Source organism: Molothrus ater, chromosome 1 (assembly GCF_012460135.2).
Source record: "Molothrus ater isolate BHLD 08-10-18 breed brown headed cowbird chromosome 1, BPBGC_Mater_1.1, whole genome shotgun sequence".
Classification (NCBI taxonomy): Eukaryota; Metazoa; Chordata; class Aves; order Passeriformes; family Icteridae; genus Molothrus; species Molothrus ater.
Window position 1 is genome coordinate 68,749,674 of NC_050478.2, and position 71,928 is coordinate 68,821,601.

Consider the following 71,928-nt stretch of genomic DNA (forward strand, 5'->3'; position numbering starts at 1 on the left):
ATTTCCGGGTAATGTGTAGAGAAGTTAAATCCAAATACATCCCAGAATTCTTCCTGGAGTGTATTCTGAAGTCCTTATAAGGTGAAAAAGTTCAGTTTAGGTAATCCAGGAGTCTGTGCTGCCAGTTTTTATTATTGTTGTCCCAGGTGACTCTTTCAATTACAGGATTGCTGTTGCTACTCTAGCATTGTAGTTATCACCATTGTAGGGTGCTCTGTAGACATTGCACTAAATAATATAATGGTAGCCAACAAACACCTTTCCTCAGAGGGTCAGTGGTTTTGAACAAACAAAAAAATTAACTAAAGTGGGAAAAAACCCCAGCATATATAAAGATTTATCCAGGGCAACAGTCCCAAACACAGACCTTTCTCTCCCTTTCTTTAGTGCAAACAAGCTATTCACATGTCTTCTGAGAAGATGCAGGGTACGGGGTAATCATATATTTTGTGTATGAGATAACAACTCCTATTAATGAACCATTCAAAGGAAGTGGCTATGAGAACTTTCTCTGTGCTGGTGTGCCTGATTTAGGAAGCTGTTGGTGGCAGAATGAGAGGCTTCTTTTAGGTTTCACTTAATTTGAGAAAAGTTTTGGATGCTTGTTGTTCCTGGTACCTTTAAGTAGTAGTCGAATTATGAATATAGACCATTATTTTCCTTCCCTGTGGAAATACTGACTGACCTGTGTTGGAAAAGTAGTGTTCAGGCTCTTGCAAACTCTTCAGGAGCAGGGAGTAGTTGTTAGTTTTCCTATGAAGGAAGCATGGGATTTTTTGCTTGAACCTGGAGCTGCACAGGAAGGGTCCTCAGAAGTTAAAAACGTTAGAAGCAGAGAAACAATAAAAGTTGGGGCTGCCACACCTCACTTTTCCCCTGTGTAGATCACTCACTACAGAGAACACAGTTCAGTGTGGCTGTATGGAGCTGTGACTGTCAGACGTCATTGCCAGCCCTACCCTGTGAGATTCACTTTGGGCTGAGTCACTGCTGAAATTACAGTGGCCTCTGGACTGCCGGAGGAAGCACCTGCCTCCCACAGCCCAGACTGGCTCTGCAAAACAGAACAAACCATGAGGCTGGAGGGCAGGAGTCAAGGGTGAGAATAGTTCCATGAAATAAGAAAGAGTTTTGAAATCACACAAATCAGGAGAGAAAGCAGAGAATAACACAAGGGAAGAAAAAGTGAAATCGAGATTTTTCCAGAGTTTAGTTCTCAAGTATCTATTTCTTGATTTATATTTTTTTTCTTGAAATGTCATGTGAACTTCTTTACACAAGTTTGTGTTACCTGAATGTTAACTGTATTGATTTGAATGTGCTTATGTAAATCACGAAGATACCAGCAGGCTGGTTGGTCTGGCTCTCATGGAGGAGTCCACAAGAGAAGAGCCACCTCAGCAGGCTGTCATGGTCTACGATCTGCTAGTACAAGCTGGGGTTATGATGGTTCCTTAACTGATCTCAGAGTGCAAAAAACAACACAGAGGGGATTTCTATATTAATCAAAGCAAATGCACCTTTATTGAGTGCCCATAGCAAATGCAATAGAAGGATTTAGAAAGGAGATAGAGGATAGAGAGAGAAACAGAGAGAGAGAGAGAGAGAGGTGAGGGGTATAGCTACCAATGGAGAGACGAAATCCTCATGGCCTGGCCAATAGATCTGTCTTGTCACACTGGGGAGAATCCCAAAGTCTTGGTTAACTCAAGGGTCTTTTATAGTCCTTCACCAGGGGGGGAACAGGTAAAGGACAATGAAGAGTAAATGTATTGAAAATGGGTACAGACAGTCTCTCAGCAGTGAGCAAGACCCATTGTTTTCTTGGTCCAATGAGCACATCTGCAGGCAACACTTGGCAGACATCTTGCTTCAGTCTGGCCGGTGCCCCTGTATCAGAATTATTAGGATCTTAGTCTCAGTCCTTGGGAGGGAGCTTCAATCTCCGTCCGTCATGGTGGTCATGAGGCAGATGAGGGATTTTCCCTGGGGGATCATGAAAGTTACCCCAGAAAGTTAATTTGGCCAAGAGGTGGGAAATTCATGGGCTATTGTGATGAGAGGGTATCAAGCCACCCCTTGCCGGCCCTGCTGGAAGCAGTGTACCATGGCAGCACTGCAAACACAGCTGCAAACAATTGCTTGGCGAGCTTCCACCTCAACCAGGCCAAAACTCCAGTCAGGGTCTTCAGGGTCTTGGTCTCTGTCTTTGCAACAATCATGAGGCACATGAGGGAAACTCCAGACCACCCCTTACACAGAACCAGAGCAAACAACCTGAGAAGGGTGTAATCTTGACTGCCTGACCAGAGGTTCAAGACAGAGGGTGTATGCCAAAGGCTGTTGGTTGCAAGACTGTGTGATGAATGTATCTCTTGGCACTCTCTGTGGAACTTGATGAAGAAACATGTTGTAGCTCTTGATCCAGGAGTTGATAACAGTGAAATTATCCAAGTGAAATTATCCAAGTCAACTGGCTGCAAACCAGAGGAGGAGGGAAAAGGAAAAGATACTGTGATGATGTAAAACCCTGTCTTGGTTTTGGCTAGGATAGAGTTAATTTTCTTCCTACCAGACAGTACAGTATTGTGGCTTGGATTTAGGATGAGACTAGTGAAAATAACACACTGATTTTTAGTTGTTGGTGAGTAGAACTTACTCTAAGTCAAGGACTCTTCAGCTTCTTAGCTGACTCACACTGGCCAAAGACATATTCCACACTATATAGAGTTGTGCTTGGTATATAAGAACAGAGAAAAGCCTAGGCAACAAATGCTGTTTCAGTGGCTTCAAACTAAGATTTCAAACAAATGTGGAAGTTTGTTTTTCCTTTTCTGCCTCTGTACAGGAAAGCTCCAGGGAAGCTGTGCAAGAAATGTTTTTCTGATGGAGAAAGGTCTATTCAAGAGATTACATTGCCTGGGGTGGGATGAAAGACTCATAAATCAAGATATTTTAGACCATGGAGGACCAAAGTGAAATTGACTCCAGAGACAGAGGGAAGGTTTCTTGTGGACTTTACAGGTTGTCTTGAAAGACAGCCCTTTTGGATTGGAGATACAAAGACATAGGAAAGACATGGCGTACCTGCTGTGCGGGTGAGAAGGCACAGTAGCAAAGAGAATTTCAGAAGGACAGTGGGACTATACCAGTGGATGCTGCTTCCTTTTTTGTAAGATTCCTTCCTGCAGTATAATGAATTAGACATAAGAGATGTTTAGAAATCAAACTTTAGCAGAGACCTGAGATTTCCAGGTAATACATTGCAGCAGAAACAAACTCTGTGAGGGACTGCCAGCACAAGTGAGACATCCACTGAGGTAATTAAGCCAAAGTTTACCCTGGTGTGCACACTGTTCCAGCAGATGCAGGGGAAGTTACACAAAGGCTGTGATTTACCCTGGCACATGCAAAGTCCTCATTGTGCCTTATTCAGTAAACTTAAAATGTCTCAGGGGAGAGGAAAGAAAGGAAATTCCACGCTTTACTTTGCAGGTCAAAGAAATTACCATAGCTTGCCCTAAAGAAACTTGCAGCAAAGGCTTGGCTGCACTGAAATTAGTGGCAAAACTCACATGATTTCATGCTGCTTCACATCTGAAGTTTTTTTTCTTGGCAATTAACCTCTCTGACTTCTGTCACACCTTGAATCTTGCTCATGACTGTGTGCCTATTGCTTCCAAACTGGAAAGTGCTTTTCGTGGGCCAATACATTCATTGCAACCACCTCCTTCCTCTTTCTTACTTATTCTTCTTGTCTCCTGTTATTTCCCTTTTCCCAGAGAGAAATTATAGTTGCACATTGTGCTTTTCCACTTTTACATATATGCATGTATTTTCCAGATGTCAATCCTCAGGTGCACATGGTAGTTCTAGGTGTGATCTGAAACTCTAAGAAGGTGATCCACTGCTTCTTGGAGTTGGGGTCTGACCTAAAAGAAGCCTTGAGACAGCTCTAGGAGCCACTGTACAGTGGCTGCTGCTGTCATGGAAGAATTTTCTGGAAGTAAAAAATGGTCTAGAACCATATTCAGATTTACTCCTTGGTTTCCAGCTCTACAGCTCTGTGGCCTTTGTGAGATGGGATGGGGAGCAAAGGCTCACCCTAAAAGCCTGTTAGTCTAAACCTCATCTGAAACAAATGCATTCTTTTGAAAAGGCTTGTCATTTTATATCCAGTCGCTGGAGCTGGCTCTTCCTCTGCACACAACTGTCTCATCTTGTTATGCATGCCTATGTACATTTAAGAGGTCACCTACTAAGAACTGGCATAATTTGGTTTTGCATTTGACCTGCAAGGTTACACCCTTTGTTGCTCCCATAGGCTGTATTTCCTGGGATTTGGGAGGAATTTTGCAATAACGTACTTACTGCAACTACAAACTTTCTGTGTGTCTTGCCATCCTCCCTTCCCAACTGGCTGTCCTGCAGCTGCCTGGCAGGTGCTGCCTTTTGCCCTGCAGCAGTTTTCTCTCTGCCCTCACTCAAGGGCAGTGTGTGTCTCACTGCTCCTTTTCTCCCTTCCCTCTTCCATTTTGCCAGGGGGGTCTGATGTGTCCCAAACTGACCAGTTCTCCCCTGTTCCAGTTGGCTTTTTGGGGTGTTTTAAGGCTTGCCAGGAGACAAGCAGAACTCAGGTAAGTAGGGGAGATGTGGCACACTAAGGCTTGCAGTGTGATCTGCACAACTGCAGAAGTGGCCCAGTCTGCCAAAAAGGTGCTGGCCACTCTTGATCTCATTGTCTTGTCAGGAGAGGACATCAAACCCACTCCAATTCACATCAATAGGTGCCTCTGGGTTTTCTTATTGTGTTTGAACTCATCACACTCAGCAGTGATGGAAATTACAGAGTGCCCAAGAACATCAGCTTGATCATTGGAGAATTGCTTCTGTGAGGCCTTCTGCCTCAATAGCTCTCAGTCAGTCTCCATTACTTAAGATATCCAGGGCCTTCCCAGACACCCTTTTGGTTTCAAAGCAGTAGTAAGAACTTAATGTATGTGGATGATGGGTCTCAAAAGGACATGCTGGACATATTAGAATAAATGCTTTCTTTAGCAAAGTTTTCACAGAAGGCATTCCTATGGTCTTCCTCTTGTATCCTACAACTAGACTGTCCTATGCATGTTTGCAACAGTAGTGTAGGATGTTCAGGCACTAAGAATGCCTTTTCCTTGGCTGTGTTTACCTTCCATGTCTTGTTTCTAGGAGTCATCTTTTTCCTATATTGTAAACTCTGATGCTTGCTGGCATTAGTAAATTCACCAAGGCCGGGTTTGCAGTTCTGCAACTTGCAGAACTTCCCAAAAGCAGCAGGCCCATATACAGCAGTACAAAGGGATCTTTCTTAATTCTCTTCTTTGTTCCAATTCCCAAAACTACACACCAGCAAGCCTAGTGCACATTGTCTGGTATTTCCTAAAAAAAACCAGCTTAGGCTTATAACTGCAAATGGTCTTTACACGATGGTATAGTCTTGGTGTCCCCTTACATGATAGTACAGTGGTAATGTCTCCTACCATGAGACTTAGATTTTCAGAAGAGCTGACCTGTAAATAAGCTCTTTTTGGATTAAGTGCTCAGTGCTGAAAGCTAAGTCTGCTGCTGTTGTAAGCCCCAGAGCACCAAGTGTCTTTGGTGGCAGCAAGCTCAAGTTGAAATACTAAAAAGTTGTTCTTAAAATCTCCAAACTTTCTGCATTATTTTATTATTATGTTGGTTTAAATTGTATATTATGTGATGGCTGGCTAGGAATTATCTGAGTTGTGAGTATGAGCTTGTCAAAATGCATCAATTCATCTTTTGCTAGACAAGAAGGAAGTGACATAGCAGCCATCAAAAAAACTCCCAAACCTGTCCTTGCAGAGTGTCCTTAAAAGAACCCTTTTCAAAATACAAAAATGTGGTTTCTATACATGCAAAGAATTTCCTTTTCCTTTCCTCCTCACAAAGGTGTTCATTATGTTTCAATGTGCCCAGGTTGATTCTGTGCTGGGCTCCTCTTGTTGCAAAATAAGTACCTCTCTTGTCCCCAGTAACAAAGATTCAATATGAGAATATTTTTATTGATGTACGTGGACCAAATACCATCACCCTACATGGGATGTTAATGCAATTACAGGGATAGATGCCTTTTCTCTGTATTTGCATTCATGAATGAAAGGCTGAGCCTGATTTAGAAGTTATTCCAGACTCATTTCTGATGGCAACCACCACACTTGGCAAGAGTTAAATTCCCACCTTGTTGATGAAGGCAGATATCACCCACTAATCTTGACTGAACACATGCCAACCCATAAAATGTGGGCCCTTCAGTTAATTTTCTTGAAGAAAGAAGCAATGGAAAAAGTTGAATTTTTCTTTTCTTATGGATCTGCTACAAAAGAGGGCTACACTGTGACTGAGAATGCCAAGTCTAGCTCCTGTGAACAGGAGCAACTTCTCATAAGCTGTTCTGCCAAACAAACTCTTCTAATTCTTTTGCTCTTATAGAATGCTGTCTGAAAATAGAATTAATTTTCTGCAAACATGAATAAAATCATGAAAGGAAATGAACAGGATATTAAAATGCTCTTGAAAGTCCTAGATTTCTAATGGAGAAGATAAAAGAGTCAGTATATATATGGGTTAAAGTGATAATTATTTCCTTTTTAATTTTTTTTTTTTTTATATCTACTACACTTCATGCTCTTTTCTCTGGAAAATATTTTGGATATGAAATTGAGGAGAAAAACTTTTGTCTAGTTTCAGAACAGCCAAACAAACAGGCAAACTTGTTTCGCTGCTTCTTTTTGTAACACGTCTTGAAATGAAAATGTAAGCAAATGAAAGTGAGAGGAGTTTAAACTAAAATTAATTTTTAAACATTTTCCTTTGGATCTACAAAGAGAGGGGAGGCTGCTTCTTTGTAAGGAAAATGTTGCTTTTATCCTCCTTTCAGTTTTTGAAGGGGAAAGTCTTTGTAGCATTTACCACACAGGAGGGATTTATTGCCCAGAGCCGAGCACAACTGAGAAAATAATTTTGACCTGATACATAGAAGTAATGTCTAGACAGAGAGCATTGAAGTGCTCAAGGGGAAACTCAGAGTAGGAGCCAGTTATGACAAATTGAGCTTTTGAAGTGACAAATAGAAGCAAACATGTAAAAACCTGAAGATTTCATAAAGTAAATGTGAGATTTGCTGCTGACCTAAATGAAACTGTAAGACAGGACAAGATAAATGAGAAGGTATTTGTTTCTGCTGCCCTCCTCTTCCAAACAGGAGCCAGAGCAATTGCTAGTGGGGCCATGCTATGCAACCAGAAAGGTGAAACCACCTTTTTCATTTGGGTTGGGTTTCTAAACAAAGCCAAGACTTCCTTTTACCTGGTCCAGGTGGAAATCTGGATTGATCTTACAAGAATTTTCATTAGGATGACCTAGAGGTTAATGAGCTGCTTTGTGTGGGCAAGAATTGTAATTAACTGGGCTGAACTGTGTAGGCAGCTGAAGGGAGCTGCATTTGTGAGGTCCTGAATACATCATATTTGGGGGCATTTTGCCTTGGCAAAGCTAAATGCTTATTTGTTGGTATTATGTGTTGTAAAGACACCAAAGTAAGTGTCACCTGCTTCTGCAGGAATTGAACTGAAGAGTGATTTCAGATTATCAATGCTTCTGAAATGTTAGAAATGGGAATCTGATATTGGGATGAGAATTTTGATTACAGAATAGAATTATCAAAAAGAAAGACCAATTGCCAATTGTCATTTGCATCCCCACAAAATATTCTGGGTTCTTGATCTGTATCAAATCATTCAGCCTTTCTCTCTGCTAATCCACTAAAGAGCCTGTGGCATTGAAATTGACTCCAGAGTCACAAACTAAAGAAAGTTACTTAAATACTGGAGTTTTCTTGACTAAAGAACATTAAAAAAATGAGGAAAGAGCAGGGGGTTGTTTATATTTAAATAAGCACAGCAAATAGGAACTTTCTTTTCTTTCTTTCTCTAGCCTCTGATGGTTTTGTTGTTTGGTTTTTTTTTAACTAGGAAATCTGAATGTTTATCAAGGCAAATAATAAATCCTCACAATCTGAATTAAAACGGCAACAAGAAGCATGCAATAGATACTGTTCTTCTCAAATTTCTTTGAGACTACATTTTTCCTGCTGCTGTATGGTACAAAAATGATTTTATTTTGAACAGCAATAAATTATTGAAGTTCTTGAGTTCTGATGCATTCTCAGATATCAGCTTTAAGACTATGTGGATGTATTCTACATGGTGGAATATCTTGCACCAAAGGTTTTTGGCCCTTTGACTTTGGAGGGAACTGGAGCAGCAAAGGAAGAGCATGCGTCTGGAAGTGTTAGGTGATCCAGTGCAACATCCTGTAATAACATCCTATTATGCTTGTCTGAAATGATTTGATCTCTCTTATTTTGGGGGGCTGGGGAGGTGGGGAGAGTGAAATAGATGTCAAGAAACGATTTTCCTTCATTTATTAGGCCAAATGACTCTGGAAGAGTTAGCTTAGTCCAAAACCTGGATTGACTGACACTTAAATGACTGCTATGATGCTCACAGTCAATGACCTTGAGTTACACATCACTTAAAGCATGGCAATAGTTTTAATAGAACCTGTTTCCTGCTCACACTCTCCCATGCTGACTTTCAAGAGAATGACTCCATCATGTATCACAGGACAGGAAATGGCTATAAACATGGCAGAAGAGAAGATGGTGTTATTGCAGGCTTTCGCATTTCTGGTATGTTTAATTTTCTTTGGCTGTAAAAAGGACATTTTAGGTTTAATCCATGCAAATAGGTTCGTAGAAAGTAGAAAATGGAGATATGGGGCATGAGAACTACACAAGGGGAATGTCTGAGAATAAATCTAAAATGGAAATGTTTGCAGTGTTTTGCTTAGGGCACAATCAACATAACCAGAACATGATATTGCCTGTTGCAAGAGTATGTAAATTACTTGGCAAGTGCAATGCACTGTATTGATCTATTGGTGTTCTTGGGTTGTAGCTAGAGTCCTGTATCAGAAGTGATGAGAGATTAGAACAAATGACCCAAGAGACTTCTAAAAAAGCTTTTCTAAAAGTGTGCTATTTTGGACAGGTCTAAGTAACAATCCATGGCAGCTGATCTGATCCAACCAGAATTACAGGGTTACAGGCATGATAAAAACACAATTTGCAAGCAAGATATGAATGCCTAACAAAATATATGTGATAAGAATTGATAGCAGTAGCATTAAAGTATTCCTTACTTCCTTTTGAAGCAAGTGGTAAATGTTTATCATGTCTGAGGTGCATCACAGGTCCTTAGTGTATGACAGAGCATGCCCACACAGCCACATGATGCTGCGTAGGCACAGCAATCCGTTGTCAGGAGGCATTACTTGGGAAAGTGTTCACTTCAAGCATAATGAAAGTGAAATTGCTCCTAAATGCAGTTGTGAGCTGCTATTACTCTTTGGACTGTATGCCAGGGGTTGCCAGCAAATACACTGTAGATTTTCTGCTTTCCACCAGGACAAGAAAATAATCTCCTTTTTTTTTATTTCCTTTGTCTTCCTTTATATGCAATATGGGCGGGTTTTTTTCAGTGAAACACAATTTCACTTTTAAAATATTTTTTTGGTTTTTTGAGGTTTTTTTCTGTTGTTGATTGTTAGTAGGACCACCACAAATTCACACTGGAAACATTACAAGAAAGGGAAAGATTAAATCCTTCAAGTGCTAATAGTTCCTTCTTACATATGTGAGGATTCATACAATGTAAAAATACTGGTTTTAACTTTTGTCTTAGACAGTTGTTTGATAATTTGCCTTCTTTCCCATTATAACACTAGATTTGTTTCTGGCACATCTTTATTTCTGGCACATCTTTCCCTGTCTAGAAGGATATGTTAGAGACACACAGCACTCTCCTGAGAAGCATGCAGTCTGTATATGTAATAAATTCTTCATCAGCCCCATTTATAACTTGGGTTATAGTGAATAATATGACATTTTCTCTGAAGTAAAAAGTTTAATTATCCTTCTGTTTTACAAGGAAAGCCTTGTAAACCTCTTGTAATTACAGGCTGCTAAATATTATCTAGCATTGAAATTTATTCTACTTGAACATACAAAAATTATTTTCATCTTTATTGAAAATTCCTGAATTATTTACTTAACTAAAGAACTTGAATACTTAAGTATGAGCAAAGCAAAGGAAAAGAAGACTTTTTCACTCAAACATTTTCCTTTTAAATATGGGAATTGCATATAATTTCACACTAACAATAAAACAAGGCCTACACTAGTATAGAGCCAGGTTCAAGCCCATGGAGTAGAATTCTAAGTGTGAACCCTTATAGTAGAGCCTTTGACAAATTCAGCAAAACTGGAATTTTATCCTGAGGCTTTACCATCTCTTTCATGGTCATGACCATTTCAACTTTAAAACTCACAGAAGCTTGAGCTTTTTATTCCCCTTTATTTTGAGTGATGGAACATAATTACAGTCCCTGTGCTCCACATTCAATTTTTTCTATTTTGCAGAAGTGCTAAGATTTCAAAGCAGAGAAGACTCATGGGCAGGACTTTTTACCACAGAACTGCTCAAGAAAATGCCAATTTTTGAAAAGCTGGTTTCTGAAAAGGCATTATAATACTTCAATATTTTATTCTGCAGTTTGTAGTTAAAGCTCTAATCCTCCTACAAATTCCCCAAAGCATTTTTCTTGCAGAGTGGAGTGGGATCATTCTGGAATGCTTTTTAAAATACAGATGTGTATGAAGGAGTATTTAAACTTGCATGACCCAAGCAGGAATGGGAGTTAATTTGAAAACAGAGTGTAGCATTTCAAAGCATGGAATGAGGTAAGTTTTCAGCACTGAACTTACTCACCAACCCTGTAAGTTGCCATATAGATGATCTTTCCAGATCAGAAACCTTTCAATGAGCCTAGGATCCAGTTAGAAACTCTTCTTAATGTTGAAGCTGATCCTGCACATCTTTCACAAGTTGGTCATTAGCAATCTAGGCCATTATGAAGAATAAAGCCAGGCCCATGTGTTCGGATGTTAAAGGAGCTCATGGAGCAGGATGAGCTGCACGTGATTTCCGAGTCTGTTCGTTTAGGCGGGAAGGTGGCACCGTGTTTGGCTCTTTGAAGGGACTCACAGTAAGCACTCTGGGCATCTAATGCACAGCCCCATACAGCTGACAGGACTTCACCAGTCCTTGTGCAGGTAGTGGAGAGCAACCTTCCCTGCTCAGGTTTCACAGCTCCGCTTGGCCACCTTATGGGACATATAAATCTAGGAGCTAAGAGTGTTATGGAGCTTCCCACATATGCCAACAAAGGGTGATATACACCACTCATTTTCTTTTGCTGCCTTTTCATTCTTCTTAAGCATACATAAATTGATTGCTTGTTTTCCTTGTACAGTTGTTTATGCTGAGATCCAGCTATTCAAACTATAGTGTAGATTCAGAAGAATTTCTTTCTTGGGCAGTTGTTCAAACTTGGGCCAGTGTACACAGGGTAAGAATCTCCCTGGACGACACTAGTGGTTTTAGTCTGGTTTTATATTTGTAGAGCAGATGTTTCCTTGGAAGAGCAGGCAGAAGTTCTATTTCAAAAACTTCAACAGCAGTTAAGCTTTGATAATACACTCCCTTCTTTGCTTTGTTATGAATACCTGCGGGAAGAAAGGAAAGGGTTTCTTTCTTCTGAATCCCAAGTACATTAATCTCTGAAGTGACTGGTCAGGACAAAGTTCAAGTGTCAGATCATGATATCTGAAGTAGATTTTAGCATAATTGCTCAATATTACATGTTGTTGAGGAAGATGGGGGAGGGTGGTTTTTTTTTTTTTGTACATTGCATCTGAAAAATCCTGCTTCCTAAAACTTTACAGTTGTTATTGCTTGTTAATTTGTTGCAAAAACCCTTTAGGTTACAAGGGACCTCAGGAGGTCTGTAGTTCAGCCTGCTGCCCAAAGCACGATTAGCAATGAGATCAGCCCACATTGCTCAGGGCTTTATGCAGACAAGTCCTGAAATCCCCCAAGGACTGAGATTGCACAACCTTTTGGAAACTGAGCCACTGCCTGACTGCCCCAATGGGTAGTTTCCCCCTTCTATCCCTGTTTCAATTTGTGGTCACCATCTCTCTGCTATGTACCTCCCTTTTTATCTCTTCTCGGAAGTGCAGGAAGTCTACTCTCAGGTACCCAAAGATACCCCTTCTCGAGCCTGAACAAGTCATGGTCCACCAATGTCTCCTCACAGACCTCTGTGACAACTTCTGGCCCTCCTGGACTTGTCCTGTCTGACTCTACATGTTTTCACCCCTGGGGCCAGAGCTGGATGCCATATTCTAGGTGTAGTCTCATGAATGCCAAGTAAAAGGAAATAATTTGTGATCTGTTGCCCATGATGCTGCTGGCCACCTTGGCTATCAGGCAGGCTGTGGCTGGTGCCCAGGTCACTATTCATCACCACCCTGAGCTCCTTCTCAGCAGCACTGCTCCCCAGCCAGCACTGAAATCAGGGATTTTTACTCAGACTATTCCTCCCTGGAGCAGAAGCAAGCCCTTGAGCTTTCTGAAGACCATCTCTGAATGAGTCAAAAGCTCAGGGACCCTTTCTGAGCACAAGAAACCTGCAACCTAATAACTGTGATGAATTCCTTCCAGAGGTCCTTCCTCTCCTTGGGAACAGAAAGTTGGTAATGATGCGTCTGTTACACACAAGCACCCAGGTAATGATCTCTGTGCGAGACAGATATGCACAACAGGGGTTTCTACACCACACTGTGTTTCTTGAATCCTACTAGGGAAAGCAAAGCAAAGCATTGCTTCTATTTCTAAAATCATCATTAGTTGCTAAAGCCACTGTTACTTTTCAAAAGTACCATGGTGCTATTAAAAAGGCAAAAAGTACGGCAAAAATGCCCTTTAATTAGTTACGCAGAGATGAACTCTTAATTCTGTAACTGCTTCTGTGCTTTATTTTGAAGGAGCAGGAAGGCTGCCTGAAAAGGAATAAAGAAGAATGAAAGTCTGAATTCTAAGCTCAGTTATGCCAGCTAGTATGCAGTGCAGCTTGGATCCAAATCTGTTTTAGGAAGGACTTTAGGATTTAGCTTGTTAAATCTGTACAAAATGAATTACTGCAACAAAGGAAGAAAGCAAGCCTTGTGGTGGTAGGACAAAAAAGGTTTTATTCCTGTTTTTTCACAGAATTTCCTTGGTGATCTTGATATTTTTAGGCTGTGCAACTTGGTCAAGCTTGAGCACCTGTGGGTGGGCACCAGACATGCATATGCAGGGATGTTTATAGTAAGCAACCTGATTTTGAGAGAGTTTGATCATCAAACCTTCTAGTTTGATGTGCTCTACTTGGCCTTCCAATTCATCTGATGTGCTGTGGTCTGACTGCATGTCCCCAAGTAAGCAGCTGATGCTTGCACAACCACATCTGTGCTTCACCCTTTCTTGAAGGAAAGGACTGATTTAATGCATGGTTCTGCCTTAAAGCCAGGCAAGAAGGATTTGGCCCTCCAGTCCTGTTTACTGTTTTCCAAATTGTTTTTTTCAATTTCTGAATCAGTGGACACAGCTGATATCTTGGATTATCTGAGTCCTGAGTGGGAGACTCAACTGAGTGTCAGCAATCTGAGAGAAAAATAAAAGATGGTACTTTATATTCTCAATGAGTTCAGCCTCAAATCTACTAATTTTTTTTTTTATGTCCCTTGGCATCTGAGGAAATTGAGCGTGATTTGAAGAGGAAAACCTTCGAGTCATCACATGAAAAGGAGCAAGCTGGGAAGCGTTATGTATTTTTAATAGTTTCAGTACTGACAATGGTGGGAAGCAAGTGGGATGCAATGGCAACTTTGTATGTTTTATGTATTTTTATGTTTATTTCCCTCAGTCATGTGTTGGGGTCCCTTGTCTGGTAGTGGCAGCCATGTGCAGGGGTACCTACTTCGGCTCAGTCTTTCTTGCTGGACAACTTTGTCATTGCTCCAGTAGGCAAAGAGTGGTTGCTTTTTCTGGGAAAATTAAGCCAACTTATTTGAGTACCAAATATGGCTTTGGAAAACTACTATGGGATAGATAACTTCTGGGTTTAGACTGGAAGAAACTGCTTATCAGTTTTGAAGGTTGTAATACATCATTGAGAGGGATGTTAGGAATAATTACTCTAGGGCCAGCCAGTCTTGCCTTCTTGGGTGCTATGGCATCACCAACCCTTGGAACTAAATGGAGAATAAAAAATGCACTGTTGGAGAAAAATGAGCTCTTCTGTTCTTGAGTTGTACTGTGGTAAATTTCTCTGCAGACCTTCTATCCATCTGGTTTGCTTTCTAGAGTAAGATAAATCCTGCTAGCAATTGCTAGAGAAGCTAGAAGATAAATTAGTGTGTGATTTTCAGCACTTAGCACTACTAATACTTCTCTGCTTTAACAGTTATGTGTGCTGTTACATACTGGCACTTCTCAGTAGAAGACAGCAATGCAAACACATATTTTAACAAGTCTCTGCTGCAGCACCACTGATTGTAGCCAGCTATTGTTCTCCTGAATCCTGCCTAAGACAGGGAGTGAGAAGCTTCCTGGGATTTTAGGCCCAGACCTTTTTGACAGGAAGCCAGGGAACAATTAAGAGGCATTGAATCTCTTCCCCCACACACATGCACTTTTTAAAATTGCAACTGTGGAGAAGAGGAAGTCAGAAGAATTTCCCTTGCTTTACTCAGGTGCTGTGCAAGGGGCTGGCTGTATGTAACATAGTTATGTTCTGAACTGCTTTGTAGACAGGGCTGTTTCTGGCATGGGGTAGTATCAAGCCATCTAAAGGGAGAAGTTGCTCAACTTCTCACTCAAAAGAAGGTGACATTTGTGAGCTGTGGCAAGGCAGGAACAAAAGCTTGCTGCTGCTCCACCTGCCAGGACAGGCTTGCATCCATCCATCACCTATTGGAAAGCACAGGAGCGGTAGTTCCCCACAAGCAGATGGTTGATACTTATGCTGTTTCTCCTTTGTGCTCTTTGCTTCCTTTCAGGATTGGAGGTTACAAGGCCCCAGTATTGATTTTTCTGTGCAGCTAAAAAGACATGAAAGCTGCTGTGCTTTTCAGGGCTTAGTCTGTCAGTTTTCTTATTCCCTGTAGGTCTTCTCAAGGTCTCTCATCTCTTTTTCATCTCTGCAGATGCCTCTGTCTTCACTAGATCCTTCCTGATGACTCTTTTTAGAGAGGAATAGAAACCTCAAATTCTGGTCCCATTGAAACATTTTGCTGTAAAGCTCCAATTCCGTGCCTAATTCTGCATGGGCTTCATTGGCTTCTGTGCTTTATTGTGCTGACACATAGCTGTACATGGGAGTGATCAGAGCTCTCTGGTGCTTTGCACCAGTGAATCTGTGCTGGTGGAGCTACATCAATACAAAATTTTCAGAAAAACTTTCAAATTCATGGGGAATATCTTCGGGGATGAGTGAAAAGGTGTCCTTCACTGTGTTTAGTCCTAACAAAAACCAAGTTACCCCACTATTCCCATCCAGCCCCCCAAGCTGAATTATTAGAAATTTCTTGGAACAACCAACAAATGTTGCTTCACATTTGGGACCTTGTCAACAAACAGCATCCTTACAATACTAATAGTGCTTTTATTACAGGTCTCTTTGTTCACAGCACAAGCAGCATTATGAAGTTTTGATCACAAATGTTAAAAGAAAGCAATTTAAAAGCAAAAAAAAAAACAAACAAATCCCAAGAGTTCCTCAGACAGAATCATTACCTGTCCTAGTTGAAATACAGAGATGATACAAAGCAGCACACTCCATTTTTAGAAGGCTTCAAACTTGTTATATTATTTCATGCATGCTTTTTATACATCCTTACAAAACTCATAAGTTTGCACTTTACTCATTGGTCAGGAAAGACAAACAAAGTGCTTATTGGAATAGGCAGTTGCAGGTTTCTCTTATTTATCCTTCTTTCTTTCTTGGTTCCTATGTCAACAGCCTTGGCAGGAAATTCTTTCAGGGCTAAACATGCATCCTCTTATCAAACTTCTCTCTGGCTCACAGAAGTCACTGTAAAACCTCTTCCACAATTACCTGTTTTATTTTTTAATAAACAGAAGATGCACTGGCAATATACATTGGCAAAAGAGTTTCCAAAAGCAAATACAAGTCAAAGAAAATGGCACATAATAGTGGCACTTAGCTAACTGTGCATACCTCTCATTTAATCCTATTTTTAGTAGCTCTAACTGCAGGAGTCACCACAAGATGACATAGGACTGGGATTTAGGTCAGACCTTTTTGACAGGAAGAATAGGATCCTCATTACACAGGAAGTTCACCAAAGATTAGGAGAAAAAAAATAGCACTAGTTCAGCAGCTACAAGTAACCATTCTAGGCAGTTTTTGTCACCTCATCTTGAGTTAGAGTAATAGGAAATAAGAAAACTGAGACATCTAAGTGGTAGGAGTGGAAAAACAAGCCTTAATATTTGTCAGGCAACAACTGAAGAGAAGCAACTTGATCAACAGGCTAGCTCACAGATGCATATTTTACCATATGTTTAAGATAAGATTGTATTATCCTATCTCTTTGCCTTATATAATTAAATCACTGGATGTTAGTGATGGCACTGTTAGGAGTGGCATAAAAGAAGGGTTTGGCACCAAGATAGTGTTCCCACCCAAAGAACCCCTTCTTCATGCAGAGGTTCCCATCTGCAGAGTTTGTGAAAATGTCTTTCATAATTAGACACTGAATTGAGTAAAGTAAGGTTTTGAACCCTCGTGAGTAAATTCCCTACTAAACCTCTTCAGAAACCCTTTTGTATTTAGATTATGATTTCTTCTTTTGTTAACTTTTTGCTCCAGTCAGACAATATGCATTTTCCATCAGAAGTCTGTATTTCATCATTTGTTGCTTTCTCATTGTATTGAATCTTTAATTTATTTAGGTCAAATTGTTTTTAACTACTCTCATTAAAACCTAGTTCTCCTCCAGGAGGGCTCCTTGAACTCCCTTCATGTCCACTTGATTTCTGGGATGATTGATTGTGTGTACAGCTGCCAACTTCTAATACAATTAATTTCTATTTGCAGTAGTTTCACTGAAGTAGCAGAAGAGATGGTCTTGGACTAAGGGCTGTTGGGATCATATAGTGATAACAAGGGGTAAATTTTGGTGGGAGGGCCTAAAGAAAACATGCATTGCATTTACAGCAATCTTTTGGCATGATATTTCAGCAATTCCTGCTGCATAGCCCTCACTTTCAGCAGAAATTGAGAATTTGTACTTTTGATATTGACAGTGAAGACCCTCCCTCTCTCACAAGATGAATTGGGTTGGTGCCTCATGTTGCATTGTTTGTTGGCTCTGACCCATGGGATATGACAGCATTGTGTGCTGAAAACTGGATGCTTCTGTAGATTTTTTAGCTGGACTAATTTGGGCTCACTGCACTTGAAAATCAGTTGGTGTCCAGAGGGATTAGCACTGGAATACAATGAGCCTTTACCTGCATGGTATGGAAATAAGAACAGGCACTGGCTTTGCATCCCATCTTCTCCCATATAAGACAAACAACATATCATTAATGCTGAACCTGATAGGTTTTTGCACTGGAAGCATCTATGCAGTCTAGTCCAGAGTCTTTTTAATATGGGAAGAGGTTGTTTTTCCAGCAATTTACACTACAACCACTGTATGTCTTCTGCTTCATTCTTCATGCTTATCTGAGGCTTCACAGTGGGTTCAGTTGAGAGTCCTTAGTTGATGTTACAGAAGAATTAACACTGTCCTATGCAAACACACAGATTTTCTAGGTTTTTTTATTAATTTCATTCTATTGAAAGTGACAAGAGTTGTCCATCAGATCTTGTCTTTATAAGGAGAAGGTGCTCTGCTATCTTTTGTGACCTTTTTCAGTGTGTTTTAAGTGTACATGATCCCAAACCATATGGATGTTTAAGATCTCTGGCCTCTATAAGGTGACAAATAATAATAAGGACTTTAGGGAAAATATTTCTCATATGTCTGCTTGGAAGGGGTAAAACCCGTAAGGCCAACACAGTATTTGATCTAGAATGCTATAAAGGGAAATATCTTTTCTCATAGAGATAAAAAGCCTCGATTCACACACGAGCTGCACCAAGTAGAACTGATTAATATAGCACAATAGTCCTAATAGATTCACTACAAGCCCTGTCCTGAATAACAAAAAAAAAGAAACAAAGAGGAAGGGGGCAGGGAAATGGTTACCTTCTTGCTCTTGGGAAGAGTTAAAAAATAGAGTGCTAAGCAATATAAGGAAAAAGGGAAAAATAGTCACATATTATTCATGCTTCACTTGTGTTTGGTACATTTACACAGGCATATTACGCATGAAAAGAACTCTGAAATGTAAATAGAGACATTCATTGTGTGGTTTTACTTTATTTTTTAAGGAGGAAGGCAATAGAACAAATGGACTCCCCACTCTGCTCTTTCTCAGAAGAAATCTCTTCTGCAGCCATTCTGATGAAAGCAAAATTAACCTTGTTTTCATTAATGGGTCTTTCCTTTGTAGCTCAGATGACAAAAAATGGGAGAGAGCATGGGCCACCCTTGGCGATCAAGGAAACATCATAAAAATTGAGACTGAGGTTGTTGTGCACAAACTGAACTATCAAAGGTATGATGGGCTTGAATTCAATTCCCGTAATTATACTAATGATGCAGAACATAGCCAGGCCAAAATAACTCAGGTAATTACTTAGCATATTGCTCCAGTTTCTGCAGTGGCAGTTATTGTTTACATCTCTAATTATGCTGTGTAGACACATCAAATCACTCACGCTTGTTTTGACTTCAACTATTTGAAACAGCAAACACCGATGAGCTGTGTCTTACGGATGCTGCCGTGTGAATGAATGCAGTTCAGCAATACTTGTTCCTCAGGCTCAGGGTCCAATCCTGCATGTCTGTCATACTCAGAATTCCTGTTGCTGTGACTCCCTTATGTATTTCTTTCATTGAGAACTTGTCCTTGCCTTAAGCAGATGTTGAAGGGCACCTTATTCACATAGCTGAGCACTTTGTGTGCCCTTAATTTTAAGAGCATGAATAGCTTATTGCAGGTCAGCAGGATGGCTCAAACGTTTGCAGGAGAGTTATCCCTTGTTAAGACACAGAGTTTTCATCTAAAATAAGGGCAATTTCTTCTTCTGGGGTAGTGTAGCAAGAGCAAAGAAAAGACTCATTTCAATTACTATCAACAGCAGCAAAAAAATACCTCGTTTGAAGTTGTTATCCACTGCCTACCATTTTTAAACTGAGTGAATTTTCTTCACAAGAATGAGAAAAAAAAAAAAAAGGAAGAACATTAGAACAGTTTGTCCTTAAAAAAAAATAAACCAAAAAAGGATTTGTTAGTATGTGCAAATGGCTCTGTTGGACATATACACCTTTAGTGGTCATATGCAATGTGATTGGTTTCCTTCCCCTGCAAAACAGTATGTTCTCTAAGGGCTGTATACAAACTCACATGCCAAATGCTACAAATACTTCAGACTTTAGGATGACCTCTTTCTGCAGTCCAAGCAAGCTGCTTTCTCTTCTCTGTGTCTCAGTCTTCCCTTCTGCAGACACAGAATAATGATGCTCATCTATTTTAACACTTTAGGGCTTCCTATTTCAAAATGCAATACAAATTTGCAGTGTTAAGCCATCTGAAGGATCATTACAAACCGTACTGAAGGCCAGCATTGTGGACCTTTTTATTGCCCCGATGGCTGATTGCACTAGGCTAAGAGTCTGAAAACACAGATAAATTTTGTCTTGCATATTTTGATGCCAATGGTTTTCTTAGCAACCTGCAGGTATATTTACTTTATTTTGCTCTGCTAGAAACATAGTGAAGACATATTTTCTGTGTTGTCTCCAGGAAAAAGGCTCATAAAGGGTAAATTGTCCCACTAGAAATATTCTCCTATTACATGAAGTTAGTTTACCCTTTGGCAGGAATATACCTAGCTTTCAACTGCAGTTACAGCTCCTTGAGCATTTATAATACACTTTTTAATGGAAGGAATTTCAGGCTGTTCTATTAAATCCAATTCAATGTCAACTCTAAGGAGAAGAAGGGGTCTTTCAAGCACTTTTTTACCCAGAAAGCATGTTACAGATTCTAATAATAGGCTGTGCATACATTAATGCCTTTATTATAAGGTAGCCAAAAGTGGAAAGATGTTGAGGACTTTCTAAACTCCCCTTGGCTCTAGGAGGGCTCAGTACTTTACAGAATCTGCCTGAGGGAGAGGGAAGGAGAACAAAGTGAGAATACACAGTCCCAGCAGTGCCCTGGCTATGCATGCAAATATTTTGCAGTCAGAACTCCCCACAGGAGCGTGAAAGAATGTTTCAGTCTGTAGCTCATTTAATCAAGGGCTCCCCCTCAACAGAGGTGTTCAGAAGGAATGGATCTTGTCCTGTGAACTAGAGGCTAAAACAGGACAGGCTGCTTTGACTTTGGCTTGTACATTCAAAAAAAAACCCTTTTAACAGAATAGTGCATATTGGGGGAGAACAGAAAAAAAAACCCTATGCCCACCCACCCTATGTTGTTTGCAGGTATTACAGAGGAGAGGGCTGCTCTTTAAAGCCCATCATTTCCTTCCACTGCTTGAGTAAGTGTATAAAATTTCAATCCCTCTTGCTTTACGAGTTATTTTGTTGAGCAATTGATGAAGATTTTTGTTACTCCAGCACTGCACTGGCAACAGAGGCAAATGAGCTAACTGAGCTTCTTCGCAAAGACTCCAGTCTCCTGTTTTACCAAATCTGATAGCTGTGGATGGAAATGTTACCCTGTTGCTCACTGCAGGGTTTCAGGCCATCCATGTTCTCTGACAGAAAGATTTTAAAAAGGCACCAGACAATAGCAGACAGATGACTCCAGACCTGGGAGTTGTGGTGGCCTTTTGACTTAAGTGACTTCAGGTATTGAATAGTAAAGAACAATTATTAATGGAGCCAGGCAGCTTGGATATAATTTTTGCTTCCTTGTGCAAAGGAGACCTTGCACAACCAGAGAGCTTCTTAGCCCACGGCAGGCATTGTCACTCTCCTGCCCCTCCTGGACTCTTTCCAGGGTGATGCACCAGAACTTATTTAGACTGATTTTTCAGATCAGCATTTTCCAATCCTTCAGTTTTGGTGGCAGTATCTGCTAAGGGAAATACTCCCTTGTCTGCCCCTGTCTGGTTTTTCTGCTCTGTACCTCAGTAATGTGGTTTTAAGCATGATCACCTGGCAGGGGTAATCACTGTGGTGCAGAAAACGTAACTCTGACAGCGCTGCCTAAGCCAGGCTGCCTGCAGTTCACAGCCTGCCTCCATCCTTGAGTTCCAACTCAGCTTTTCCATGAGAAGTGTCACCTTGAGATGTCCCTGTTCCAGAGACACCCACCTTTCAGATGGAAATGTGTGTTGGCTGGTTAGTGGCTGCCACTGTTACAATAATCTGTTTCCTTTAAAGAGGTTAATGATCCAAACAGAAGTCGTGAAACCTGCCAGTTTCACTGGTCAGGTCATGCTCACAGAAAATATGGCTCATTTATTCCTTATGGTGAAAATTTTCTTTATCCCTTGTTTGCAGTTCTCGACACTCCTTATTAATTAATATAAAGCCTGCCAAATGCCAAAAATGAGGACTTTAATTATGAAAATAGTAGAAAAGCCTCTTCCTCCCCTGAGAAGTATATAGTTCATGGATGTGGACAGAAAGAGGGTGAATCATCATGCCTCTGTGCTGAGGGTGTTGAAGCCACAATGGTAAAAAGGAGTTCTAAAATGACTTTGAAACAATGACAGGGAGAGATCTTAGATATTTAGATGAAGTTCCACCTAAAAAGGTCTCCCCTAGTCTGGGAGACAGTAATTGTTGGGGACTATAGTGAGGGCAGAAGAAAGTGCTACAGTGGACTGTAGGCTGTAGGACATGTGAAGAAAAATGTAGATAGTACAGAAATAGCCTTTAGAAGTCTTCATAGCCTACTTTTATATGACAAAAGGCTAATATCCCTATAATTTCCACTACACTGATGAAGAAACCTGAAAAAGTAGGGCTGACATGCCCAGCACAAAGTTACAGCTACAAGCTCATTTGACTTCATTTGTGTTTCTAGCCCCAGTTCATAACCCAAATATAAGAGCCAAAGCTTACCTGCCCTTGAGCTTCTTAAGCACCATGATTTGGCCCTGGCCTGGTTTCAAATCCAGGTAATTTTGCTGCATCATTTTGATTGTGTTTGCATTGGTTTGGTCAGAGCAACCTTTACAGGGCCTGAGTCCTTTCAGCAAAGTTATTAAGAGTATGTGGAAGGTACCCTGCATGGATTTTAAAAGAATGAAATCCTTTACAAGTTTGTGAAAGTAAAAGGCAAGATCATAAAATTGATAGGTTAAAATCAATCTAACAAATGGCCAAGCAAATGCATGCATTCCCATAACATTTTATGACTCCAGTGAGACAGTAAGATCACAAAAATGCAAGTGGATAAAACATAGGCTGTTGGCTCTTTATTCTCTAAAGTGCAATTGCCAGTAATGGCTTTTGTCTCAAAACTTAAAAATGGAAAATAGTAAAACTGCATGTCACACAAGAAGGAATAAAATGTATTTTAATAAAGCACATCTTTCTACTTTAATTAAAGTCACATACATTTTTCTATTTTCTGCTGAGGAGCAACCATGGCACAGTGCCTCTGTCCATGCTGCATACGTGTAAAAAACTTGTCAAATGTAAAGGCCCAGCCTCTCAGTACTTTTAAAAGTTCACAGGAGATAGAAGTTGTAGTCTGACAGTAAAAAGAGCTAATAATAAAAGATACTTTCATCTGGAAGATGTCTATGTCCTTTGGGACTATCTGGTCTTTCTAAACATCCATTTTACATTCCATGAAGTAGATAACCTTGTGAATTCCACCATCCTCCTCAGCACACTGCTAGTCTAAAGCAAACTTTTCTGTATGTAAGCATGGAAAGAAAAAAAGGAAAACCTTTCTGGAGCCACACAGTAATAGATGTTTATTACTAGCCCAACTTTCATGAATATCCCTTGTGCTCATGTTTAATGTGTGGTCAACATTACACTGCTGTAATAGGGGCTCTCCTGACCCAAAGGGAGTCAGGACATATATATGTAAATGCCCTGCCGCCTGAGCTGAGAATGAGATTAGATTGTAGTGGGTTACCACCTTGGCCCCAGGCAACAAGTGCCAGAAGTGCTCAGTGGCAGGATTAAAGCTGTGCACAGTTCTATTTTTCACTCCAAAAGGGGATGTTGTTCTTCTGGAGTTACTGGATTAAGGTTTTTCTGAAACAGGATCGTACTCTCGGGGGAATAACAAACTGACCCCACATGTTCAGCATTAGGCATAAGAGTACTTCTACCTTTCTTACTTGTAAAATTCAGTAGGATCTGGCATCAGGATGACAGTTTCAAGCCCTTTAGGTATAGAATTTTCAGCTTAGACTCATTTTCCATGAGCATGCAGTGACAGGTACACAGGGGTTTGCGTGACTTGAATATTTTTGCTAAGTTGGAAGCATGGCACCAGTCAGACTAAAAGAGAAAAACAGAACAAACTACTTAATGCTTAAACCTACAAGATAGCACATGCCAACTTTAGCCCAAATTGAGAACCCCCAGCCACGACCTTGTGGAGTCCAGCTGAAGCCAGAGCTTCTACTTGGTGCTGAGAGCCTCAGAGGTTTATTGAGTGACACACAGGTCGTGGGAAGGCCAACAACAGCAAAAATCATTCTATTGCAAATGCAGAAAATACCAGTCAGAATGAGCAGAAGTCAAGTTCTTTCATTGCTTAAACAGAAGCACTGCAAGGCTGACATCTTTACAAAAGGGGGGGTTACTCTCATGGTTCTCTTCCTAGAAGTTTCACTTCCTTTGGGTTTGTGGTTATTTCAGGTTAGCACAACAAGTGCCAGAAGAGAAGGCATTTTATTTGCTTGGATTTTTTTTTATATTGAAGAACAGGCAAGACCACCACGTACTGGAACAAGAGGAGGGATTACAAAAGCCTACCCTGAACAAAAGGAGCTGTGTGGAGTCCTTTCTACCATACAAAGGTTCACAGTAATTCCTTTCCTGTAAAGCCACACTGAACTCTCTGAACAGTTAATACGTAGTACTTGGGACATATCTAGCCTGACAGTGATGTGAAAACTTTTTCTGGTGATCCAAGGTGATTCTCTGCCACATGTTTTGCTCTGTGAAAGGCTACACACCTCTTTAGGGGAAGCAAGTGCCTTCAGGTTGTTTGCTTTTTTGGTTTTGTACCACAGCTCTGGGCCTGGCACTGCTCTCTGTGAAGTCAGTTTACCAGGAATAGGATCTGCTCTGTCATCTTAAGTATCGCCCACCTGTTCTCAAAACCACAGATTTCTCTAAAGAAATGTCTGCAGGTGCAATAGAGCAAGGCTGCAGCAAACAGTCACGTGCCTTTCTGTTTGGAGAGATGAGGCTCAGTTGCTTGTTTGCATTCTTTATATATGACTGTGCTTCAGAGAGAGCTAAACCCAGTTTTATTATGTAGAAGGAAAACAGAAAATATACAATTGGGACATCATTGCAATTGTTGGAGCTGCTTTAACGTAGAGGCATGTGGAAACTGAATGATGTAGGCAGCTACCTGCAATGCTATCTATTGAAAAGAGTGTGGTTTAGTTATTTAATTATGCATTTTACAAAAAACTATTATATTTCACCGTTGTGCCATCCCATCATGCTTATTTGTGCTACCCCAAGCTGACCCAGCCATGATGCTCTCCAAGCACTGCTTTTTGTGGTCTTTCCTGTGGGCTCTGCTGGCTTTTCTGAGAGGTTAAACAGCACCTGAATTTTACCATGTGAATTCTTGGTCTCCTGAGCCACAAATGTCACTCTGGCAGAAACTGGCTTAAAATTTATAGTAGTGTGAGTGTATCGACTTCTGACTTCCCCAAATTATACAAACAGGAAGGGTCTCTCCTGCCCTGGGCCATGGCATGACCCAGGGAAGTTCCTCCCGCCTCCCTTGGCCCTGCCGAGCCCCTCTGCCTCAGAAGGCCTGATGCCGGAGGCCACTGCCTTCCAGCAGAATCCCGTTTTGGATGATACATCCTACATCGCTGCGCTGTCATTCACTTCACCTTCAGTATGCATATCTTAACCCCGCAGCTCCAAGGCATTTGCAGGCATCCAGGCATCTCCCACACACTTCCTTGCTCTGCAGTGCTGCTCCGGTTTTGCCAGATGCCTGCTGCCGACTGCTGCGGCCCCCACCAGTTCTCCCTGTCCCCGCTTTCTGGGCGTTGGGGCACCGCATGGCATGTGGTCCCGGTGGGAAGGAGGGACTGCATTTGCAGCACAGACTTCCCCATCTCCCTGCCGTACGCGATGCTCCTGGAGGCTCCTTCAGGGATGCCGTCCCGCCAGACTGTTATTAAAAGGCCGAAGGAGTCCCAGGCACCAGCTGCGTGCTCCCTTCCTCCTGTTTTTCCTCTCTGTGCTGGCGCCCCTTCCCGCTGGAGGGGCAGGCTCGGCTGCCGGGGGCTCCACCGAGGTTTCCCAGGGCACGGCGGGGGCGCTGATCCGCCCTGCCGGCTGACAGCCTGGGAGTCTCCCTCTTCCTCCCTCAGCTGGCCGGGACGGAGGCTTAAGGAAAAAAAATAAAAACCGAAAAAAACCTTCTGGGGTCACTGCGAGGAGAAAAAAAAATATTCCTCGTTATGTCTGCGGTGTCTACGAAAACGTCCCGAGAAGGGAGAGGAGGATCCCGCCCCGCGGGGACCGCGGGGTTCGGCGAAGGGGGTGGGCGCTGCCTGTGGGGCCGGGGCGTCCCCCCGCCTTTGGACGGGAGGGGCTCTGCCTTCCTGCGGAGCCGAGAAGAAGGGGCCGAGCCACCCTGCTCCCCGCCCCGGAGGGGGTGAGGGCCGTCCCGCTCGGCGCCGTGGGCTCGGCGGGGCAGGGTGCCCGGGCCGCCGTCTATGAGGCACTAGCGATCCTCCCTCCAGCGCCGGGAGGCGACACAGCCCCGGCGGGCAGGGCCACGCCGGGGGGGCCGTGCGGCGGGTGGCACCCCCCTTCTCTCTTCCTCCTCCTCCTCTTCTTCCTCCTCCTCCTCCTCCTCCTCCTCCTCCTCTTAACTTGGCCACGGCGGCGCGGGGCGGTGCGCTTCGCCCTGCGCCGGCGGCGGGGGATGTGCGGGCGGCGGCGCGATGGCTTCGGCCGTGTTTGAGGGCACCTCGCTGGTGAACATGTACGTGCGGGGCTGCTGGGTGAACGGCATCCGGCGGCTCATCATCAGCCGGCGGGGCGACGAGGAGGAGTTCTACGAGATCCGCACCGAGTGGTCGGACCGCAACATCCTCTACCTGCACCGCAGCTACTCCGACCTCGGCCGCCTCTTCAAGCGGCTCCTCGACTCCTTCCCCGAGGACCGGCCAGAGCTGTCCCGCTCCCCCTTGCTCCAAGGTTTGAGCGGCTTCCGCGGCCCTGCCGCTCTGTGCTCGGCGGGCGGGCGGGTTTCGGCCGCTGCTTCCCCGGGGTGGCGGTGGCCGGGGAGGACGGGCGGGCGAGCTGTCCCTCTCGGCGGAAGGAAGGGGCTGAGGAGCTGAAGCCGCTGAGAACCGGACGGGGCGGGGGGGGGGCAGAAAGACTGCGGGGGCGTTTTGCGGTCGGAAACTCCTCCCGGGATGTTGATTTGTGTTTCTCCTTTTTTTTTTTTTTTTTTTTTTTTTTTGACTGTACTTTTGGAGCCGAGGGCTCCACGCAGGACGGTGACCCCAGTATCGCTACTGCTGTCTCCAGCTGCGCGGCTCCGGGCTAGACTGGGCTGGGGGGACAGAGGGATCCCCGTTGGCGCTGCCCCTCTCCGGTGCCTCCGGGCTCCCCGAGGAAGGGCTGGGGGTGGTTGGCAAGAAAAAGGGTGTAGCTAGAAAATCTCCGCATGTTGCTATGTTGTTTGCCACAAGGAGAGGGCAAAAAAAAAGGGCTGCGGCTCTTGCCAGGGGACGGAGCAACTCTGGGAGCTGGCATAATTCCTCGCATAACTTCTGTGAAACGGGAATTGCAACAGCGCTTTAGTAGAGACGTCTGTTCTCTTCCAGTTTCTGAAGTGGATTAACCAAACTCGAGGGATGTTGTCCATGCTCAGGCATTGCTGTGCAGAAGCAGGATGCACCCTAGATGTCTTGCGGGTTGGGTTCGGTGTGTTTAATTGTTGGGATATTTTTTAGATAGAATTACGTGTTCTACTCTGACGTATTTCAAGTGTGTAGAGTGGTGAGGAGCATCCAGTCATCTGAAAATGGGTGTACGCCTAGCCCTTCCAGTCTCCCCACTTGTTTGAGTTACGACGTAAATGATTTGATTGACAGGAACGGGCAAAAGCCGATATTCTGTGCCTGATTTTCTCTGTGAGAGGGTGGGAAAGTTTTCCCAAGCTCCCACCTTGCTAGTGGGACCCCCTTGCAGAGGGTCTGCGTTTTGCTGTTCTCTGAACTGGGTGTCCACCGCTCGTAGAGGTGTTAACCCTTTGGACTTTATTCCTGGCCCGTCCCTGTGTGACAGCGAGCTCTGTTCCCTGCCAGTGGCGATCTCTCCCGGGCTGCCCCCCCAAGGATGTTTTCTGACAGGTGTTTATAGTGACACAGGTCTTTTTCCATGCTCCTGCCAGATCCCTAACCTCTAGTGGTGGGCTTGGTTTGGGTTTTTTTATGTGCCTCGCATTAAAACGCTCGTACCTTTCCCTGTCCATCTTCCTGGTGTGGCGGGAGCCGCAGCCCTCTCCCCGCCGGTGTCCCCTGGCTCTGTGCTTTCCCGGCCCCGCTGCCGGGAGGTGGCGGCCCGGCCCCGCCGGCCCCGGGCGCTCCGCAGCACTGGCGGGCCCCGAGTGCCCTCTGCAGACGGCGGGGATGGGCGCAAGGCAGCCGGGGCGGCCGCAGCCCCGCAGCCCCCGCTCGCTCCGGGCTGCGAGGGGCAGGTGCTCGCAGGGCTGGGTGCCGGAGGGGGGCTGTCTCCTCCCACTTGGGTGCAGGCTGGGAATGGGGCTGTTCCTGCGGAAGCCAGACCCCACCTCTTAGCCCGGGTGCGATTTTTGCTAGTGCTGAGAGGCAGTAAATTCTCAGTAACATGGCCTTCAAGTGTATGTGGCACCTGGGCCACGGCTTTTCAGGATGCTGGGTAGGTTTGGAGCAAGCCTGCCTGTGGCCTGCAGGGCACAGCACCTACTGGAGTCACTGTGACTAAAAATTGACGTCCCAGGGTGCCGGTAGTCCTTCTTGTTGGGTTTATGGGGCTCTGAAGAGTAGCTTGGCAGCTGGACTGGGGTGTGTGCTGTGTCTGGCTGTAAATGGACTCGGTCCTTGGCCTGCTGCCCCTCCCAGTGCTCCTTTCCCATTGGTTACTCACAGAAGCTGCTGCTTATCCTAAAGCCCTTCTCATTCCTCAGCACCTCTCTCAAGCGAGCATGGTTCCTCTCCTGTCTCAAGGCCTGCCTGAGCTTTTGCAAAGTATTCAACTCATTTCACTTCTCTCCAAAGCATTATTTGTGCGGTTTGAGCCAGATGGGATTATGGTCCCTTGCACTGGCTTTACTTGACAGTCCCAGGTAGATACACCATTCATGCATGAACAGCTGGGAAAGATTAACCATCCTCAGCCTGCGTTGCTCAAGCTCTGCCTAAAACCTGGAGCCTTGGCTTACCTTTATCTCAGGAACAGGCACGCTGCCTTCAGTAGAATGGGGAATGAGCAAAGCATCAGTTCAGGATTTGAAAAATCGAAACCTAATATAAGTAGATTATGGTCTGTTTAGCTTGTTGAAAGGGTGGGGGTTAACTTTGCAACAGAGGCAGAATAAAAATCAGGAGTAGTTTCTAAGCAATTACAGTGTGCGTCACAATTTCAGCAATTCTCTGTTTAAAATTATGCCGCTCCTGCTCTAAAGAAAATTACTTTGCAGAGTATGCTTCTCTGCCTAAAGAACACTTCATCAAACCAACATTTTAAATTGGCTGGTCACAGCCTCTGATAACTTGACAAAGTTGAAACATAAAAATCTCATTTAACTAAGTGACAGTGATGCAAAGCTTTGCATGTAAAAAGAGATTGCATGAGGCATGTCCAGTCTTTACAAAATTCATGGGGTAAGCATGGTTTCTTAAGCCATGTTTAAAAGCAGATGTCTTGCTGTCTAAGTGAAGCTCAATGTACCTAACCCAACAAAAACGCCTGACAAAAGCCCATTCTTGTGTGTGTTAGCATTTAGTCATATACATTTGTGTGTATTTTTATATATATACATACAAATGTATTTGCATATGTATGTGAGTTTATATGTGTATGTGAGTGTTTATCTTGGGCTTCCTGAAAGAAGGTGAATATCAGCTGTGCCTTTTATCTGGAGGAAGTGATAAAGTGTTGCAAGCCAAGTTTGCATTGCATTGAAGGACTCCAAAGTCCCTACAGATTTGCCTAAGGAGCATTAAAAGGACTAGCATTATCCTACAGCTCAGTCAAGCTGCAGTGTGTTACGTTTAAGGGATATGACTGAGAGGGGAAGCTTGAGCTATTTGATGTTATTAACTTTTTAAACGAAGGTTGTGGTTATTTTAAAAACGTCAGCAATTTTAGAAAGAGTTGGTTGTTACCTTTATTGCTGGCCTTAGCAGACAGTTCATGCTGTGCAGGAGTGTGCTCCTTTTCTTGCTCAGCATGAGGAAACCATTCTCTCCATTCCTTTCTTGACCCCTCATCCTCCCGGACAAGCTTCCACAATACTCTCCCCTTCCTTATTTGCTGGAGTTGCTGAGTGCTTTGAGATTGCAGAGGAGAGGATGGGAGGTGTAGCTGTCTGCAGTGACTGTTCATCTTACCTTTTCTTAGATATGAGAGGAGGGGAAGTCCCAGGGGAGAGTAGGGCATTCCCACAGTTTTGTCTTTGGTAACTAGTAGGAATGCATGGCAGAGTGCGCTCTCTGGAATGTACACTGATGCTAAAGGCCAAGGTTGTTCAGCAGCACAAGGCATCTCACTGTGAAGCTGGTAAACAAGGTTAGATATGTGCATACCTGCAGGGTGACTAAGTATGATTCACTGTGATGTTGCCAGTAACTTGCTAGTATTTTGTCTTTGAAATCTGCCTGTCCCTTGCTCTAGGTAAATGTACAAAAGAGGATCACAGGAGAACACGGGTTCATTCACTCCTGCAATGAACACAGCCTAATGTTACTAAACTGTCTGTTTCTCCATGCAAAGTCTACTTTTGATTTAAATCAGTTTTCTTGAGAAAGGCAGAGCTAGGGACTTAGAAGCTGACTTAAAATTGATGGAAATAGAAATAGTTGCTGCAGACCAAACAGACACCAAAACTGAGGTATACATCTGGAAAAGGACTCTTCCTTTCCCCACCCCCCTCCTTTCCTATTTTCTCTAAATACCATTTGTGAGGAGGTCTCATCTAAGGTTTATCCTTGAACTTGAGCCAGTTGCAATACAGTCAGCAGTCACACACCTCCCTCACCTCTGACTTCAGCGCAGGCAAAATCAACCCCTTAAGGAAGCCAAAAGAGCACATTAGCAGCCTTTCAAAACTGGGATTTGTTTTGCCTTTGGAGTGCCAGGGTGGTTTCTGGCAATCCTCCTCTGCACTTGTTTGTTGCCTTTGTTACCAGGACAGAGGCTCAGATGCTCCTCCAATGTAACTGTTCATATTGTACATACCTGAAGTGCCTGGTCCTGCTTTGATACTCTGAGCTGCCAAATCAGAAGCCCTCTGACAGATTTATTTTATTACTAGATGGGCCTCTCTTCCCAAAGTTCTCATTTTCCTCCTTTCCATGCCTCCTCTGACTCATTCTGCTTTGTCGTGGTTTTTTTCCCCTTGCTCTTCTTTCTGTTATTTCCTCTCTGTTCCTTTTCTTTTCCTCCAGGTTTCCCTCACCGGTGTGCCGCCCTCCATGGTTATTTATGGCTCTGCAGAACTTCTCTGTTCCGTTCCACCTTGCAGGTGCTCAACCTCTGTCCATCCATAGAAGTTTTCTAGTAGTGGTGGAGATTTCCTGTAGAAACCTTGCACCTTTATTTTGCTTCCTAGCATAGAAGCAGTCACTTTACCTGCAGCAGACCTGAGCAGTCCCTCAGAGAGACGAGGCTGAGCTCTAGCTCCAAGCCCTGTGCCTGCCTCTGGGGTGACATCCTCCTGCAGGAAGCAGGTGATCAGCTGTTTTCCATGTCCCAGTGCCTGTGCAGGGAAGCTCCTGCAGGGCTGCCATTGGAGGGATGTGCACAGCACAGAGGGCAGTTCCCAATGAGCCAGCCCAGGAACATTGTTTGCCTGCAAATGCTGTGCTCATAACTTAGTTTTCTATATGCTGCGTTTTTGTTGTTGTTGTTGTTGTTGTTTACAAGACCATCTGGGAATGTGATTTATGAGAAGAGGGAGCTCTACAGAAGCAGCATAGTGGTTTCCACAGACAGCAGCTGTTTCTCGGTGCTGTGACAATACAGATAAATACACTGCATCTATTGTGCTCTTTTCATTGTTGACATTGTCAACAGTTCATTAGTGGAGCTTGCTCAGAGCTTCTGTCTGGCAGACAAAAGATGCAGCTCTTGGTTATCAGGCTCTAGCAGAACTGTATAACCAAAATTAAGTTTATGGCTTCTGGGTTTGTTCTTTTATCAGCTGAATTTCATGGTTCATTTGTAATAATGGAGATAAATGGAGCTGACTGTGTTGTTATAAAGCTAGACACAAGTTGCCTTTTTGTGGTGAACCAAGGCAATGTGTCAGGGAAGGTTTTGGTGGAAAGGAATGGAAATGAGGTGAGTTTTTCATGACAGCTCTCACCTGATAAGAAATGAGCACTAAAAATGGTTGTACAAGCTTGCATTTTTCATCAGATTTTGACTGCTTTGTTCACTCCTATCTCATGTTTCTTTGACATCTTTTTATTTCTTGTGGCTCATCAGGCGTCAAGACAGGGAATTCTGTGGGGAAAGCCTGTCTGCTGTGTTCTGCCACCAAAACGTGCATTCTCCATTCCAGAGATCCTGAGAGATCCCATAACTAATAATACCATGTGTGGAGAACCCATCATCTTGAGGGTCTGGGTTTCTCAGCTTTTGACCTGCCTCCTTTCTTTGCATGGGTGTTCGAGAGTGCCAGTGTCATCAGGTCATGGTCACTTTTGCTTTGGGGGATTGCAGTCAGACAGTTGTTTGGACAGGACTTCTCCCCATCCTGCATCTCCTTCATATGAACTGCAAAAGAAGAAAGGTGTGGGCAGGCTTTTGAAAGATCTCTCTCTTTCTGCATCAAACAGATTTATCTTAATATCTTCAATATGTTTGCTACTACCTTGTGGAACTTCTGAAAATATGGAGTGACTCACATGAATTTTGTGTACTGATACCTCTTTAAAAATTTTGGTCCTTGTCATCAAGCTTAAGAAGGGCAGCACAATGTGATAAATGTCAAAAGTCCACCTCCCTACACCCACCCTTCTTTTCAGCTCTGCTGTGTCCTTTTAGTTGCTCCCTCAGTAATGCCACCAAGAGAGATCTTGTCAGCAATATTGCATTGATAACAAATCCTTTTTAAAGGCTGTAGTGACTCCTGTCACATGAGATGGATGAACTCCCCCACAAGGGGAAGGGGTAAATGTGTCCGCCCCAAAAGAGATGGGTTGAAGAATTAGGAGAGAGGCATCAAAGAGGAGTTGCTAGAGCCGCCAGACTTAAATCAGACCAGTGCTGTAGCTAGCTCTAGGATCCTGTCCCTGGTGATGAGAACCAGATGCTCCAGAAGACAGTATAAATAAAAGGCAGAGAACAAAAAAATGACAGTCCTGGTCTCTAGTAATTGAAGATCTGACATCCCTGATTGCCTGTAATTATCTGCCCTTCTCTGGATCTTATCAAGTCTTTGGACTTAAGGGATCCCTGTGGTGTTATTTCTGCAGTTATTGAAGAAAAGTTGTGTGAAACAAGCTTTCCCATCTGCTGGGTTTTTTTTTTTTCATTTCCTGCCTTTACATACCCCTGAGTATTCCTTTGCCCTTCTAGCAATCTTTTATCCTTCTTTCCTTCACCAGAGAGGAGGCAGCCGTTAATGGGAGCCGGTTTGGCCTTTTCAGAATCCAGCCTGAGGTGGCTAATGCCATAGTTCCCAGGTGGCAAGGTTGAGGGAACAGTGTTTGGGGTGAGGAGGGATCCTACCTGGCAGCTGCTAGGAGGAGCGAGGTATGGTGGCCATGAAGCAGGGGAAAATGACAGCTGAAATGGTATTGAGAAGACCCAGTTAAGCAGATGGAGGAGTTAGGAAGCAGTGCAAAGGAGCAAAAGAGCAGAAAAAATGGGCCTGAGTTGTCTATCATCTTTCAGCCCTGATCCATGTGCCAGCTGAGTAGCTTCAGTTTCTGCATGTTTCTGTGGAATATCTGTCTGTGGGTCTGTTCAGAAGTTGTCTAGATGTGGTCCCTAACAGCCTGATCTGAGTTTGGACCTGGCCCTTCTTTGGATGAATCAAATTAGACTCTTTAATTTAACATTATTCTCTAATGACTAGGACCTTCCTTCTATTGCTCCATCTACATCCTGGATTGTGTGTGTGCACAAGGCTTAGAACATATCTGAGGGAAAGGAGGAGTGAGGGGAAAAGGATAAAAAAGTTTTAGCACTGCAGTGGTAATGAATGCTGTAACTGGGGAAAAGGGGCACATCTCCCTTTGAAGTCTGGTCAGGAGAGACAGCAAAGTAGCAGTCTCCCATGCAAGGCAGCTTATATGTTTTCCCTAAAGATTTGAAATCCCTAACTGCTGCTTGGAGTCTTGTGCAAAGAGAGAAGAATGGACTCATGATTTAAATCTATAAGCCTCAAATCTTTCTTGCAGTGTAGATTAGCAGAACACAGTAGGGTTTCTCTCTGGATTTATTTGTTACTCATTTTTTCCCTTTGATACCCACTCTGCAGTCTCCCTATAGGGAATGGAAAGACAATTAAATGAGAGGGTTTCAATGCAACTTTAATCTTCATGAAACACACAGCATTTAGCACTCTTGGCATTCTATCTTGCATGTATCTTCAGAAAGTACACCTTGGCTTCTTGTTCAGCTTCCTGCATGTATAGAACTGATTTTGAGAAAATAGGGTATCTTTTGGACATTCTTACTCCTGTCCTGACCAAAAACATGATGTGCAGTCCTTCAGACTGGAGAGATGGGGTTTGCCCGCAGTTTGGTATTACGTATACATAGTGACTTGTACATCTCCAGAGAAACAGACTTCTGTGTGTTGTTGTCATTGACATGACATTACAGATACATACTTGACTTGGGCATGAACTTACTCTTCCTTGGAGGGCACTAGAGGATTTTTGAGACAATGCTCATTGTGTATGCTGACTGTCAGGACTGCTCTGTGATTTCATTATGAGCCATGAAGCACATGCTGCAATTCCTGTCCTGCTTCCTGTGGTAGAAACATGGGGTGCATTATCTGTGGTTTTCAGATTGTCATTAGTTGCACATTTGGTGGCTCACAGCAGTAATAGGACAGCCCTACCAAGGCTTGTGTGTTTACATCAGGAGTTGGCTCCCTGTTCATTCTCCCCTGCTGCTGAGCTCGTTTCCTGCCTGTGTGCAGCTCTGGGCCCCTCTCCCACACTGTGAGCCAGCGTGCCAGGTACACAGCTGCTGGTCTGCTCTCCCAGCCTCCTGCAGCTGCCCCGGCACCAGGGAGCCAGGGCAGGAAGAAAGCTGCAGGCTTCTGGTGCTGCTTGTGCCATACTTTTCCAGACACATGTTGCTCTGTGCAGAGTTGTTACTTACGCTTAGTCTGAAACAGAAAGCAAATCCTTTCCAGTTTTAAGGACTCTGCCCGGGGCTCTTTGTCTGGAAAGGGGTTGAGAAAATGTCAAAAGGATTGAATGAGGTCACTGATTACATAATAAAAATAATGCAGTCTCCCAGGCACAGGTGAGTGCCACACTGGTTTAGGCAGTATCATCCCTCCTGTAACCCAGCCTGTTGGCTCCCCTCTGTGCAGGGTGAAGGAATCTTACAAGTTTGTGGTATTTGGCAGCAGGGTTTGTGGCAAAAAATGGAGCCAGGAGGACCCCAGTTTATCGGGGGTTATATATAGGGTTTATATTGTAAACACATAGGTGTTTATAGCATTTAAATCACTTGAAATAGCAGCTAATTGTCCAAGTACAGGATAGGTAACAAGACAGAGAGCAAAGTTTTCCTGGGAGGAGTTCGTGCATGTTTTCCATTAGCAGTCCAGACAAGGGACAGAGCTGAGAAAAAGGCATGAGAACAGCCTTTCACCATGACCTCACTAACAAATTTCCCAGCTCTGAGTTCAGCTCTGTTGCATGACTGAGCAAGTGAAGAAAGCACAACTGGTTCCAAGATACTGGCTGCTTTACTAGTATCTTATTTTTATTTTATATCAAACCAAGTAAGGTTTCTTGGGTAGTAAAAGCCCCAGATGGAAATACAGGCTAGACATGTGTTTATGGCCCATGGGCAGAGACAACAGCCTCAGGACATGTTGTGGCTGCTGTACAGATGCTATATATGTGGCCAGGGGGTCCCTCACACTTCAGATGCATCCACATTTTGGTGCATTTGTGTCAGGGTTAATGAATGGTGGGGGTGCTGGGCTCTGTCTGCAGTGTCAGCTGGCATGTCTGTGTGTCTGTTTGTTCAGGCGTTTCCAGTGTCTGGAGATCCTACATCAGTCTCTGGCTTTTTTTTTTTCCCTCTTTCTTTCTGCCTTGACAAATCTTCCAAACAGGAGAAAGAACACAGGCAAAGGAGAAACACCCACAAAGTGAAGGATAGGCCTGGAAACTTGGGTGAGGTTCTGTGACCCTTCTTTACACAAATTCTGGCTCCTGCTCAAACTTAATATAGTGCCTGGGTGAGAAAGGAGCTTGGATGGGGCATCCTTGCCTGCAGTCTCTTGCTTCTTCTGTGGAGTCTGGGGTTTCCTGAGGTGAAGCCTTTGACAGGAGTGGTTTGAAGTATTCCCTGCTGCTCACCTAATTGTGCTAGCAAAGCAGAAGCAGCTCTGTGTTGTGGTGTGGGAGAGGAAATGAGGTGCAGGGGAGGGTGGGAGCACCTTAAGCCAGTGTTGACACCAGAGACTTTACCTTGTGAAACCCCAGTGTTCCTCGTGCACTTTGGTACTGTGGATGATGACAGCAGCCAGTTAGAGAGTGCTGAAAGAGATGGAAAGGAAGGACCAGGACCTCCACTCCTCCTGGTTGCTTGGGCAGGCAGGGCCTCTCTCTGGTCAGCGTGGCTGTGTGGTTGGGAGCACTCTGAGGTTGTGGGATCATGGTCTATGACTAACTGAAAACCACAAGAGCATCTGTTAACTTTTAAAAACAGAGACTTGTAGAATTAAGATAAATGGGGGCCTTACAAACTTCATGACAATTGCAGAAGAAATTAGAGGCTTAATTATATGTATATAAGGCCAGTCAAGTGGTTTCTGTTTGTTTGGGTTGCAGATGTATGAAAATAAAGGCTTTAGCCTGGCCAAACTGAACTCCCTGTATGGGGAATTCATTTAAGGTCAGCAGCCTTACGTCCCAAAGCTGCACATCTGCAATCACTGAGCACATATATAGGAAGCTGTCCAGGCAGATGTATCAATGTATCACCCTCCTTCCTACGCTGTCTGCTTTTTGGTTTTGATATTACTGAAAGCCTCAGTAAGAAACACTTTTATGGTGTCAGATGTTACAAGTTTTCTGTGCCAGTTTCCAGGTTGGAGTGTGGATTTGCATGGCTGGTGTCTTTCCAAGAGGTGGAAGGAGATAATATACCAGGGCTGGAAATTCCTTGTGAATGCAAGAAGCTGTAAAACCTCCCACGGGGCGATCTGTGACAGTGCAACAGGCTGACAGCCTTGTCTGACTTCTTGGTGAAGCATAAAAAGACCATGTGGAGCTGCAGATGCTTTCCCTGATTACTAATGAGAGAAGTCTTGACCACTTGGCTGCTTTTCCTCATGGGATGAATGTTCAGGGTTGTTGCCGAGGTGGTTTGGGTTTTTTTTTTTCTTTTTCTCCCCCTCCCAGTCTGAATATCTTCATTTGTTTGAATTTATCCCTCTTCCTGGTAAAATACTAGTTCCAACAGTGCATGCTTATCTGGGAAATGGTCCGAGATCCAGGGCAGATTGGAGAGGGAGCAGCTGAAAGCTGAATCCCTGGTGGATTGGCAGTGAGGTGGGAGCCACAGCTGGGCAGTCTCTGCTCTGACTATATCAGTGTTTATGCAGAATGGATCAAGACCAGCAGGAGAAGTGGAGCAGCACCCCATGGCAGCTGGGACCAGGGTGGCTGGCTCTGTTTTCTCTGTGTTTTTGATGTGGACTGCAGCATGGCCAGCAGTGTGTTGCTGTGGGATGGGTGTCTGAGCTGTGGGGCCATTGGCAGCTTCTTCTTTCTTTTAGGGAAAATGACAGCCCTTTCATTGAAAAATCTGAACTCAATCCAAATGTGGGATGGGAACTATTTGTGGAGGGGCCAAGCAAATCCACCCAGCCTGCACCCCATAGTTAGGATGACGAAGGGTGCTGGAATGCAATTCAGGTCTGTAATGTCAAGCACAGCCTAGCTACTATGCAGTCTGTGGACCCATGCAGATGAGTTTATTCACATTTACAGCCTTTCAGAGAATTTCTAAGCAAAGCTACCTGACTGTAGTGTACACCAGCCAAAGCAAGACACACAGCACCTCCCTTATACGGCTGCTGGTGTGCATTGCTCTGCTGTCAGGAGAGGGGGCGAGTTGTACCTGGGTGAGGGGATAGCCGTGCTGAAAAAACAGGTAAAATGAAGGACTTTTGAGCAACAGAAAGGCTTATACAAACAGGGGACTTTTGTGGGACAACTGTCAAGTAAACCTGGTTGCTTTGGAGACAATCTCTGTTTTATTTAGAGCTGTAACTGGAGGAGAGCTGACAGCTTCCAAGTCACACTTTTGTTTGGAAAGTTTTGTGGGATTGTATCTCGTTGGGAGCAAACAACGAGGACTGGTGCAGACTGAAACTGTTTGTAGATGCTGTTCCCATACTCTGCATGTTTGATGGCTCTATGTTTGTCTTTTGAATAGGAAGATGCAGATAAACTTACTTTAACACAATGTAGTATATTGAAGTGCTTTCTCACAGACTGCTTTGCAGATTTTTAATTTTGATGGTTCTAATTGATTGTGTCTTTTCCTGTTCCAGCTTTTTGTTTGGTTTTTTTGTTTGTTTGTTTATTGTGGCTTCTTATATTTAATAATTTCTCTTAGGTATTTCATTTTCATGGGTGTATCCTGCTCCTTGGAAAAGATGCACAAATGTAGAAGTTAAATGATGATTTGATTAGAAAAAGTAGGTTGCAAATATCAGCAATAAAAGGCTCACTATAGGGATATGAGATTTTGGGATTTACTTCTCTTATGCCCCATACATGCAACCAGCCTGTGCTGTATTTCCTTCAGTCTGCTGGAGGAGGGGAAAATTAGAGATGTCCTGCAGGTTATACGTACAAAATATGGTATCAGTGTTTGAGATCACCATACCAAGCAATTCTGTATTGCATTGAAATGCATCATTCAGGACATTGGCAGTGAAATTTTGGTCTTAATCCCTTCTGCAGCACTGTGATAATTCAGTGACTGAATAGATGAAAAAAAAATCCTAACAGTTATCTTGCACTTGAAAAACATGATACTGACAAATTTTCCTTGGACCACTCACTGGGGCTTACAGTCAGAGAAATACAAAACTGCTCTCAAAGCCTTTTGTTTAGCTTGTATTTATTTTTTTCCCTCTTATCTGTAGGAAGTGTCTTTTGGTTTTCTTGGGTTTTCTTTTGCTTTTTATTTTCAGAAAAAAAAAGGGATGAATAATGGTTCTTGGAAGCAGAAAGTGGGCTGTTTAACTATCACTGCTGGGAATGCTGTGTGGTGAAACTGTGGGTGAGGGAGTAGGTGGTTCTACTTCTGCTTGTCTTGCAATTCCTACATATGGTCATAAACAGCTGAGTTTGTGTCAGGCTTGCAACTCTGCTTGTAAACTACACCCACCTCAGTTTGGGGTGCATGCTTTATCATCAGTTGGTTTAAAAGACATTTCTGGAAGGCATATTTGAGGTTGTTCCACATCTTCCTTAGGGGCTGCTTCTGGCTGCTAAAGTGTGCCTAAGTTAGCTTTTGTTTATGCTTATTATCTGTTTACTTTGTTTCTAGGGCTCATCACAATAAAAGAAGCCCATGATATAGAAGCCAGACTTAATGAAGTGGAAAAGCTTCTGAAGACTATTATAAACATGCCCTGGAAGGTGTGTAAGCCAAGTTCCAATTTAGCCCAGCTTGACTCCTCCGTCATGGTGACATGCAGTCTCATGCAGATTAGAATGTGATGGGCTTTGCCAAACTCTGAAAGAAGCAGCAATTTATTGAGTAACTTGGAGAAATGCTGAGTGCCAGAACTGTGTAATGATGCCTCCAAGCTGTCACTTATTATAAGTCTTCTTGTCATACTATGAAGGGGTGGAAATGGAGAAGAGGGACAAAGCAAACTACTGGTTAAAAATGGATGTCTGTTTTTATTTCTCTGTTTTTAAGTATTCAAGGTCTGAAGTTGTCCTCACGTTCTTTGAGAGATCTCCTTTGGACCAAGTTCTAAAAAATGACAATGTCCATAAAATTCAGCCAAGCTTTCAAAGTCCAGTTAAAATATCAGGTAAGAATTGTTATCTACCTGCAGTTGACACAAGAATTGAAGAATGAAAATTACTTTATTTGCTGTTCCCATTATTATTTCTCTATCAACAATTCAAAATGTAGTTCTCAATAGTGCTTTGTGATACAGAGCATATAATTTTCCTTGTAATACTGTGCAAGGTGCATTCAGGCAATAAAGTGTCAGGTGAAATGGGAGGCTGACAAATGCAAAGCAGTGAATGTGAGGAAAATGCAGTCCTTACTGCACATCATCACATATGGATGAAAATTTTGAGGCTATTGATACAGTTCTGTGAAAGGGTAAGCTTGGTGCCAAGCAATGGGCAATATCAGCAGTGAGAATATTAGGTACTATTAGGAAAGGAGAAGGAAACAGAGGAGAGGAGCATAGTGCCACTATTAGGAAAGGAGAAGGAAACAGAGGAGAGGAGCATAGCGCCCTCTTGAATACAATATGCACAATTTTGGTTTCTTCATCTCAGGATATAATAGAATTTAAAATTATACAAATAAACGGCGAGGACTCAAGTTGTTGAACAGCTTGTCTAAGTAAGGGGTTATTTAAAGAAGGACACCTTCACCTGTGAGATGAGATGACAGACTGGTATGTCTGATGGAAGTCCACAAAACTGTGAATAGAAGGAGGTCAATTACCCTGTACTTCTTCTGAAACAAGAGCTATAGGTTATCCAATATCATTGACAGACAACAGGCTTTAAACAAACAAAAGAAAGGTTATAATATTGTTTTGTTTCCATACAAAGCATAGTTAAGGAGTGGAACTCACTGTCATAGGATAGGGTGGAACTGAAAGCAGAAGTGACTTCAAAAGGGAATTAGACAGGAAAGTGGAGGACAAGTGCATTGAAACCTGTCACAGGTGGAGACATAGGAAGTTCTAAACCACAGATTGCTAGTGGGTAAAGCGGAGAGCCTATCCTTGCCTATTCTTTTAGCCTTTCCCCTCTTCATCTGCTACTTCTGCTGTTGCCAAAAAGTCTGTGAGCTTCTGGTGTGCCTGGTTTTGTATTTCTATACTGAAACACTTTGTTTAAACCTAGTGCCAACTCCTGGTTTTGTGTCACCAGAAGAGCTTATTTACAGTTAATTGAAGTGAAATACTACATAGTCCTCCAAGGTTTATGATATTGCAAAGAGCTGGTATCAATTTTCTTTGGTACTAACAAAACTAACTATCTCAGCTGAGTAATAGCATGTTTTAATTCTAAATAATTGTTGGTAGTGACAAGTCATACCTCATTAACTGGAGGAAGATTCTCCTACCTATGCAGCTATCCAGAAGCATCTTGTGGTAATTAATTTCATCATTCAAGTGATTGCTGCAATTAATGCTAAGAACATAGGTGGAAATTTGATGTTAATTGATATTTGCCTCATCTGGATGTTGCACAATGGAAATGGATCAGTGTCTGGCAGCGCTGTCAGTAGATGGCAGTAAATGATAATGAGTAAAGCAGTTAATGCAGCAGTGAAATGCTGTAACTCTTAGGTCAAATCAAGGACACTAGGAAAATACTGACATTCCTGTTACTCATAGTGCAGCTCTCTACCTGGCTCTCAGTCTTGGAAAAGCAGGCAAAAATGTTTTGTATTCTCTGAAAAAACAAACTGTTCCCTGAAAGGTGCTGCTCAGAGTGGTAGGTGATGGAGAAGAGAGAAAGGGCTGCCCTCTAAGGTGAAAGCTGAATTTGAATTTTTGGTGTAAATCTTATTTAACAATCATACAATGATGGCTCAAGATGAGTCATGTGAAGTGTGATTCTGCTGGGGTTCAATGTTTTCACAACCCCCAAATGTATTCTACTAAAATGAGCTGCAGTGAAACACGGAATGAAAGTCAAAGATGAGTCTCAAAGTGAGTATTGGCTTTACCTTAATGCAGGCACATGTAATGTTAAAAAAAAGTTACCTCCTCTCTCATTCCTCATCTCCTGTTCATTGCTTGAACTGTATATATAGATGAAATTTGTTGGTTGTTTTCTGCCAGCCATATTTTGTGCCACAGACTAATTTTTTTTTGTTGTTTTGCTGAAAATGCAAGGCTGTAACACAGGGTCTTGAGGCAGATCAAGAGTTATCCTACTTAAGTCAGTGCTGATTTTTTTTGAAAAGTGCATTTATTCAAAAGAAATCCTTGTGACTTGCCTAGTTTGATTTTCCATAGAGCACAGATGTGGATAAACTTCTCATTCACATCAGATACTGTTCTTTAGTTATCAATTCTCCCCATGGTAGTAAGTCAGTGGAATTAGGTGTAAATTTTAGATATTCTGTATTGGAGGCTTCTAACACAGTTAGAAACAAATAAGCAGTATCAAGGGCAGTGTAAAACATGATATTTCTTTATACATCTTAGAGGTTGAATTAACTTGTAAGGTCACTTTTCATTTCCCTTGTTATGTTTTTTTATTTTTGCTTAAGCCTGGCATTGTCTGAGAAAAATACAATTATGATTTGGTAGTGGTAGTTGCTTCAGATGCTCTGTGTCATTAATTGGTTAGGTGAATAAAATTACTTGAGCACTGTCAGTTTGCAGATTTAAGAAGCTGTGAAACCAACTCTTCATTCCTGCTTTCCTGTGCAGATTTTCAATGTCCTATGCACATATCAGTTCATAGCCATGTCAATTACATATGATATACAGTTGTTTTCCAGCTTTTTTTTTTAATCTTGTTTTCTTTCTTCTCCCAACAGAAATCATGAGATCAAATGGATTCTGTTTAGCCAACACTGAAACAATAGTCATTGACCACAGTATACCTAATGGAAAAGAGAAGCACCTGGATGTAGATTCAGCAGAACATTTGTAAGTGGGGTTTGAGCAGGAGCAATGCTGTCACCTTCACTGTAGCTTTCCCACCCCCCTAGAAAAATGTTACTGTCTGCCTAAGAGCAAGACTGGTACAGCTGTCATCCTGACTGGTTAAAGGTTACTGGGCCTGATTGCTAACACTTCACAGCAATTTCCTGTTAAAGTGGGAAAAAAGGAGAATGATTGACCCCAGAGTGATCAATCCTCTGTGTATGAAAAAAGAACAGAGGTTGCCATAGGGGTGCTGCAAAGGGAGAACAGAATTATATCTTTCTCTCATGACTGTGATGAGACCAGGTTTGAGCCCAAGCTTGGAAACTCAAACAGCCTAACAAATGTCATATTCTGCTACAAAGGATAGTAGGATGTTTGGGAAGCAAAACACTGTCCTCAGAGGGGAACACATCCCTGAAAGGTCAAAAACTGAACAAAGGTGAGCAGCTGCACAACTGGGACTTGGTAGCATGTGTATATCCTTAGGGAAAAGGCAAGTTAGATTGGTTTCATTGGGCAGTTCTGCTTCCTAATGCACATAGGTATTCTGGGGTCAGAAACCTGTAACCAGGAGGGCTTCTATGGGCGTAAAATAAAGCACAAGGAGTTCCATCTCAACATGAGGAAGAACTTTACGTTGAGGATGGCAAAGCACTGAAACAGACTATCCAGGGAGGTCATGGAGTCTCCCTCTCTGGGGGCATTCTAGATGCAAACCCACCTAGACATCTTCCTGTGTCATCTGCTCTGGGTGACCCTGCCTTGTCAGAGGGTTGGAGTGAGTGATCTCCAGAGGTCCATTCTAACCCCAACCATTCTGTGATACATGTAGGTCTTAAGCCAGTGACTGTATCCACAGATGGGTATTGATGGAAATGTGCTCTTACAGATTTCTGTTATATCAGGTGATTGATATTTCAATGAGCTTCAGGTAATGAACCATTTCAATATTTTTGATGAGAAATGTTGACCTACTTTTTCATTAGAGCAGTCGAATGAAGGAAAGAGGATAATGAAAGACTAATGGAGCCTTTATCTTTGAATGCAATGATCTGTCTTGTCATATTTGAAATGCCAGTCTGTAATAAGGTTTAGAGCTTGGCAACATTTTGTCAGAGGCTGGAGAGTATGTCTGACTCGAGTGTAATTTCTTGAAGTCTTTTTATTAACTTATCACTTAGTGTTTGGAATCTTGACCTTGCTAACAGCATTTAAGCTTATAAGATTGTAATAATGAGGCTGAAATGGCACACTAGAGGTAATTCTGTAAGGCCAATACCTGGAAATTAAAATTTTTATAGTTCACAGTGGATCACTCTTTGTACTGAGAATGACAAATTATAGAGGAAAATTACCAAAGAAAGCCTTTTCCTGCCTTACTTTGATTCTTTTAAAAAAATTATTTAAAAAATATTTATAGCTAGTTTTGATTTTAAAAATGTGCTCCAGCCCAAGCAAAACTTACCAGCCTGGGATCAGAAACTACAATCATCTAACTATCATCCCATTGAAGTCAGAGACTGTTAAGGTCAGAAAATACTAATGTGACAAAAACTGAATGGTAGGCATAGTTTCCCATAAACTGTGGTAGAAGAAATTAATCCAGGGTAACAGCCTGATCTTGTGCAGCCTGACTTAGTTTAACTTTCCAAAGGATGTGAAGTCAAGAGTCAAGAAGTTAATAAATTTCCAATCTGTGTTTGATACAGTGCCCTAAATTTTCCCATCCTGCAGCTGTATTTTATAGCCAAGACATAATAGCTAGAAGATAGTGGAACCAGTGTAGCACAGCTGTTTTGTAAAAATTGAACCTTTTACAAAAGCAGAGATTTTCTATGCTGTTGGTTTAAATGTATGTTATTAGCCCAGAAAGGAAACTTTAAAATCTTTCAAATCCTCTGCTGCTCCCTTTCGGTTTCAGTAAAATTGGATTTATGGTGTGTTCTACCCTGAAATCAGACTTAATTCCTTGTGGACTTGATATCCTCAGATGGGAATTTTTTCCTTTCAGCTGCATTAAACTCTTTATGACTTCTGGGTTTTGGCTGCTGATGGACTTGAATGAGACATTTTGCAGAGCAAACCTGTATTTTTTGGGAAAAACTGCTTGAAGCTTCAGCAGGAAGTGCTCATTCCTTATACTGGTTAGCTCTATAGCCTGCAGAACTACCTGCCCAGTGATCCATCGTCTGAAAAGTCTCATACTTGTTGCAAAAGAAATCACAGCACTTTTCCAAATTTCAGTTGCTTACTCTGTTGTTCTGAAGTAGGTCTTTTCTGCTTCCTTCGTTTTCTTTTTGATTTTAGTTGGCAGTACACCACACTGTTGTAAACTATAGTGAAGCCAGTGTGCTCAGTATCCATGTGGCATAACTAGTCCTTTTGTGTGTGGTTTTGGAGTGTAGTCTGAAGTCCTTTTGAAAGAAAAAGGAGGTAAATAAATGCATTTGAACTCATGGTTTGGTTTTGTTACAGAGGTACCTTTCTCTGCAAAGACTGTTTCCACTTCTGTCTTCTAGGCCAGCAGCAGAGTCTGTGGCATTGGATAAACTGCCTTTTTGGCAAATTCACTCCAGTACCTGAAGGAGGCCTGCAAGAGAGATGTAGAGGGAATTTTCATGGGAGCATGTGATAGGATAAGGGGGGTGGCCTTAAGCTGAAGGAGAGTAGGTTTAGATTAGCTGTTAGGAAGAAAATCTTTAGATGAGAGTTATGAGATACTGAAACAAGTTCCCGAGGTTGTGGATTCCCCATCCCTGGAGGCATTCAGAATCAGGCTGGATGGGGTCTTAGTAAACTGACCTAGTGGAAGGTGTCCCTCTGCCAATGGCAGGGGCATTGAAACTAAATGATCTTCAAGGTCCCTTCCAAAACAAACCATTCTGTGATTCTATGATACGTGCATCTTTTAAATACTTCCAGTGGTGGTGACTCAACCACTTCCCTGGGCAGCTTGTTCCAATGCTTGACAACCCTTTCAGTCAAGAAATTCTTCCTGATATCTAATCTAAATTTTCCCCAGTAGAACTTGAGGCCCTTACTTCTTGCCCTGTCACTTGTTGCCTGGAGAAGAGTCCAACCCCACACCTTGCTACCCTCCTTTCAGGCAGCTGTAGAGAGTGACAAGGTCTCCCCTGAGCCTTCTCTTCTCCAGGCTAAACACCCCCAGCTCCCTCAGGTACTTCTCATCAGTACTTGTGCTGCAGACCCCTCAGCAGCTCCGTTGTCCTCTGGGTGTGCTCCAGCCCCACAATGTTCTTCTTGCTTGAGGGGCCCAGAACTGGACACCGGATTCAAGGTGCAGCCTCACCAGTGCTGGGTACAGGGGGACAATCCCTGCCCTGCTCCTGCTGGTCACTATTTCTGATACAGGCCAGGGTGCCCTTGGCCTTTTTGGCCACCTGGGCACACACTGGCTCCTGTTCAGCCACTGCTGGCCAGCACCCCCAGGTAGTTTTTTGCCAGGCAGTTTTACAGCCACTCTGTCCCAAATCCATAGCTCTACATGGGGTCACTTGTTGTGACACAAGTGCAGGACCCATTATTTAGTCTTGTTGGAGCTCATACAAGTGCCTTCAGCTGATCAGTCCAGCCTGTCCAGATCCCTCTGGGAAAGCCTTCCTAGCCTCCAGCACATTGGCACTCCTGCTCAGCTTGGTGTCATCTGCACACTGACTGAGGATGCACCTGACTCCCAGATTCAGACCATTAATAAAGATATTCAACAGGACTGGCCCCAAAACTGAGCCCAGGAAAACACTACTTGTGAAAGGCTACCAAATAGATTAAAATGATAAAGAATTTTGTCTTACACCACAATAATTAGGCTCTTGCAAAAGACAGTGTGTCTGTCAACGTACTTAGAGGAAAAAAAAATAAGGGCAGCAGTTCAGGCATTTAGGAATCTGAAGGTCCAAAGTAGAGTTGCAGAATTTATTTTAAGAGAAAGGGCTCTTGGTAACAGCACAAAAGCATTTTGACTGTTGGTGTTATACACAGCTTCTGACTGTGGTAAACAGTCCTGGTTTATTGAGTTTGGTTTTGTGTGAGCACTCCAATGCAGTGCTTTGCAGACTGCTGTGCACACACTTCATTTTTGGTGGCAATAAAAGCTTTCTGCTTAACCACAGCATCTGATGTCCACTGCTTTGCTCCTCACATTCTGCTTGTAGTAACCTATCAGTGAGGCTGGAGAGCCACAAAATCTGTGGGACTTTTCAGATGTAATAATGTAGCTTTATGCTGATAAGAGAAACAGAGCCGAATCTGAATAGCCTTCTTGACTCCTCTTCTGCTTTCTTCACTCTATCTGCCCCACTGGTATTTCATAATCTGTTGTTTCTGGATCACTTGCAGTCCATAAGACAGCACAACGTGATCTGTGGAGTATTTTCAAGATACCAAGTCAACTCCCTTGTGCACTCGTTCCCACACACGCAGGCAAGTAAACAGCCTGGAGGGACTAGAGGAATGAGGGTAATAAACACTGAAAGTTCAGTCTCATTGCTGTTTCATTTAAAGTGAAGAGCAAAGCCACAGCACTGCAGGAGAAAATCTGTGAGTTTCTGCTCAAAAAAATGTTCTCTATTTTGACTCTCATAGTTGAAAAAAAAAGAGATGAGAAGGACCAGGAAGGAGTATGGAAAAGACAGAACTTGTGGCCATATGTTGAAGAATGTATAGACCAGGCTATTCTATAACCCATGATAGTTCTAAATAAAATTTTGGGAAGAGATGGGAGTGGGAGACTTATCTGTTTGTTTGCCCTGCCACCCTTCTTCAGGTCCTCTGAAATACTCAGCTCTTAAGTCACCCTCTAGGGTGAGGTTAGAGGGATGTCCACAGTTGTTTCACTTATCTAAAGAGTCTAATTAGTTCATGTATAGATGAGATGCAGTTTTAAGTATTAATTATTTTTAGGCTCATCTGTTTATCTGTCATTCAGAGAGCTTCAGTAGGCCAGCTGAGCTGATAAAGGTGTTAGAGACACGTGCTAAAAGTGAGAGCTAGGTTAGAATTTCTTTTTCCATCTTGTACAATTTTTCAGTTTCTACTTCCATTTATTTCTCACTCTGTCATAATGAATGAAATTTCTTTCAAAATATTAAAGAGAGAATTTGAGAAAAAGAAACGTTACAGTTCTTCAAACCCCTTTTAGAACTGAGGTGAAATTTAGTCCTTGGCCTGCAGTGACTGCCTTTAACTGTTAGGCTATCTAGGAAGAAGATAATGTTTCTCACTGCAGAAATTCAAGCCTTCTTGAAATGGGAATGTGTAACTGTGAGAAGTGTAGGTTTTAACAGCTCGATGCCTTCTGGTTGGGAGTTGGTATGAGACAGTAAGTAATTCTTGCAAAAGTGCAGGTTATGAAACAGTTGTTGGGAAGTGGGGAGGAAAATACCAAAACAAGTGAAACTAAATTTGGGAACCTCTTTATATTTGTAGATTCTTTGATTGTCTAAAATCTAAACCTTGTACCATAGGAAGTACAGCTAGACTCTGGAAGAAGGACACCCTAGTCATTTTTTCCTTCCTATGTTAGACACTTGGCCTATTAAAAAGCTAAACCCAGAGAAGGTGCCTGTGAAGTGAAAGACTGAGTCCAAATTCAGATGTGAAATAAAAGCAGTTTCTTTTTCACTTTTATGTGACAATTGAGGCATCATGTGTTGTTGACACATGCTGTGGGAACAAAATAGAAAGATGTGGACTTCAACCGCGTGATTCACTCTTACAAGACTCACTTGCTGCTTTCTTCCTTCCTTCCTCACTAGTAGCTTTGAAAGTCAGGGGTGACAAGATTAATTGCTTGCATTCACCATGGTTCTCACTGGCCCATGGTTTAGTCATAAACACATGAGTACCAGAGATGAAGGAGGTGTGGATGAAATCAGCTCCAAGTGCTTCTTCCACTCCCTTAGGACTTTTTTCCCCAATTCCTTTGATTTTCTAAATGACTTAATGCCTTTTGGTGGTTTTTTTTTCATCTCTCCTTAGGTTTGAAAGTGTTAGTGACTTTACCTCAGAGCTGGAAGACAGTGATGATCCAACAGCTTATGTCACCAATTTGACATACTACCACCTGGTCCCATTTGAGACTGACATTCTGGACTGAGGCTGCTCAGGGGTGCAGCTAGCCAGCATCCAGCCAACCTCTTCATCCATAGGTTCTGCTATCTCTGGCATTGCATCTCTGTGAATGAGGCTGTGCAGACAACACCAACAGCAGGGAAGCTGCAGCAAGAGCGCCACAAAGCTGGTTTTGTAGGTGTGGTCCTCTGTTGTGCGTTACGGAGACATCTTGTGAGGAGGTATCTGCTTTGCTGCTGACAACAAACTCACTTTCTGAGAAAGCAAGGCAGCAGAAGCTTCCTGGGGATCAAGGAAATCTCTGCTATGTCTGTGGGAATTGCCACTCTCACACAGCTGTCAGAAACTTGTGCTGAAGCAGGCACAAGTCACCCGTGCTCCTTGTGGTGCAAGTTGAGTTCCCCTTTTAGGATACCACCAGAAACTTCCTTGGATGGCGTGACCACACTTTTTATGCTTTGTAAGCAAGAAGACAAGCAAACCAGCTGAACTTTGTCAGTTCCCTCTGCAGTTGCTTAATGGAGGTCTCGTGGGTCGCTTTTTGCTCAGCTACCAGATGATTGGTGCCTTACACGAGATGTCAGAAATACCATTGAGTGCCTCCAGGACACAGAACACACGAGCTGACAGCTTTACTTCTTTTAATCATGGGCTTTTGTATAATCACTGGAAGGGCAACTGCTCTTTCCTGGAATAGTAAAGCAGACAGCAACTAGCAATGCAATGAGCTGTGCATGATGTTTGGGTACCCAGATGATTTCAGAAGTCTGGAAAGCCAATGGGAAAGCTGAGCTGCTCTACTAAGAAGGGTCAATGCTATGGCAGGCACTTTGATAATATTTTTTCTTTTCATGTGGACCAGCATATGTGAATGGTGCTTACAGATGTTTACATCAGAGAGATAATTCCCTATGCATATTTCTTCCCAGAGGATGGGAAGGAAGACACTGAGATTTATGTTGTGTTTGGACTGAAAAAGAATGATAAGCTGCAGTGTTCCTACAGTGGTAGGAAAAACAGTCTCTCCACTTCCACCCTGTCTCAAGGAGGTTGTCCAGCTTTCTGAGATCGGCCTGGAGGAGCAACGTGCAGGCCTCCTTGTTGTGTAATGCCGTGGATTTCAGCAGAGATAGGACAGTGGCAGCAGGAGTGGGATTGGACCCTGCAGCCTCTTGACTGTTGAGCAGTGCAATGTTAATGTCTCCTTGGAGTCTCTCCCTTGCAGAGCACCCTGAATTCCCGGCTCTCACTGTGAGTGCTCAACACTCACCAGCATGACCTTTCATTGAGCTTTTTGCCATCTGTTGCAAATATTATTTTGAAGGGACTGAAATGGAAAGAAATGCATTTTTGGACATGTTTCTTGGACAAGAGGCTTGCTTGGTCCTGAAGAAGCTGATACAATTCCCTTCCGCAGACTTTTCATTTCTATCTATAGAATATCAGTCAAGCAGAATTTGTTAATGTAAATACTAAATTATTGAGAATCCTAATTCTTTTACACAGTATGTTTTTAAAATATATTTTAATGAAATAAAATAAAATATAACTCACCTTCAGTACACTTCTGCAGCTTCAAACAGTGCCTTCTTTTTTTATTTTTTTTGTCTTGTTTTGAGTACACTTTCCCAGGTATGTTGCATCCTCTTTCTTTTCCACATAGTTTCTGAAACATGCTGAGTAATAGCAATTTCTGTGCTCCACATGTTATTTATACTGTAGACATGGTGTGTATCCACATGGAACCTCTGCCTAGCTGTTGAACTTAGGTCTAGGTCTATGTGGTTTAATGCCACCCAGCTTAGTGGAAGATTTCAGTATTTTCACTATCATCAGTGAAATCAAATTTGGACATGATTGTTTTTGAAGATGAAGCAGATTCTTATAAGGTAAATTTCTATAGTGGAAAGGAATATGTCATTACTCACTCAAAAACTTTCTGAGCAGCCTCTTCAATTAGAATTGGGAAGATTTTTTTTATTTTGTTTGTTTTACTCTCATTTGTGGAGGGATAGAATGTAAGAAAATAAGAATAGTGCAGAAGGCAGTCTCACACCTGAGGAGTTGCAGCTGTACTAATCACCAAAGATTAGGAACAGGCCTGCCCTTAATAGGTCACAGCTGTGTCCAATAAGAAGATGAGTGCTACAAAAGAGTGGGTTAGGGTAGGTGAGGAGGGAGTTTGGGTTTGTTGGCTGTGCTGTGAAGCAGAAGGAGTTAGTGCTGCAGGGAGCTGCCCATGAGCAATCACCAAGAAGGTATGAGAGCTTTGCAATAAGATGACAACAGTCATTAGTTTTAGTTATTCTGCTAGTGTTTTTAGTTAACTGTGATGAAGTAGAAATAGCATCTGGTAGACATGTGTATTGGACTGGATACTGGAATATTTTATTTCAATTCCTGACCTTGCTGTCAGCCTACCACATTGCTTTGGGTAATTCTAGTTCATCTGCCTTTCACTGAGTTTTCCTTGACTGATATTTTGGAAAGCAGTGTCAATGGCTTTTGATGCAATGTTGTCCCCTAAGTCATAATTCATTTGAATTTTCCAATGAATTATTGACCACATGGTAACTACGTATCTTGTAAAGCACTTTAAATTGCATGAATTAAAAAATAAATAGATAAGTATTGTTAGTTTTTAAATGTAAAAAATTAGCATCATTATTCATTAATTAACCTATTGATGATTCCAAAGGAAGTGATTGGCACAAGGATTTTGTCCCCAAACCCCCCTCCATTCCATGCCAAGACACTTCCTATGTAAGGCTTGTCCTTGAAAAGCTGGTCTGTGTTTTCTCTGCAACTTTGGCTTCTGCCCTTGGCACACATCATGGGGATCATGTGTACCAGTGCTTGCTATGAGCTTCCTGAGCAGAGCTGGAGTGTGCCGGCATCTAGGGAAGAGCAGGAGGTATGTGTCTCTTGGCAGGAGCAGTAACGACAAAATCATTTGGTTTTCATTTCTTGAGTCATGAAATATGCTCACATTATAGTGTTGCCAAATCATAGGAGAGTTAGGGAAGACAAAGTGTATCACACTATGCTATGTTTTGTCCACCAGTCTCTTTTTATTGGTTGCATCAACTACTATTTAAAAACTCAGTCTTGGATTCCATGTCCATTCTTCATATTTCATAGCAGCAATAATCTGTAGCTTAGTATCAAACTCTAAAATAAAAATGGGGGAAAAAAGAACTTTTTCTAATTGCTTCCTGTAATAGCATTCCTGCTCCAGTCAGCTATCTCTGAACTCCCTTCCCCACACATACACAAATTATTCAGGCTATTTTACTGATCAGCTTTCATTGATGTAATTGCTTTCTTGTGGAAATATTCACACCCTGAAGTGCAGTTCTCAAGTTTTATAGCACACAAACCATTCCCATTTTCAGTGCTGTCAGATAATTTCTTCTTGCTCTAAACTCATTCTCCTTCTAATTAACTCTGTTAGCCAAATCCTCAATGTATGTATTACTAAGGGCGAAATACCAAGGTAATAAACATAATATATCTAGAGTTAAGAAATGGAGAATTCCTATTTACCTAAAAGCAGCAGTGAAGATTGGTGGGATGCATTTACAATTGAGCTGTATGAAATCAGACTTTCCTGAGCTTTCTCAAACCCTGTTATCATGCTTCTGTTTCTTACAGTTAATATATATAACCCCACTGTACTCTGTTGCGAGAAAGAACAGCTTGAACTTTGGTATCACAGAAGGGAAGCTGGAACACCAAGAGTTAGTTGAGACATAATTTTGCAGTGCTTAGTTTTTGTCTAAGCAGGACATCTAGCATGCAGATGCCTTGCACTGCAGGATAGGAGTTGCTGCAGAGATTTGGGTTGTCATTCTTCACAGACTGCTGTTAAGGGAACCTGCTCAGGTTCCAGGATTTAGAGAAAAGCTTCTAAAGATGCCTTGTCTCACTTTTCAGAGCAGTAAAGTTAATTTTCTGTTGTCCTGTGAGCCTATCTACATGTCTGAACTGAAGAACTGGCTGGTAGGAAATAATCTCTCAGCTGCACAAGTGCCCCCTTCTGCCAGAAAGTATTGGATTAGAGCCCAGCCCTGGCCTGGGCTGTGGAGCCTTCTTTTAGTCCTCAAATTCTGCTAAAAAGTTTTCAGAAACTCTTAGATAGAAATGACAGCTGATATACTGGCAAGAAGAAACCCCAAATGTGAACAGGGACTCTTGATTAAAAGCATCCCAGCACCAATTCTGTGTATGTATTTTCCAGTGAACTTCAAAAATGAGAAGATGCTTCACTAAATGTTTTACAGCATCTGTTGGCACTCTGTGTAAGGCCTTGCATGTCCCTCTGGTACAGCTCTTTCTGACACAACCTGGTAAGAATCAATGCTTGGCCACAATTGCAGCATGTGTGTTTGTAAAATCTCTGAGATAGTAAGCTTCCTTTGCATCCCCTGGCAATTCACAGGAGGCTCTTAATTCCTTGGAGGCACCTGTCAACTCTATAGATCTCTGTGCAGTCACATTAAAATTCCTCCTGCGTTCTGAGGGTTCCAAGCAGCTTTGATAATTTCCATTAGTAAGTTAGCTCTATTTAGCATTGCAGTTCAGTTTGGAAACCATCTGCAAGTAATCTTGTTTAGCTGTATCACCTTGTACTGGGCAGGCTGGAAATAGAAATAATTACATGTACCAGAAGCCAACTTTGTTATGTAAAATGGAAAAAAAAAAACACCATCAGCACTACCCCCAGCAAAACAACCATTTCCTATTATTTTCTCTTGTAGCCATTAAAATTAAGTTGAACAGATTCCATGACTTTTGAATAAACATGGGCTCATTTCAGAAGAGAAATGTTCCAAATTTTGCCAAGTTTCCCTTTGTCTTATGGGAGCTGGCTTCAGTGGTTGAGCACAGGGATAGCAGCACATGGTACATCTAGCCATCTCACAGTGGCCTTCAGAGAGGAAAACAAGCAGTGGCTGTATGTCAAAGGGAGGGCAGGAGGCACAGGCATGGCTTGGAAGGAGAAGGAATGAGACATAAACAAAGGATTGTAATGCAAACAGAGGAGGTTTCCAGGGATAGTTTCAGTCTTGAAGCTGAAATACATCTTTGTCAGAGAGCTCTGCTCTGGCACTGTCTGGGTGCTGAATCACTGTTCCTCACCCAGTATCCTGCAAGGAGTGTTACCAGCCCTGGCTGGTTTAGTTGAGAGGAGATGTCTGTGTCTGATCAGGTGCCTTTGTATAAAGTGAATATGCTGAACCTTGTGGAAACAGATATTTTGCAGCAACAAAGTTGATTGTGATTGCCACTTCAAAGCTCATGTAAATGATTTAGGAATTCAGCTTCTGTTTCAATTATTCCCACATGCACCTTACTCTGCATGCCTCATGCCCATATGTGTAGGATTAAAAATGGAGATGGCTGCAGGTGAAGGCCATGAGGGCCCTCACAGGCTTGGATTGCCCTGACCAGCATCAGCTGGGACCTCATTCACACCCTCCAACCAGAGGCTCTTATTCAGCTCCACCCAGAACCTTTAGCATTTTTTAAGTGGACTACAAGAGTGGTTGCTTCTAGTCCTGCTCCTGAGTTGTTGGAGGGATTCCTCGGGCTGCCTTTTGACATGAGATGTGTCATGCCTGATGCTCGCTTGGGTGACTGATGACCACCCTACTTCATTCACAGTGAGTTCCCCTGTTTTGTCATCTTTACAACTATTTCCTGATATTAGCATGATTTTTCCTGTTTTAGAGAAATACTTTCCAGAAATCTCTGTAGAGACTATATGCCTGGGGATACATTCTTTGTGTAACATGTGAGTTAAGAGTATAGCCAGCTTGTTCTGCAAAGTATAGCTGCTTGATGACTCAGCTGCTAGAAAGCAGTGATGTGACATTGGTGTTTGTGATAAATTAATGTTGCCCTGGGTTTTAGAATAAAACAACATCTATTCACATGTAGTTTCCAAAAATAATCAAGTTACAGGCTTTGATGGCTGGGGGATTTTCTTGTGTTTCTCTCTGATTCCAACCATTTTCAGAAGTCAGTGGGCAGTTCACTTGAAGTGATTTATTCATGCTTTCCCTCTGTAAAGCTAGTAAATATCTAATCCAATAAACAAGCTGACATCATTATAACCTGTCCTGGTTTAGGACAAATTTGGGAGAGAACCTCCAAAGGGGGGGCCCCTCCAGAAAGCAAACCCACATGGCCCCTCCCCCCAACTGGTTTGGGAAGAATTCTCTGAGACAAGTGGAAAGAACCTGTTTGTTTAACAGGCAAGCACCCTCCAGCACACAAAATGAACAATACCAGATGACACCACTCTTTCACTGCTCTGAAAAAGATGACCAATTCAGAAAGTCTCTCTTGGCAGTGCTTGCTCTGTTATCAGTCCCTCTGGTGCTGGGGCAGCTGCTGTAGACACAGGGTGCAAACTCTCGGTGTTCCCAGGCCACAGTCTGGAGCAGGTTAGAGTAGTTCCATAAAAGGGAAAGGAGGAACAGTCCAGGAAGAAATTTGGACTGTTTAGCTAAACTAACTAACGAGCAGAAGCAAGACTGAGAGCAAAGCAAAAAGCAAAAGCAGCACCATGTACTGCCCTGTCTCTGTGTCTTGCCAGCTGTGGGGGAGCAGGCTGACAAGAAACCAAAACAAAACTTTCACCCTTCAGAGCCAGTCTTGAAGGCACAGAACATAATATCCAGCATAAACAGAACACATGAATGGGGATACAAGCATCATAATGTCACCCTAGGACATAACCACAAATTTGAACCGATATTGGTCATATAACCTGTGTTTTCAGGTGGTAAATATGCTAATTGCCAGAGGAAGAGTGGAGGTGTTCCTGGCAGAAGACCCACAGAGGTCAGGGGTTTGATAGATGTGGCATCACCGTGGTGCCTGCAAAATCACTGGTGCTGGACATGTTGAATGTGCAAGCAACGAGTTTCTCAAAAAGAAAAAATTTATCTCCTTTCTACTTAATATCATAATACCCTTGGGTTTAGTTGTGGACAGGTTAAGAGGGCTGGCAGTCCCATTCCTCAAGGTGAGGAGACAACAGGGACATTTACCCAGTCTGCACTGAAATGTGCGGAACTGCAGCTTCTGAGCTGTGAGAAGACTTGTAATTCAATTTGTCTCCTTTGTGCTTAACAACCTGAGCAATGACGAAGGTGGCAGGCCAGCTGTGGAGCATGGATGCATGACTGAGGGGAGAAAAGGCTGGCTGCTAATGGGTGTAAACAGATACCAGCAGAACAGGAGCAAGCATCCCCATCAAGGGCTACAGTAACTGCAGCAATATATTGTGAACCTATGGGGCTTTGGCTTAAGACCTTGCAGGGCATTTAAGTGGAAAACAGGCATTATTTTCCATAGGGCTACAGTGCCAGACAAGATTTTTATGAAGCATGCAACAGGACGGAGAATTGTATATCTCAATGAGTCAGAGGAGAGGTGCAGAGCAGTTAAATGGACACGATAAATAGAAAGATGGAATTACCACTTTAGGTGGCTCTGAGATTGTGGATACAGACTTTGTGTTTTAGCCTGATCAGGGAGTATCAGGCACTGTAGTGCCTAGTAGAAGAATAGGGGTTTTTCACCAATAGAGTGGTTCAGGTTAATGAAGGAAGCAGGAGGCTATTAGGATTTAATGTGCAAGTTTATTAGGCATCTAAATGGTGATTCAATAATAGCTGCAAAGGAAGATTAATATCTTTCATTCTATATGCAGTTAGATGGCTCCCACTTGGAAGCCTCCCCTAATACACTTAATTAGCCTGAAGAGGGAAATTATGCTCCCTGTGTACAGTTCTGTTGTCATTCCAGTCACTGAAGCAGCCTCCAACCTAACCCATCCTATGGGGCTGCTGTGCTAAAAATAGCTGCCCACTGCTTACTACTGCAGCAGAGGGCATGGCTGCAGATTAGACACGCAGACTCCTACAGCACTCCTGGATGTCGAATTCTTGGTTAAGCAGATGTGAGTGGCACACAGCTGGAAGAAGTGTGACTCTGAGCAATTAAAGCCTGTAGAGAGCTGTCTAGAGCACAGGACTGATTTCTCCAGGTGGGAAAAGCAGCTTCCCACCTGGCTGTTGCCACACTTCAAGAGTGGTGAAATTGAATTTCTGCTTAGATCAGGACTCGAGATGGCTCTGCTCTGCACAGTCCTGCATGGTCTTTATATACCAGGCTATTCCCAAGTAACTCACCTCTAAATTAGTGTCAGCACAAGTCCTGTAGCAGGATCTGCTACTCATCCAATTTAAATGCATTACCTTTCATGCACCAGCCTGCAGATACAAGGTAAGGATTTTGTATCTCTCTCTCTCTTTAGGTCCAGCACGACAATTTAAACCTTTTGAATGGCAAGGACCTGGGAGAAAGGATATGATGTGCAATGAAAAATACTGACTCCTTAGGCCCTCTTCCTTTGACTATGGCCTGTGTCCTAGGTTTATGTAGTCTGAGGCATTTATGTGGAAAAAGCCCTTTCTGAGAGCCTTTTAGACCAGGATTCCAAGTCCTTATTCCATTTAATATTCAGAGCTGAGGAGTGTCTTGTGATCCGTTGTAACTATTATCATCAATAACCTTTCCTATCCTCTGGGGGGACACTGTACGAAATTCCCTGTTCAGAAGCCAAGTCAGGACATTCAAATGCAGGATTAATGTTAAAAGCTGAAAGTGAGACAATTATCATGTTTGTTTTCATTCTACCCTGTTAATACCAGTGCTGCTTAATCTTAGACATGGCACTGGAATCTGTTTTAGGATAAATATTTTAGGCAGCTGAGCTAAACATTAGTAGGCATGACAACTTTGAGAGCCAAAAGTTATACAGAGTTTAGTTATATTAATAGGAAATTATATGGATGGGAGGGAGAAAAGGTGAAATTTTAGGTACAGTCTTCCTTCAATAAAAATAACTATGTTCCTAAAATTATTACCAACATAATTGTTTTAAAACAAAACAAGCCAACAAATATTGTCTCAGCCTCCTGGTCTGGTTTTCTATATATTTCTATACATGCCATTATGGCAAGGCTTGTCTTAGGGCAATTTTTACCCTGAACAGTTTCATTATAAGATGTATTCTTATTTTTCTTTCCCCTGATGTTTGTATTGCTGTTTTTCTCCCTGCTGTACTCCTGCCACTACCACCAAGAAGGCTGCAGCAAAACAGAGGAAGGAGAGAAGGGGGAAAAGAAAATTTAAAATGCAGAGCACCATAAAACTGCATTAATTTTCTTAAATAGAATCAGGAGAAACTATAAGATATTTTAGTATCGGGGTGGGTTTTGTACCAATAAAACCTGCTGTTTTGAAAACCTGTCTTTCTAAGGTGCTCTTCCTGTTTCTGCTCTCCTTGCTGTTCACTTATAGCTGGTTGAGACTATAGAGCTTAGATTGACTTTTGCTTTTAACTTTTTGTACCTCTGTATGTATTTCAACACAGAGTTATCAATACTGCATTAGCATTCTTTTTGAAGGCTATTTAATAATTAGTACTGTAGAGGAGAATTTTCTAAAGCATAGTCAGTGGAAGACTATATGCCATCTCCTTTGTAGATTGGCATAGTAAAATTGTTGCCAAAACACAGATTTTTATAAAGGAAGATGTGCTAGCTGAGGCTATGAGCTGGCTACATTGACACAATATGATGTATTATATTCATGAGTAAATTTTAGGTGCTTTAGCATGAAAAGCTATTTTCTTCAAGTTTGAGTGCATCTTGACAAGACTTAGGGATATCTGGTGCCCAACCATGTGCTAGTTTATTTATACATGCTGAACACAGAAGAGGACCATTATCTTTTTGGTAGATTTTCTACAGAAAAGCTCATCTTGTCCCTGCTCTGTAAATGAAGCCTCTTTCTTGACTTGCTAAAGTTAATGGCAATCTTCCAAGTTTTCCTAGCTGTAGTCAGGGCTGTTGCTGTTGATATTTGTTACAGGGAGGAAGGAAGGAAGGAGCATTCTTTTGTTCTCAGGAGAAAAGTTTAATCCCTTTTAAGAGCAAGAGGAACTGACAGGGAGCAGTTGAACAACCAGACTGAGGTCATGCACAGGGATTGTGTGTGGTGTATGCAGTGCCTGAGCCTCCTCTGGTAACACCAGAATAAACTGGAGGTCCCTTTTTCCCTTCTCTCCACATATCTTTTCAAACACATTCCTCAGGTTTGTTCATCATGGGTTTGAAATTTATGATGTTAATATAATACAAACATGAGAATCAGATGGGAAAAGGACCTGGTTGTCCTTCCATCCTGTCTGCCAAGCAGAAATGGAGCTGAGGCTGCTGCACAGGGGACAGGGAGCCAGGAGTGAAGGTGAAGCAAAATAGGTGGGACAGTGCCCTCATGGTGGGTCCCAGGCAGAGTGGGCTGGGTGGTGGTGACCAGGGGCAGCCAGGAGTCCAGCTGGATACACCAGTCTGTTGTGACAGGGAGGTGCAGGGTTGGGAAGTTAAATTATTGGGTTAGATTTGGGTGCTCGGGGCCAGCTACAGCATAGCTTGGGCAGGGACCAAGAGCAAGGGCTGGAGCTTAATACACTGGAAGGTGCAGAGAGCCCCAGCAAGGCGTCTTCCAGCTCTGCTCCCAGCAGTCAGGTCACACAGTTGCACCATCTCAGAGCCAGCCTTGAGCACTGGCCCTGGGAGGGGGAGGAGAGGCTGCAGGGCCTAACACCAAGGACAAAACTTTCACCAGAAGGTTGGTAGGGCCATCTGTTAGCCGTGTAGATAAGACTGCTGCAGTGATAATAATTATTTTTGTCTGCTTACTGTAGGAGAAGCCGGGGAGATTCCCTATGCCATTCTTTTTTGCAGTGATTCAGCAAATGCTCAGCCTGAAATTTGAAGTAATTCTGGAATAGGTTGAGGTACAAATAAACAACATGAAAATTAGCAGATTGCCAGGGCTGGGACTAATCACCCAAGTGTTCTGGAGGGGCTCAAGGGTAGACTGAAGAATGATCTCCTGAATTTGAGAGATGATAGTAAAATAGGAAATGAAATTTGGTGCATGTAAATGTAACTCCTGGGTAAAATGAATCCTCACTTCACATATAATATTCAGAGCTTAAGCTAACACTTTATTATTCTTATGTAAGAGTGGAACTGTGGGTTTGTAATAGTTCCATGAAACCATCAGCTGTTACTCAGTAGCAATTGAATAAAAGATTAGATACTATTACTTTGTGGAAGAGAACAGGAATAAAAAAGTCTGACTCCAAGGGTCGCTCCCCACCAATGTAGTTTTGATCCTCTCCTCTCAAATATATCACAGCAGAGAAGTCTGAAGAAAGGTAATTCATTTGAGCAAAGGTATGAGATTGTATCTTTCAAGGAACAGTTAAGCAGGAAATTTACATTGTCCCCTTCCAAGGATGGGTGGATGGTATGATAGAGATCTACGAAATCATGAGTGACACAGAAGAGGGGAATGGAGATTGACTTTTTATTTCTTCTTGCATGAGAACCGTGGCCCATCAAGTGACACTAGTGGGAGGCAGGCTCAATGCAAACAGGAGGTGGTTGTTCCTGTGAAGTGAAAGAGGCTTGTTGTACTGGCTGCCAAAGGATGGTTTGGAAAGGAGCCTGGAAAAGTGTTTGGAATAGAGCTTCTTTGAGTCTTAGTATCTAGATAAACCACAATAGGCTAAAGGAGTCCCTTAAGGCTGGGGTGAATGTTAGTGTGAAAGTATCTGCCAAGTGGCACTTGTTTTTTACTTCATTTACAGACACTGTTGGAGACAGAAAACTGAACTAGATGGACCAAAGTCTGCTCAGATACAGTGCTACCTTTTCTGTGATTTAGCTCATATATTTTTTATTTTTGAAGTAAAAAGTCTAAGTTACTCTTTTAAATTCAGAGCACATCTGTCCTAGGCATGATGCAAGGTTGTCATATACGGCCATGAAAATTCACTGTTGTGTCCTTTGATCTCCGAGATGTTCAGAAAAGTTTTGACACTGTGCAAATCTTCACAGAGTACAGCAGCAATGTTAAAGATGAAACAGAGGACTTTGTCTAATGCCAGATGTCCAGTGAGGAAGGTCACCAATCCAATGGCAAGCCCTCCAGCATGAGGATACTGTGGTTTTATCCTGTCTTGCATCTATGAAGACAGAATGCTATCTTCCTCTTCATGTGTAACCTTCTTAAAATATTTGTTCCTTTCCATCCTTCTGCTTTTGCGTTTTGAGGGAATTTGCCATGAGTGGTTTCCATGGTTACAGGGATACGGCTGCTCTTGGAGTGGGAAATCTGCAGAGAGCAAATAGAAAAACCAATGGCATCTGGGACAGGGTAAATGTGCTTTGTATCCTTAATGGTCATTCCGGCCCAGTTGGAAGCCGATATGAAATTGGAAAAAGAGATGTTATTCTTAACCCCCTTGTCTTACTGGGAAATGTAGCACTCTCCTTTACCATTAACTCTTCTTAAATTGCTGAAAGCACTCTGATTTCTGTGGTCCTTTGAGTATTAAAGGGCAGGAAACAGGCTATGTTGCAAAATAGCTCCTAAACCAAGTTGTGAAATTTTCTTGTGTAAGAAGGAAAATGTTTTTTTTCTTTCTTATTAGTTGTATGCTTCCATTTTGTTTTTTCCTCCAAACGAAATGGAGGAAAATACAGGAGCAATGGTCATCTCCTTGCCTTTGCAGTCTTTGGTAGCATTGTCAAATACTTGTGCCTCTGACCAGCTCTGCAGTGCACTTGGTTGAACCCAGGAATAATGCTGGGCACATCTACAGGGTTGCAGGGCGTGCACAAAAATCTTCTTATGAAGTAGCTGCATTTAAACAAAGTTTGTGGTAAACCTGAAGCCAGCCTTGTCCCACGACTGGCACTGAAGAATAGTCTGCTAAAAAACTTGAGGAAAGCTTCCCCACAAATGCAGAAGGTGAATTAGCATGTCTTTCTGAAAAGATCAGTACAGAGCTCCTGCATACACTTGTAGTCTGGTGGGAGGAGCTAGGAGATAACTGAGCCACCCTTTAGTACAACTTTTATTCTGAAGTGGTAATTGCCACTCTGGTAACTTTGGTTAAGGCCCTCCTGCAAGACCTGACTGTAGGGAAGAGAAAGGGGAGAAGAAAAAGCAATAAACAAAGCAAAATCCTACATTAGAAATTAAACTTGATGGCTTCTCTTGCTCTCTTCCTCCACAGATTTTAACTGTAGTTCATTGCCACTTTAATGCAGAATCTCTTATCTGAGCAAGCATCAACACAATTTTCAAGGTGAGTGCAGCTGCATCTCGTAGATGCTGATAGAAACACTCAGGGGACTAACTGATGTTCCAGGCAAGACTATCAAAGGATTTATTTTAATTTATTTTCATTAATTGTTAGAAATCCTTCAGTTAGTTAACATTAGTAAAAAATTAGTTAGTTACATTAGTAAAAAATGAGCCTTTTGGCTAAATACACACAAAAATCTACCCCATTTTTAAAATGTATTTTTCTTATAAAGCCTAAGTTGCAGATGTCTTTTTGTTTGCAACTTCTACAGCAGATTTCTGCCATACTTGAGAAAAATAAAATGAGTTTTTGATAGAAGAAGCAGCTAACCATTTAGGGAAGCTTACCAAGCAATAGAACATTGCAAAAGGCAATAAATATTCAAATCCCAAAGCAAGGTATTTCCAGGCTTCCATATTCCAATAAAATGATTAAAATGAATGCCTTGCTATTTATAGAGGGTGCCAGCTTAACACCATAAGATGTTAATATTTAATAGCATGCTCTTGTACTGCTGCCAGTGCTGAAGGGTTGAGGGACTGCTTGCCATGATGGATGGCTTTCAGCCAGGCAGAGTCTGCTGCTGATGCTCAGCCACCACAACAGCCGCCTGCCAGCCACGAGGTTCTTCTGACAGGGCAGCAGCCCCTTGATGGGGAGAATTTGTGGCTGATATTTATTGGTGTTCTTAATCACCTGACAGATATGTCTATGATATAACTTTGTAATGCTGCTGGCAGTCATAGGGCACAGCTGTAGCCACACCAAATTTGGAGAGAGTTTTGAGATGTGCAGTAGTAATTGTGTGTGTACCTCTGTCAACTAGCATTTGCCATTTGCCTGGCTCTGTGGTGTTCTATCCCTTTTACTTCAGAAAAATAACCTCTTGCAGCTTTGCCTTCTTCTTTGATAGTCATGCAGCAGTCCCAGAAAAATGTGGGGCTCTTCTAGTTCCACAAAAATTAAGCTGGATCTTCAGGGATTGATGGTGGAGGGTACAAAAAAAACCCCAAACCAGCAAGCCAGAAATACTTCTGCAAAGCAGTTTATTGTAGCTGGTTCTTTTTCACCATAGTACTTGGTGAGAAGTTCTGCCAGCTGTGTGTTAAATGAGATGAGTAACATCTGCCTCACGCTCATTAAACATCACATACGTGATACATTCTGCAGAATCTGGTGCTAATTAGGATTTGTAATGAGAGTTATTCTCCTTTTAATTAATATGAGCAGGGTAGATTTTCAGTAATATCTAAGTGAGTGAGGAGCTTACATCTGCTTTCCCAAAAGCAGCTTAGAGAAGCATTTCATAGACTGAAATGTCACGCAAGCAACAGTAGCAGTGGCTGTTCTTCAAACTGGGCCACAGGCCTCCCTGCACTGGAACTGTTGATTAGCCTAAGTCTGTTAATTCTGCTGTAAGGAATTTAGTTACCAGTGGGGTGATGTGATGGAATTCCTTTCACTTTGCTTTCTTTCTTGTGGTTTGCTTTCTCCCCTGAAACACAGGTGGCTATTCTGGAGAAGTGTTGCACTTGAAAACTGAGTCTTGGACAAAAGCCAAGGTGTTGATCCAGCTCTTAGTGCAGCAAGTGGAAAGATGCCCATTTATGTGAAAAAAGCTTCAGATGGCCCATGACAAAAGATTTAATGGATCCTTTTTTAGTCGTTAGGTTTGCTCTGATTTCTTGGTCTGTGTAATAACTTTGTCTTCTAATGTGTGCAGTTCACAGTCTAACACAGATACCCTTTTACAGGGGACAGGAAAAAGGTGTTTTTAAAATAAATCCATGTAGGAGGATAGAATATAAGAAAATAAAGATAGTGTAGAAAGTAATCTTACCCCTAAGGAGTTGGCCCAGTTGCAGCTGGGCCAATTATCAAAGATTGGGAAGAGGCCTGACTTTAACAGGCTACAGCTGTAACCAATGAGAAGAAGAGTGGCTTGGCTGGTTGAGAAGGGAACTGGAGTCAGTTGGCCACTTTGTGAAGAAGAAAGTGTCAGTGCTCTGAGGAGTTGCCCATGAGAAACACCAAGAAGGTTTGAAACCCTTGTGATAAGGAGACAATGGTATGGAAGCCCTGCAATGAGATGACAACAAATCCAGATATGTGGAGATCAAGACTTCTGCACAACCCATAAAAATCAGTCTTTAGGAGAAGTAGTGGAGACAGGCCCTCTAAAGGCAGGTCAAACACAGGCTCAAGGAGCAGTTATTAAATAATGAGAAAAAATTGCTCCATCCACGAAGGATCTGTACCATTTATGGGACAACATTATCAAGGATGCAGCTCAACAGTGGGAGATACAAAGGTCTGGCTTTGCCAGACACAAACTTGTCCCCACTCCCCTGCCAAAACCCATCCCATAACTCCATTTCTAATGCACAGCCTCCTTGTCATGGGACCTGGGGAAAATTCATGCATTCTTGAAGTTGCAGTTCCCCACAAGGCACAATTTAGACCATTTAACCAGGAGCCAATGAAGTCAAGACAAGCTCTAAGTCATAGCTGAGAGGCAAGATGGCATTTCTTGGGAGAAGTTGGCTTCAGCAGGAAGTAAGATCCCAGCTCCTGCAGAACCCCTGCAAGAAGACATTGTGTTGCCTTTCCCTGCTGCAGGCTTCTCCCAGGATCCTGCTGCTGCTGTAGATCAGGCTGCCTCCTCTGCACCTCACTGCTCCAGGCAGCCGCACCTTGTCCCTGTGCAGGGTGGTTGGGATCTGCTCCTGCAGCTCCCATGGGTGCTCAGCAGCTCTCCTGCAGTGAGGGGCAGCACAGCCCATGGGGCTCACCTCAAAGTGCTCTGCTGGGGCTGCCTGATGGGAAGAACTCCTGGTCATCCCAGGGTTCACACAGATGGATACACTTTGAGTAGGCTATGGGCTGCTGCTGGGCAATGAAGGTAAGTAATCTTTTGCAATAGGTTAAAGAGTCAAAACACTTTGAGCTGAAACCAGGTGCTGAAGCAGAGCTGAGCATGTCTGGTGCTGAGCTGATTGGGAAAATCGCAAAGGCATTCCCTCCCTCTGGCTTCAGTTTTATCATTTAAGTTACTACATTTGGTGATGCTTCAGAAGCAGCAAGCAAATCCACAGAGGTAGAGCAGTGGTTCAAATGTGTCAAAAATCAGCTCTGCAGAGCTATCCCATCTGATTTTTAATGAATACTGTGGGATGTGTGGCTATTGTGTAAGAGATAGCAATTGAATTACTAGTAGAGGTAGTCCAGCCTGTTTTGAGGAAAATAATGAGCTTTTGATGCTGTAATAAGGATAACTAATTTTCAGTTTAAGGTAGGCTTAAAATAGCCTGGCTAAACAGATCTAGTGTTTCCATTTAGAAATAAATACCAGAAAAAGCCCTGGTGTGTTATGTTTCAAATGAAAAGAATGTAACTCTGTTCAAAGGAATCATAGCTACAGTTTTGATTCGATCTACCAGCATTAGCTGAGTATATGTTCTCTAGAAAATAGGTCATAGCAAGAAAGGCAGTTAAATTTAAAGAAAAGAAATATGAGTGGTAGTGACTAGGGAGATTAAGGTGTTCAGTGGATGAATGGCACTACGTGACAAACAGCCCTCTTTCAGCTGGGCATAAATATTAATGCCTTCCACATTGATGCTAGACAGAGCCTTTTATTAAAACCTACTACATAAGAAAATTGTCATCTGCATTTCTTGGGTTGGAGGCTTTGAACCTACTGTGGCTGCCTAGTAGGAAAAATGTAAAGCTGTTTTTGTAAATAGTCATCCTTTCATCAGTTGTGAGAGTGGGGAATTCCAAATCTGATTTGACGCATGGCTTTTCAGGACAGTAGTTTATTTAATATAAATATAAAATAAACACTGGCATCACTTCCTTGCTGCAAGTATCCATTTGTTCAGTAGCTGTATTCCCCATTCTAGCTTGCCCTCCAGCTTTGTTTCTGTGCCCATGATGTGAGAATAGCCAGGGCTCTTGCTTGAATGTTCCCCTTTCCTAGCTAATACATTATCTCAGCTGTTTAAGAAATATAGTTTTGAACATTTTAGGTGATGTACTCAATATTGTGATTACACATTGCTCTTGTTTGCAATTATACCATCAAGATTACAATGTGGCAGTCTGGAAAGAATCCACCATGACATTCTTAGTGGTGTAGTGCTGTAACTACGGAAAATTTGTTTAGGATTGTCCTTTTCTAGTGTGATTAAAAGAATTAAATGCTTCATCAAGTCAGATAGGAATTTGAGATAAATACCTGTACACATACATGTATATTTGTGTGCACGTATGTATATATATGTACATATATGTATATTCAAATATACATATGTATATTTGAACATTCACCATTATTTCCATATGCTGAACAAGCCTTACACTTTAAATGAAGATTTTAATAATTTGGCTATAATTTCTGGGTCAGGACTGAAATCAGTTAATATCATTACTTCTGTTCCTGTTTGTTTCTTGGCTGCTTCTCACTTTTTGTTCTTCCCTGTGGAAGGGAGCTTAAGACTCAACCAAGACACTTAACATGTTTCCTCAAACATGAGACATATCGAGGCAGGGGCCTGATGGAATTTCTCAAAGGTATTGCTTTTGCTGAGGTTGTTTGTGCTCTAACGTGAAGCAATAGCAGTGTGCACGAGGGCACTTAGCTAACAGGAACTAGCCTGGAATTTAACAGACAAATTTAGAGCAAAATTGTAACCTTTCATCAAGAAATGAGCCTGTTTCTGTAGTTTTCTGCTGGCTGATGGCTCTTTATTAGATTAGATTGGTAATGTTGCTATTATGGAAGGAATTGGTCTTTGTGACAGCTTTAGGGCGCTGTGAATGTAATGAGAGTTGTAGGAGGAAAAGCAATCATCTCATTGATTCAAGTAATCAATGAAATCATCCTATTCATTCCAGCTGCTTCAGTGATAAATATGACACTATTCTCTCCACAATCTACCAGAAACAGGTATTTTTGTGAGCATTATTCAGTCAGAGGTTTTGCAGTGTGTCATGCTTCTTATGTTGATTCCTGATGCACTCCAAATTCTGGTGTGCCTGTGCAATAGCTGATTTGGGATAGCTGGTTGTAATCATGAGGAAATGCTTGCAGAAAATGCCTGTTTACTCTGAGCAGGACTAGAGCTTTGGTGTTTAAAGTAATTTGAAGAACACTGAAGATCATATTTTGAGTAAAAATGAAGGCCAGTGTCAAACTGAGGGATGAAAAGGGATTTACAACCTCCAAAAAGCAAGATGGCCTCAGGATGATGCAGAAGTGAGCAAAAAAGGAGACATGTTCTGGGAAGTCTGCTTCCAGCTCTCCAGGCAGAGAAGTCAGTGCCAATCTCTGTATATTGGAATTTGTGACCAGTTGCTTGTCCCCAAAGCAGCTGTACTGAAGGTGGGGAAAGCAGGCATAGGAATGGTGATCATGTATTCGGGTTTGCATCAGCAGACAAGCACTTTATAGGGAAGGCATAGGAGTGCTACAAGAAAATGCCATCTTCTTTCCCCTGAAATGCAATGAAATCCCACTAGATTCCAGAGATAAGCCACTGTCATGGACATATTTTATGAAAAATCCTTTTGACAGGATTTTTTTTCTGCTGAGAAGCCTCAGAGGAAAAGAAAAACAATTATCTGCTGCTGTGGAATGCAGAAGGTACATCTTTGGTCCATGTGAATTGTTTCTACTTGATGACTAAGCACAGGTCCAGCTGTGTTGGGACTCTGGTCAGTGTCAAGATTTTATTATCATTTCATTCCCTTCCTTGCTAGCCTTCTGATGTCTCCTTTTTTATAGTGTAGTTTTAATATATCATTTTCTTTTAATATAATATATCATAAAATAATAAATCAGCCTTCTGAAACATGGAGTCAAGATTCTCATGTCTTCCCTCATCCTGGGACCCCTGTGAACACCACAACAAGCCACCTTCCTATAGAGGTCCTATATTGGACCAAGCCAGAACAGTTCTTTAGAAACAGTTTTCTCTCTTAATCTTGCCAGCAATTTTAATTCACGCAGGCAAAAGAGTTGGCATTTGCTACTAACATTGACAAGATATTTCTCATTTATTACATTGATTCTCAAAAGCAAAACCAAATAAGTCCCTTTCCCTGTGGTTTGGGTTTTTTGTTGTTGTGGGGCTTATTTTTGTTTTCTTGGTACCCTATCTGTTCAATAATTTAATGACTCATTAAGCATCTTGGAGGCAGAAACCACCCTATTGTACTAAAGCTAATACAAGTCAGTCCTTCCTCTTGGCTAGGACATCATAAAAACAGCAGAATACTGATGTATGATTTGGAATACGAGTTTCCAAAGAACAACTATGACATTTTCTGTATCCTCAGAATGACTCTTTTGTGCTAAGCAAAATGTTACAAACACACACTGAAACTCTCATTTCCTGATACCCACTTCTGAATGTTCTAAATACTTTCTCAGCTTTCCCTTCCACTTAGCTGTTTTCATTTGCTGTTCCCTACTGCATGACAGGTTAACAATAGAAGAAAGGACAGATGAATTGTCATAGGCTGTTGTCTAGAGAGTGTTTTTGAACAAAGCTGAGCTGAGAATTAAAATCCTCATACATCATGTTCACATCTTCAGAGACTGTGTCCAGGAGGGTTGCTGCTGCGGTCTGAGACCACCTGGATCTTTTGGACATAGGTAAAGTTGAAAATCACCTTTCAATCAATAGATGAAGCTGGATTCTTGATGGATATGTTCAACTGCCAATTTTGGGTATCTTATGAGACAATGGAGAGAACCAAAGTTAGATACTTCAAAATTCTAGTGGTTTTGAAGGGGTGATCTTCATGGAGAAAGTTGAATGCTTGTGGTATCTTCCTCTTTTTCAAATCTAAGATTATATTTACTCTGTGTGGGTTGTGTTTCACTGCTTTGTTGCCTTAAAGATTTCATCAGTATATTTAACAATGTTATCTATAGCTCTCATTCAAGGATCAGTGCACAGAGACAGAGCTGAGCCGTACACTAATGTACTGAGGCACTCTTTTGCTATTTCAAACATGTTTATAGATTGTGAAGAAGAAAAGTCTTGAAAATAGAAGCCTCTAAGTTTTTAAAGCTATAAACAAATGATCAGAGTATGATGAAAAGGTTACTAATGTTTTAGGAGGAAGAAAATGGATATTTGTAAAGAAAAAGCTCCTAAAATGAGTTTGGCATTCGCCTATAGTTCCATTATAATGTGGTTGACATAGAACAAAAATAAGGATGTTGTGCTTTACAGGTCAGTTTTCTAGTTGACGGCAGTCTGGGGAGAATTGTTATTGCTTGAGACTTGAAGTAGTTTTATTTTAACTACCTTCTAGCAGTCATGGAAAATCAGTTTGGAAACCCCACTCTCCTCCTGATCGCTAACCCTGTATTTTGGGGGTTGGAATGGCTGTGTTTGGAGTAGTACCATCAGCAAGCACCAGGGTAAGGAGCTCATCAGGATCCAGATGTGAATGGGAAGATAGACTTAGGGGTGGGGAGGTTCCCTGAGACCCCTGTAGCTTGTTCTTCTTGCTGTGTGGAGCAGATTGGACCTGCAGGTCTGAAAGGAACGCCCTCAAAGTGATCTTTGCCAACAGAGCCCAGTGCCCTGTCCGCAGGATACAGGAGTAGTTTTCTTGAGGTGTCCTGATCCCTCAGTTCTGCTTTGGGAATAAACATTTGTAGCAACAGCCAGAGCAGCTGCTGCAGCAACTCTTTCCAATACACCAAGCTGAACAGGGGGTATTCCCTCATATTGAAGAGGCTTGATCCTGTGGATTTCTTGGGCCAGATGGAGCACATACATGCAGTCTGCTGCCTGCATGTCCAACTGTCTAGTGGACAGGTAAGATGGCATCTTACCTGTCAAGGCTTGTTTAGAGAGAGGACAAGCCCATCAGCCCAGCTGTGAGTCTTTTATGGCTCCAGCTTGAAGGCTGGTGGCAATTTAGCAGTTTGTGTGCCTGGACATGTTGTCCAGCATCACACGATTGGCCGGCAGAGTATATTCTCTGGATTTAATTTACAGGGAAACCAGAGCAACAGATGAAATAACAAAGATAGTTGGGTAAATAGGGTTTCTATTTACACAGATTTCTTCCCCCCACCCCCCAAGCTGTTTCCCCCCACACTGAACCTTGGCACTCTTATGGAGTTGCTCTGCTTGGACTTGTCTTTGCCTAGATCTGGCTGCATGAGGCTTCCTGCGTTTCAGACCACAGCTCTTTCCCTTCATCTTCCTCATCAATATCATTTGGCCTCTGATTGGTGAAATCAGTCAGCCACTGAGTAGCACCAGTTGTGGTTTTGATGTAGAGGTGCATGAGGTTAAGTAGTTAGTACCAAGGGAGGCTTGTTGCTGCTGCACATTCCAATCAGGGATTTACTTTTTTATGGAAACTGTTTTAAAATTCTCTCACGCAGCACTAGAAAGTGTCTTTTCTTGCAGAGGTATGATGAAAAGTTAAGTAGGTCATTATTTATCTTGAAGATATAAAGCTTGAAAATGAAATCTCCTGAAATAGCATCCACTTGGTAAATCTAGCAAGGGGTATTTTTGTCATTGCTTGATGATGCCATCAAATAGATATAATGCTACTGCAGTTTGGGATTGCTCTCTGGCACTGGGTCACTGTTGGCTCTTGCTTTGAAGCAGGCTTTCAGTGAAGTGAGCCTTCAGCAACAAAGTGAAAATATTGTGAAACTACAGTTGGTCTTCAGTGACTTTGGAGATGAGCTGAACATGTGTGTTCACCTCCTGCTCGGTGTTTGCTTCACAGTTCCTTGTAAAAGGAGTAAAGGCAGAGCAAATTGCAAAGCGGGTTGAAAAGTAAGACTTTCATTTGACTAGGAATAGCCTGAGTTGCTGGCTGCTGAGCAGTCTCCCCTGAATCCCTTAAATCCCAATGGTCACTTTTTTGTGTTATGTGCTACCTGGATCTGAATGCCTGGGGATGTGCTGTTCAAATCCAGCTATTTAAGGAGCAAGATAAAAGCTTATAGAAAAGTTCTTTTTTTCTTACTCATGACTATATTCTGCTGAGTGCTCTTCTGGAGCATAGCAGAAGGCACAAAGTGTTCCTCTTCTGAAAAACAACTTAAGTGTTTATCCTGACACTGTAATTTAGGTCAGAGAAGGCTAGGCTTCGCTTGTGCTTTCAGAATTTCTGTTGCTTGTAAATATGACACTGTTTGTAATCTTTCAACCAACATACATACATATATACACATATGCTAAAGTTTACGCATGCATACTCTTTGTCTTTAGAGATAAATGCCTCCTCTTTCTGCCACTACCTATTTTTAAGGTACATTTTCTATACATACCAGGCTATGGCATTTACCAGCTCTTGTCCCTGCTATGACAGAGCTGCAGCTCAGAGTTTTGCCTGCCTAGGATGGCAAAGAAACATTCCAGCTATTCCTAATTTTCTTTCAGTGAAATGACTCATAGAGGCTTAAAGCTGATGTTAATTGTGGGTGGACAGATGAGGGGTTGTTGGACACCAGGGTTCCCATGAGACCTGATAGGTATGTTGTGTTTCCTTTGCATATTAAGTGGTCATAGCCTAAAGCAAGGACAATTCCTGTCTGCATTTTTGTTAGGGCTGTGCCTGCCTCTGTGTAGCACTTCCTCTTCATTTGTAGTACCTCTGGCTTTCTGGCTGACCAGGAGCTGCAGCTGTACAGGCAGCTCTTTCACCTCTACATGCTACCATATGCTGAGGTTTGTGTTGCAGTAACCAGAGCATGCTCTCCTGGAGTGAAAGATAACTCATGACAGCTTGCAAAATCCCTGCAGACGTCCCTTAAACCAGACTGCCTGCTCATTTCAGTTTAAGCGAATGCAGAACACCACAAAGAGAAGTGACCTGGCTGTCCAAGTTATAAGTGGCAGGTTCAATCCCACCTCCAGCCTCCACTGGGTTTTCATC

General features: G+C 42.5%; 1 protein-coding gene across 1 annotated transcript; it reads left to right on the forward strand.

Annotated features, from left to right (window-relative positions):
* Positions 1-26,085: 26,085 nt before the first annotated feature.
* On the forward strand, positions 26,086-50,313 carry PXDC1 (PX domain containing 1). The gene is made up of 5 exons (XM_036378926.1): positions 26,086-26,542; positions 39,335-39,426; positions 39,713-39,830; positions 42,548-42,659; positions 48,657-50,313. Exons 1-5 carry the CDS (start codon positions 26,287-26,289, stop codon positions 48,772-48,774), a joined length of 696 nt encoding a protein of 231 aa, XP_036234819.1. The 5' UTR covers positions 26,086-26,286; the 3' UTR covers positions 48,775-50,313.
* Positions 50,314-71,928: the final 21,615 nt, after the last annotated feature.

Bases quoted from the DNA above. Each gene is read 5' to 3' on its own strand.
- PXDC1 (XM_036378926.1), top strand. From the start codon at position 26,287: ATGGCTTCGGCCGTGTTTGAGGGCACCTCGCTGGTGAACATGTACGTG. The intron at 39,831-42,547 runs GTAAGAATTGTT...TTCTCCCAACAG, and splicing joins AAGTCCAGTTAAAATATCAG to AAATCATGAGATCAAATGGA. The intron at 42,660-48,656 runs GTAAGTGGGGTT...ATCTCTCCTTAG, and splicing joins GTAGATTCAGCAGAACATTT to GTTTGAAAGTGTTAGTGACT.